We start from the raw sequence: 72,089 nt of genomic DNA, 5'->3' as shown, positions 1-72,089 counted from the left end.
GACGCGTGAGATGTGAGATTTCCTTCAGGAAGATAGAACTGATTGGACTCTTGTAGTGTCATTTTATGCGATTATTTGATGTGATTGCATGGTAAGACGCTTTTTCAAATGACTACAGTTCAGAATTTTTTTCTGGCCATGCTTAACTTTTTTATTTTTCTTTTATTATTATTATTCTTATTTTTAATCTTTTCACAATTTTTATTAACATTTTCCATTATTATAAAAAATATCCCATGGTAATAACCTCCTTCCCCCCCCCACTTTCCCCTTTGAAATTCCATTCTCCATCATATTACCTCTCCATCTCAATCATTGTACTTACATATATACAATACCAACCTATTAAGTCCCCTCCTTCCTTCCTTTCTCTTTCCTTTATATCTCCTTTTTAACTTCCTGGCCTCTGCTACTAAGTATTTTCCTTCTCACGCAGAAGCCCAATCATCTGTAGCCAGGATCCACATATGAGGGAGAACATGTGGCGCTTGGCTTTCTGGACCTGGGTTACCTCCCTTAGTATAATCCTTTCCAGGTCCATCCATTTTTCTGCAAATTTCATAACTTCATTTTTCTTTACCGCTGAGTAGAACTCCATTGTATAAATGTGCCACATCTTCATTATCCACTCATCAGTTGAGGGACATCTAGCCTAGTTCCATTTCCCAGCTATTATAAATTGAGCAGCAGTAAACATGGTTGAGCATGTACTTCTAAGGAAATGAGATGAGTCCTTCGGATATGTGCCCAGGAGTGCTATAGTTGGGTCATAAGGTAGATCAATCTTTAGCTGTTTTAGGATCTTCCACACTGATTTCCTCAATGGCTGAACCATATTGCATTCCCACCAGCAGTGTAGAAGGGTTCCTCTTTTATCACATCCCTGCCAACATTTATGATCATTTGTTTTCATGATGGTAGCCAATCTGACAGGAGTGAGATGGAATCTCAATGTAGTTTTAATCTGCATTTCCCTGATGACTAGTGACGTAGAACATTTTTTAGATGTTTATATGCCATTCATATTTCTTCCTTTGAGAATGCTCTATTTAGCTCCATAGTCCAATTTTTGATTGGCTTGTTTGATTCCTTATTATTTAACTTTTTGAGTTCTTTGTATATCCTAGATATTAATCCTCTATCAGATATATAGCTGGCGAAGATTTTTTCCCATTCTGTAGGTGGCCTCTTTGCTTTTTTCACTGTGTCTGTTGCAGTGCAAAATCTTTGTAATTTCATGAGGTCCCAGTGATTAATCTGTGGTTTTATTGCCTGAGCAATTGGGGTCGTATTCAGAAAGTCTTTGCCAAGACCAATATGTTGAAGGGTTTCCCAAATTTTTCCTCTAGCAGTTTCAGAGATTCAGGTCTGATGTTAAGGTCTTTAATTCATTTGGACTTAATTCTTGTGCATGGAGAGAGAAGAATCTATTTTCATCCTTCTACAGATATATATCCAGTTATCCCAACACCATTTGCTGAAAAGGCTGTCTTTTCTCCAGTGAGTATTTTTGGCATTTTTTATCAAATATCATGTGGCTATAGCTACCTGGGCTTACATCTGGGTCCTCTATTCTGTTCCACTGATCTATCTACAAGTCTGTTTTCGTGCCAGTACCACGCTGTTTTTGTTACTATGGCTCTGTAGTATAGGTATGGTGATACCACCAGCCTTATTTTTGTTGCTCAGTATTATTTTAGATATTCGAGGTTTTTTGTGATTCCAAATGAATTTTTGGATTGTTTTTTCTATTTCCATGAAGAATGCCTTTGGAATTTTGAAAGGGATTGCATTAAATGTGTAGATTGCTTTTGTAAGATTGCCATTTTCACAATATCGATTCTTCCAATCCAGGAAAAAGGGATGTTTCTCCACTTTCTAATGTCTTCTGCAATATCTCACTTGAGTGTTTTAAAGTTCTCATTGTAGAGATTCTTTACTTCCTTGGTTAGGTTTATTCCAAGGTACGTTATTTTTCTTGATGCAATTGTGAATGGGAGTGATTCTCTGATTTCATCCTCTGTGTGTTTGTTGTTAGCATATATGAAGGCTACTGATTTCTGTGTATTTATTTTGTATCCTGCTACATGGCTGTAGGTTTTTATCAGCTCTAATAGTTTGCTAGTAGAGTCTTTAGGGTCCTTTATGTTTAGAATCATACCATCTGCAAATAATGATAACTTGTTCTCTTCCTTTCCAATTTGTATCCCTTTTATGTGTGTCTCTTGCCTTATTGCTATGGCTAAGACTTCCAAAACTATGTTAAATAAAAGTGGGGACAGTGGACACCCTTGTCTTGTTCCTGATTTTAGTGGAAAAGCTTCCAGTTTTTCCCCATTTAGTAATATGTTGGCTGTAGGCTTGTCATAAATAGCTTTTATTATATTAAGATATGTTCCTTCTATTCCCAGTCTCTGTAGGAGTTTTATCATGAAGGGATGTTGGATGTTGTCAGATGCTTTCTCTGCGTCTAATGAGATGATAATGTGATTTTTGTCCTTCAACCAATTTATATAATGTATTACATTTATAGATTTGCATATATTGAACCATCCCTGCATCTCTGGGATAAAGCCTACTTGGTCAGGGTAAATGATCTTTTTGATATACTCTTGTATTCTGTTTGCCAATATTTTGTTGAGAATTTTTTCATCCATGATCATGAGGGAGATTGGTCTGTAATTTTCTTCTTTTGTTCTATCTTTGCCTGGTTTTGGTATCAGGGTGATGCTGGCCTCATAGAAGGAGTTTGGTAGAATTCCTTCTTTTTCTATTTCCTGGAAAAGCTAAGAAGCAATGGTGTTAGCTCTTCCTTAAAGGTCTGGTAAAATTCAGCAGTGAATTCATCCGGGCTTGGGCTCTTTTTAGTTGGGACATTATTGATAACTCTTCGGATCTCCATGTTTGTTATAGGTCTATTTAAGTGATTAATCTCATTTTGATTTAATTTAGGTAGGTCAAATAAATCAAGGAAATCATCTATTTCTTTCAGATTTTCATACTTTGTGGAGTATATGCTTTTATAGTATGTTCCTATGATTTTTTGAATTTCTCTGGAATCTGTTGTGATGTAACCTTTTTCATCTCTGATTTTATTAATTTGTGTCTCTTCTCTCTTTCTTTTGGTCATATTTGCTAAGGGTTTATCAATCTTGTTTATCCTTTCAAAGAACCAACTCTGTTTCATTAACTCTTTGGATTTTTTTTTTTTGTTTCTATTTCATTAATTTCTGCCCTAATCTTTATTATTTCTTCCTGCCTACTGATTTTTGGTTGGGGCTTTGAAGCCGTTGATATTAAGAGTTATTATTGAAAGGTGTGTATTTATGGTTGCCATTTTATGTGTGTGTGTGTGGTTCCGGTTCTACCTATGCTCTCTTGTGTTAACTAGTATCTGAGTATTGCTTGTTTTTTCCAGGTTCCTCATATGTACACTTTTCCTTTTCTTCAGCATGGAGGATTCTATCAAGTATTTTCTGTAGAGCTGGTTTTGTCTTGAAATACTCCCTTAGCCTGCTTTTGTCATGGAATGTCCTTATTTCTCTGTCTATTTGGATGGATAGCTTTGCAGGATAAAGTAATCTTGGTTGACAGTTGTTATCTTTCACAACATGGAATATATCACTCCAAGCCCTCTGGCTTTTAAAGTTTGTGTTGAATAATCTGCTGTGATCCTGACGGGCTTGCTTTTGTAGGTAACTTGATTTTTCTGTCTAACTGCTTTCGATATTTTTTCTTTGGTTTGTGTATTTTGTAGTTTGATTATGATATGGCGAGGAGAAGTTCTTTCCAGGTTTTGTCTGTCTGGGGTTCTAAAGACTTCTGGTATCTGCATTGGCCTCTCCCAATTTGGGGGAAGTTTTCTTCTGTGATTTTGTTGAAGACACCTACTATGCCTTTGGAGTGGAATTCTTCTCCTTCTACTATGCCCTGAATTCTTATATTTGGTCTTTTCATAGTGTCCCAAATATCTTGAAATTACCACTCATACTTTTCTATTAGTTTGTCTTTCTCTTTGTTGGTCTGTATTAGATCTGCTACCTGGTCTTCTAGCTTAGATATTCTGTCCTCTCCTTCATCCATTCTACTGGTGAGATTTTCTACAGAGTTTTTTATTTCATTAACTGTGTTCTTCATTGCTAGTAATTCTGACTGGTTTTTCTTTATTATTTCTTTTCCTTATTTATGTCTTGTATTGCCTTCTTTATTTCATGAAATTGGTGTCCTGCATCTTCTTTGATTTCCCCTTTGATTCCTTAGATTTGTTCTTTGACTTCTTTTGAACATATTTACAGTCATTCTTTTGAAATGTTTCTCAGGCATTTCCTCTAACTCATTCTCACTGGAGGTAATTTCTGATGCATTAATACTTTTAGGTGGATTTATATTTTCTTACTTTTTAGTGTTTCTTGTGTTATAATATATATATTTTTGCATCTTGGATTAAGTCAATGCTTGGATTTTCTAGCTAGCTGGGTATTCTTTGCTGTATCTATTGATTTGATGTTAATATATCTTCAGGGTAGGAGCTTAAGGTGTTAGGTGTGGCTCTTAAGACTCTCAGAGTATCTACAAAGGTGTTCCTAGGGTTGAGTTTCCCTGCTAAGGGAGTATTCAAGTAGGCTGAGTGGAATAAAATATAGGTAGATTCTAAAATTTAACTAAACACTGTACACATTCAATCAAAAACAGCACCGAGTATTTATGCAAGAGTAGTTATTATAACAACCAGATCCTCTATCAACAAAGAGGTTAAGATTTCTGGTCTGTTGAGGGATCCAAGTCAGCTTGTGACCAAGTGAGACCCTTCCCTGGTACAATCCTAGTTACCTTGGATGATTTTGGTTTCAGTCAAGTTGCTGGCTGGGTTGTTGGGCTGCTGATCTGATTTCTGGAGCTGGGCACTGGCTTTTCCGTGGGGCAAACTAAGCCTGGCAACTGTGGCCCTGCAGAATGGCACCCCTGCTGCTGGAACTGCTACTGCTGCTGCTAAAGCTGCCACTGCTGGGTCTGTCATCGCAGCCGCTAAAGCTGCTGCTGCTGGATCCACTGCTGCTGCTGCCACTGCTGCTGCTGCTGGAGCTGCCACTGCTACCGCTGAAGCTGCTGCTGCTGCTGGATCTGCCTCTATTGGATCTGCTGCTGCTGGGACCACTGTTGCCGGTGCTGGAGCCGCTGATGTTGCTGCCAGACTCTGCACCTGCTTGGGTCCCACTGTCAGCTCAAGTTGGTGTGGCCACGTTCCGGGACCACTGTTCTGTTCTCTGGAGCTGGGCTCAGGTGGTGGGGGAGGGGAGGGAGCCGCAGCTACTCTAGCTGTCTCACTGTTCCACGTGTCCTTCTACCTTGTGATCTCTCCTCCATTGTTCATTGCCACTGTCCCTTCACGTTTCTTGAGTTGCGGAGAGCTCTGGTGTGAGTGGAAGCTCTCCTCACCTGGCTTTCCTGCCACTTGAGCCAAGCCTGGTGGCTTTCTAGTGCACCACCACCACCACTGCCATGGTCACGGTCCTGCCAGGGCCACTTTTGCCAGTCTGTGTGGACTCTGGATGCTCTGGATCTCTTCTACTTCTCCACTGCCGTTTCAATTTCCTATACACCTCACTTTTTAGTAAAAGTGTGTATTTTGCTGAGTCTTTTTGGTCTTTTTTCCCCCTAGGCTGCTTTGGCGTGGTACCTATGCCACCATCTTAACTGGAAGTCCAGTTCAGAATTTTTAATGACCTAAATCAAATGTCAAAATTTCAAAACTATTAAAGGGTTATTTCAAATAAACTTTTTAAAAAAATTATAAATTTCATTCAATAACATTTTCTCTTTGAAATACTCTTTACTTCACTTTTGATTTTTTAAAATCAGGTGGTTTCTTTTTATAGTAGGCTTATGTTGCCATATATATGCTGCCATTTTACCAGTATCTACTTTTCTTCTGCCCAACACATCATGTACTCTTTTACATAAAAGAGTAAGGAAGGGGGGCTGGAGAGATGGCTTAGCAGTTAAGTGCTTGCCTGTGAAGCCTAAGGACCCTGGTTTGAGGCTTGGTTCCCCAGGTCCCACGTTAGCCAGATGCACAAGGGGGCGCACGCGTCTGGAGTTTGTTTGCAGAGGCTGGAAGCCCTGGCACGCCCATTCTATCTCTCTCTCTCTCTCTCTCTCTCTCTGTCTTTCTCTCTGTGTCTGTCGCTCTCAAATAAATAAATAAATAAATAAATAAATAAAGAGTAAGGAGGGTAAGGAGTCTCTTAATGTCTCTCACCCCAGCTGATTTGAGAGAAAAGGTACCCTGATTGCCCACTTCTCCTCCCTGGAGGCCTCTGTGAGTTCTGACAGGACTAGCCAGGTTGCAAGATCCTCCATGAACAACCTTGCCCTATCAGATAAAGCAGGGAGTGAGCCTCCAACAGGTGCTTCAGTCACTGTCCTGGGTGTCTGTGGTGCAAGGAGAACACTAATGAAACTCTGTTGTGCAAGAGGCTGAATGTGGGTGGTATCTATCCTGACCCTAAAAAAAAAATTCCTTGCTGCATTTGTGTGCTTAGGGCAAAATAAATCCTCATGAAACATTGAAATGAAAGAAATCCAGCAATATGAAAATGTTCTGATTTTGATCCTATTACACAAAGATGCACTTTCATTTTTTAGGGAGGAAACTCGAGGCCACAGAGTAATAGAATAAAATGATGTATTTTTTATAACTAACTAAGGAAAGGATCTGGGCCTTTAAGTATTCCTATAACAAGTTAATTCAGGCTCCTGTCAGAAGACATAATGAAAAGATATTTTGCTCTCTGGGAACAGCCTTTAATGGCAAAGGTGTGGGGTGGCCTTATATGATTTCAAGGCTTGTCACTATTGAGTTCATGTAAGATTTTCTTGTGCATCAGGAAAGCACAGACTTAGCTGGAACCGGGGCTGGAGCTTTCACAGGCTCACACCTGCCTGAGCATGTCAGGGGAGGCTGTCATACCAGCTTGTTTTTCTGAGACCCAAAGAGCCAGTGGGACAACCTGTTGCTTCATGGTCTCCTGCTTTTGGGAAATTGGGCACTTTAGGTAAATTGTGAGATACCCTGATAGAAATCTAACTAAAGAAAGGATAATGAGTCTCCTAAGGGAACAAAGGGAGTTGCAAGCTTCTCCATCATGTACCACTATGAGAGGAGAAAACAAATTTGAGTACAGCTTTGTAGCTGGTTCCACATCCATTCCCAGCCCACTCTTACAGATTCATGTCTGGGTTCTAGGCAAAATGAGGACACAAGTGAAAACTGAAAGGGTGTTGACTAGTTCTTGTAGATATTAAGGTGCATGTACAGGTGTACCACAGTGTTTTCAACCCTTCAAATTGAAAGATAAAAAGGGAAGAAAAGCTTTTCAATTTTTTTTTAAATTTTAATTTTATTTATTTTTTTAATTTTTATTAGCATTTTCCATGATTATAACAAAAATCCCATGTTAATTCCCTCCCTCCCCCCCCCCCACACTTTCTCCTTTGAAATTCCATTCTCCATCATATTACCTCCCCAGGAAGAAGAGCTTTTAATGGAAAAATTGAGACCAGTTCAATTTAACAGTGCACTTGAAGAAGGAAAACATTCTGGAACAAGATACCATTCCAAAGCAAAAATGGTTCAGAATGCCACACCATACCACATGCACAGCTAGAGAAAAGGCAGCGAAAAACACAAACAACTGATTGGCTGCAGTTAGCATTTCCATTATTGTATTACTTTAGTTTTGATAAAGAGGGAGAGAGGAAAGAATGGGCACACCAGGGCTTTCAGCCACTGTGAACGAACTCCAGACATGTGCACCCCATTGTGCATATGTGTGACATCGCATACTTGCATCACTGTGCATCTGGGTTATGTGAGACTTACAGATTCAAACATGCATTCTTGGGCTTTGCAGGCAAGTTCCTTAACCACTAAGCAATCTCTTCCAACTCAGCATCTTCTTATTGTTGACATGGTCTGTCTGATTAGTTGGCAAACTGTGACTGACTAGAGTTTAATTACCTGAGACAGTTTCTTGGTTTATTTGCACATTAAGTCAGGCTTCAGTTCATTTTGTATGCAAAACTTTTATTACCCAAGTATGGAGACAAGTTTAGGCCAAATTTGTTTCAGCTTAACAACAGTGACTGTTGATTTGTCATAGATCACCAAGTTGTGTTGCTGTGAACTTCTAAGGCATGTATGGAGAGTAGTAAAGTACTCTATGGTCAGTGGAGTGGCTACAGAGAATGAGGAATGGGGCCTCAAAGAACAGCAATGACATTGGAGGAGAATGTAGTGTCTGCAGTGCAGTGGGAGCATTAGTAAAGCGAGTGTTGTTCTTGATCACAAGTAAGAAACTGCTTGGGTACTGCCATGCATGCTGAGAGGGAGCATCTTACGGAAAAAGAGCCAGCCTTATACAGATAGAAAAACAAGTTCTGAAATCTGGGTAGCCCTACTGTGACCCTGAATGAAAGCACAGGCTGGAGCAACTCGGCACTTGCATTTTACCAGTTTGTTAACCTGGTTCCCTCAGAACAGATGCAGGCTTCCCAGCCAACAGATGAAGGATGCTATTCCTTTAACTACTGTCCTGCCAGAAAGGTCTGGCCCAACCAGGCGTGGTGGTGCATGCCTTTAATCCCAACACTGGGGAGGCAGAGGTAGGAGGATCACCAAGAGCTCAAGGCCACCCTGAGACTACATAATGAATTCCAGGTCAGCCTGGGCTAGAGTGAGACCCTACCTTGAAGAAGAAAAAAAAAGGTCTGGCCCGCCTAGGCTTTCCTAGTGTCCTCAGATTATTATTACTATTGTTTGTTTTTATTTGCATTTGGCACATATTCTGTGTGTACTTACAAAGTAATGAGAAAAACAGACCTTGACTAAGTTCTTATAGAACTCATAGCTTGGCATACAACACAGACAAAAACATTTGTTCAACATTTGTGTTAGCTCTCTATACTGCCCTGGATATCATTCAGTAGTTCGGGGACAACAAATAAATAATCAAGGATATCATTATCAACGAGCACATACAGTAGAGGAAACAGACATAAACACATATAAATAACTGAAGATAACTAGATAGAGATATAAACAATGAAGTGAGGGCTGAAGAGATGGCTTGGTGGTTTAGTGCTTGCCAGTGAAGCCTAAGAAACCCAGTTGGAGGCTCAATTCCCCAGGATCCATGTAAGCCAGATGTACAAGGTGGTGCAAGCAGCTGGAGATCGTTTGTAGTGTCTGGAGGCCCTGCAATGCCCATTCTCTCTCTCTCTCTGAAATAAATAAATAAAACTAAAAATAAGTATTTTTAAAAAACAATGAAGTGAATAAATATGGCGTATGATGAAGAATTGGAAAGAAGTTGGGGGAAAGTACCTTAGGTAAGGTAGTTTCATAAAAACTCATTCAAAAGGTGACATTTGAACAGATGAAATAGGGTTAAAGATAAAATATCTGTAGCAACAAAATGAACAAAATGAACTTGGGCAGGAAAAATTCACTATACCCAAGTAACTGAGAGAATAGTGAAAACAGAGAGAAAGGAAAGAGATAGATTTAAACTTTAAGGATTAAAAAGGACCAAGTGGCGCCAGAGATGTAAATTAATGGTCTTGTCTAGCATGCATGAGGCATCAAGTTTAACCCTCATTATAGGAAGGTAGGCCAAATTATGAAGGAGCTTGGAGACATGGCTTCCTATCTAAGTTACCAAGAATGCTATACATGGTCATAAGCAAGGGGCCATCATGATCTGAAATCTACAGCATATAGCATATGATGTGCTTTTTCCTTCCCATCATTCAACAGTGCTGTGTGTCCCATTCTCTGAGATCTTAAAATAGGCTTCTTTGATCTCGAACACTTCTGAAGATACTGAGGTATATTTAATCCCCATCTCTCTGCTGGAGGACTTCCTTACTAGGAGTAGATATCTAGCCACTTCCTCTCCCACAAGGTTCACAGAGGTCAAATTTCTGTTGGCTTGTATCTCACACCACAGCTCTCACTATGATAGCTTTATATACCTACAACCTGTGTTGTGATAGAGTCTCAATAATAGTGATGCAACAGGGAAATGGTAGAGGTACTCCACAGACCCAGTAGGATACAAAGAACAGCAATTTAAGCTGTTGGAAAGAATTGCTATCCTAGGAAGGAGCTGAACATTCTTGTACATGAACAGTTGTGAGAAATTCTGGGGACTCTAGGAAATGTTGGGAGAAATGCTAAAGATGCATGCATGGGTAAGAAAGAATGAGCCAAACAGGGCAATTAATGGAACACTATTTTGTCTTGAAAATACCTTATGCATTTTGGAAATATTTAGGATAGCACAATGGGCTTATTCATTTGTGCTCATTTCACCAATCACAAAACAAATACATTTTTCCATACTTTTCTTTGTGTTGTTACAGAATACCAAGGAAAGAGGGGTTTATTTGGACACACAGTCCCAGGGTATAGTTCATCATAGGAGGGAAATTAGGGTGGCTGAAACCCAAGGTAGCTGCTCATATTGCATATATAGTAAGGAAGCAGAAAGTCACTTCTGTTTATTCAGTCTGGAACCTCAGTCCATAGGAGGCCATCCATATTCAAGATGAGTCTTCACACTTCAATTAACTTAATCTAGAAACTCCTTCACAAATATGCCTCTATGTTTGTGTTTTAGGTGATTCTAGATTCTGTCAAACTAATAATATTAACCATCATATGGTAATTCAGTTCCATCCATATTGTTAAAAATCGATTAGTCCATGACTTACGGATATTGAAGTGTATAGGTAATCTAATATCTGATCTAAATATCTATGCCCTCCATTCACATTTTGAAACCTAGTCACCAGGTGATGGTGTTAGGAAGTCAAGCCTCTGGGAAGTGACTAAATCATGAGGGATTAGATTAGTGCCTATATGAAAGATTCTAAAGATCTGCCTTGTCCCTTTCACCACAGGAGGGAATAAGCAGAGGTCATCATCTATGTTCCAACAGAGGTCCTCACCAGACACAAAGCCTACTGGCATCTTAATCCTAGAATCTCTAGAACAGTAATAAATATAGTTCTGTCACAATTCTATTGTAGCAGCCTGAGTGGATGAAGATAATTTTTGTGTGGATAGGAATTATTTTTAAAAACTTATACTTCATATAACATTGCATATGAAAATTGTGTAGCTTTTACTTTATTTAAAAAAAAAAAGATACCCAAGTAAGGATTTGTATTTTTTTTATTCTTGCAATGTTATGTCAGTCCCCTTGGGGTGAATGACTGAGCAATCTATAAATAGGATATAGGTAAGCCAAGTGTTTCTATGCCTCCATCCAACAGTTCATCAGCATTTATTCTATGTAGGGCAAAACAGAGTCATCAAGATGAGTAAAACATGGCTCTTAACCAACAGTAAGCTCAGAAAACAATAGAAGAAATATTCAAGTAACTATAATGCAATAATATAGGCATGAAAAATTATAGTAGCCCCTGACTCTCAAGAATGTATTGAGAAAGGGGGTATTTAAGCTACAACTTAAAACAAAATGAAAGCATTCTCAGAAAAAAAAATGAAACTTCAACTCCTAATCTAAAAGATAGCAATTTGCTCTTATTTAAGTGAGAAAAATAAATAGTGAAGAAAAATTTTCAAATGGAATAATTATAACTAGTAGATCTTCACAGTGACAAGGAAAAACCACAATACAACTCAGAAAGTAGACTGTCTGTGGCTGCACTTGCAGCATGAAAGAACAGCTCCCTAGAGGGTCTGACTCTACAGCCTAAGCTTTCCTGAAACTATGTAGTCCATGCTGGGCTGGAACCCACAGCCGTCCTCCTGTCTCAGCATCTTGAATGTTGGATCACAAGTGTGAGGTACTACATCTGGCTTAAAATAATACTTTTACATAATATTATATATATGGCACACACTTATAAAATATCCTCAAAATATTCCATTTTCTTTGGTCTGAAATCTTATTTGAAATCAACAGAGCCATTGGAGTTCCTTTGAATAGAATAAGATTGTGGTAACATTACCTGATATTTGTGGAACTACATTAATCAAAAAAGACAGTGCTGACATAGTGATAGTATAAAGAATACAACAAAAGTACAGAAATAAATGAGTACAAACACAGAGAACTTATTTTTTAACAAAGCTGCAACAGAATATCATAGATAAAAAGAATCTTCCACAAACATCATTAAAACAATTCTATTTCCATACACAAGAATAAAACTGGATCCTTACCATATACCCAGTATAAAAGTTAATTCACATGGATATTTAGAGACTGAGGATGAGCTCACTGGTAGAGTAATTACCTAGCATGTGTGAGGCCCTGGCTTCAATCCCCAGCACCAAACACACATGCACATAAAGATAATTTAATTGAAATTTTTGAAAACTATAAAGCTTATAGAAAAAAGAAAAGCTCCATAATCTGTGATTAAGCAAAGACTTGTAAGATCCATAACAGAACAATTCTGACTTAATAAAAATTAAAGATAAAACAAGTTTTGCTTTTCAAATCTACAAAGTGAAATGTGGGGCTTGAAAGTGTCATCAAATGCAGAAAGGTATTTTGTACTATTTTGTTTTCCTTTATTATTTTTTATTTTTATTTTATTTTTATTCATCTAGAATAAATTTTTTAAAAATTATTTCAGTTTCATACTGATTTTGAGCCAATGAAGTCATATTTACTCACATGATTTTCCCTTTGCCCTCCCACTAAGGACCTTTTTCTTCCCAGCTAGTCTTCTTTCCCTCCTCTCTCTCTCTCTCTCTTTCTTTCTTTCCTTCTTCTTTCTCTTTCTCTCTTTTTTCTTTCTTCTTTCCTTTTTTTTCTTTTGTGACTCACTGAGTTTGGTTAGGGTTGCTTGCCTAAGCATCGTGCAGGGTCAATAACTGAACAGAGAGGCTAAACCACTAAAGAACATGATTCCTTATTCCCCAACAACCATTAGCTGCAAATAACTCCTCCGTGAGGGGTGGGGCCTCACGAACCCGTCCACCATGTAGCATGGACTATTGACAGGCTTAGTCTTAGGCAGGAAACCATAACTGCTGTGAGTTCAAGAATGTAAGGAATATATTTGTCCAGGAGTCCACATTTCACAGCATTTCTCCCTATCCTCTGACCCCTACCTTCTTTGTATGTCCCTTTTTCCATGATAGTTCTTGAATCTTGGAAGGTATTATAGTTGTCCAATTTATTGCTGAGTAAGCAGCAGTCATATATCCTCAGTAATTTGACCAGAAAGGCATCTCTGCATTCACTGCCGCCTACTGCAAAATGAAGCTTTTCTGACCAAAGCTGAAAGCAGCACTAAACGTGGGTATAAACATAAATATTCAGAAGACAGTTTGACAACCTGGTCATTTAGCATAACAATGATATAGGATACTAATAGGATCTCCCCTTACCCTTAATACATATACCAGGGCCTATGACCTCAGCCACACAGGTTTTTGACCAGGCTTAAAGCATCAGGCATGAATTAATCCAGTCAGAAGTAGATAGTAAGCCCCATAACTGTCATGCCATGATCGTACCAGTGGACATATCGTGGGTCAGTTGTGTAGCATACTGGGTCCAGAGCTGGGGAGAACCAGTGGCACTATGAAAGCCAACAGGAAGAGAGCTCCCAGCTCCATTCTAGAGTGATTTCTCTATGTCTTGCAACAATAGTGTTGCAACCACATCATAAACAATAGGGTTTTACCACCTAGTTTTGGTGTGCAACCTAGAGCAATGACAAAAGCTGGGGTCTCTAGGACCTTTCTGATCAACAACTCACAGGGAAGTATCTCAGACTTGGCACTGGGGTTTTCATTTGATAACTTATGTATCTACTTTTTAGGGTACCTTCATTCAATAGTTTTTTTGGGGGGGAGGGGGCATGGTCTTATTCTAACCTAGTATGACCTGAAATTCAGTTTCAATGGGCTTTGAACTAATGCCAAACCTCCTACTTCAGCCTCACTAGAGCTACGATTATGGCATAAGCTACTACACCTATTTCAAGTTTTTAAAATTACATTTTAAAAATATTTTTATTTATATATTTTCAAGCAGAGAGAGAGAGGGAAAGAGAGACAGAGAGAAGAGATACCAGGACCTCTAGCCACTACAAATGAGCTTCAGATGCATGTACCACTTTGTGCATCTGGCTTTACGTGAGTACTGGTGAATCAAACCTGAGTCTTTACAAGCAAGTGCCTTAACTGCTGAACCATCTCTCCAGCTCTAAATTAAATTTATAATTAGCTTGCAAAGTAGGAAGTTTCCCTATGTCTTTTAAATACATCTTTATTTAATTTATCCTCACTCACCCTATCCTTCTTCTCCCCCATCTCCCTGTTCCCATTCCCGCTTAAACCTTTCCTCCCACTAAGACCCTCTACTTTCCTCACATGTTTTCTACTACCCCTGGCCTCAGCTTAAAGCCTCTTTCTACAGCCCTCCTATAGCCCCTTTCTAACATCCTGGCCTTTATAGATACTCCAATTTTCATGCACTAAAACTTCAAACCTAAGATTGACATATGACTCTGGGTTGCCTCTTACTATATAATATTTTTTTGGTTTCATCCCTTTCCTTGTAAATGTCATAATTTAATTTCTTTATCCCATTGTATATAAGGATAATATTTTCATTTCCCTTTTATTGGTTGATGAACAGCAAATGTGGAATATCTTTGAAGTAGGAATATAGAATTCTCTGGGTAAATGCCCAGGAGTGCTATAGATGGGTCATATGGTACTTCCATTTCTAGTTTGAAAATCCTTCACACTGATCTGAGCAGTGGCTGAACCAGTTCACACTCCTACCAAAAGTGAATGAAGGTTTCCCTTTCCTCACATACTCACAAGCATTTATTTGTTTTCTTAATGATGCCCATTCTGATTGGGGTGACATGTACTCTCAAAGTAGTTTCAATTTGCATTTTTCTGATTACTAAAGATATTGAACACTTTTAAAACTATTAGCTAGGCTGAAGATATTGCTTAGTAAGTATAATGCCTGATATCCCTCAGTTTGATCCACAGCACTGCAGAAACTGGATATGGTGGTGCACAGCACTTGGGAGGATTGTATGTTCAAGACCATCCTTGCTCCATAACAAGTTCAAGGCTGGCTTGGACTACATTAGACTCTGTCTTAAAAAAAAAAAAAAAGCTGGGGCTGGAGAGATGACTTAGCAGTTAAGCGCTTGCCTGTGAAGCCTAAGGACCCCAGTTTGAGGCTTGATTCCCTAGGACCCACGTAAATCAGATGCACAAGGGGTGCATGCATATGGAGTTCATTTGCAGTGGCTGGAGACTCTAATGCGTCCATTCTCTCTCTCTGCCTCTTTCTCTGTCTGTCACTTTCAAATAAATAAACAAAAAAAAATAGCCATTTTGTGATTGGTATGTTTTCTGAATGTTTTTGAATTATTTGCGTATGTTGGATATTTAGTTCTCTGTCAGATTCACAGCTGGCAAAAATTCTCTCAGACATCCTATAGCTGCCTCTTCACTCAATTGACAGTTTCTGTCTCTGTACAGATTTTTAGTTTGAAATTAACAATTTGTTGATTGTTGGCCTTATTTCCTGAGCAGCTGAAATCTTATTGAGAGAGTTCTTACCTGTGCCTATACCTCGACATGTACTCCCTACTTTATTCTCTAGTAGATCCTTGATTCATTTACCATTAATCTTTGAGCAGGGTGAGAGAGAAGGATACAGTTTCATTTTTCTATATATTAATATCTGATTCTTCCAGCACTATTTGTTGAAGATACTATCTTTCTTCAGTGTTTATTTGTGGTGCCTTTATCACAAATCAGCTGCCTATAATTTGATGTACTTAGATCTGGGACCTCTATTCTAACCACTCATCTATGTGCCTGATTTGTACCAGTATCATGCTGCTTTTTATTACTATGGCTTTGTAGCATAGCTTGAAACAGGTCTGGTGAAACCTCCAGCTGTGTTTTCTTTGTTCAGGATTTATTTGGCTATCCAGGGTCTTTTGTGCCTCCATGTAAATTTTAGGATTTGTTTATGTCTATAAATAATAGTGCTGGAACTTTGACCGGCATTACACTGAATCTATAGATTGCTTTTGGCTGGATGCCCATTTTCGCAATATTATATCTTGTGATTCATGAGTATGGGAGGACTTTTCTGTCTTCTAGTATCTTTAATATTTTTTTACTTCAGTATACTCAAGTTTTCATAGTAGAGGCTTTCACTTTTTTTAATATTTTATTTTTATTTATTTATTTGAGAGCTACAGAGAGAGAAAGAGGCAGATAGAGAGAGAGAGAGAATGGGAGCGCCAGGGTCTCCAGCCATGACAAACAAACTCCAGATGCATGCGCCTCCTTGTGCATCTAGCTAACATGGGTCCTGGGGAATCGAGCCTCAAACCGGGGTCCTTAGGCTTCACAGGCAAGCGCTTAACCGCTAAGCCATCTCTCCAGCCCGAGGCTTTCACTTTTTAATTAGTGAATAGTCCCTTTCTTACTGCTGTAATCCCATACCTGACAAGAAGTCACTTAGTTTGTTTTGGCTTCTAGCTAACAATCCATGATGGTGGGGAAGGCATGATGGCAGGAGTTTGGGTCAGCCAGTTACATTCATTTCACAGTGAGGAAATAGACTGTGATGAATGCTGCTACTCATCTTTCTCTCATTGATTTAGTCTGGGACAACAGTCCATGGAATGGGAGTACCTACAGTTCCTCCTATCTTGGAATTACTTTCTCATTACTGGGATTAAAACCTGATAAGAAACTGCCCATGGGAGGAAAGGGCTTATTTCAAGGGTACAGTATTGAGAGAAAGTTTCGTCATGACAGGGAAAGCATAGCATTAGCAGGAACCTGATCACATCATGTCACATGTTTGGGTGGAAGTGGTCTATGTGCTGGGCTTGGAGCTGGGCTAATAAACCTCAAGTTATGACCCCCAGCGACACACTTCCTCCAGGAAAGCTCCACCCCCACCCCACAAATGGCTCTGCTAGCTGGAGATTGGATAAAGTTTAACAAATGACAATATGGGGGACAGTTTACATTCAAACTACTGTGCACCTTTATTACGCTAATCTAGAAAATCCCTCATAAATATTCCCAGAGATTCAGAGGATTCTACATCCTGTGAAGTTGACAGACATTAACCATCATAGTTAGGAGTATTCCAAAGTATGTTTTGAGGCTATTTTGAATGGGATTATTTCTATGATTTCTTTCTCAATAAGTTTGTCATTGGTATAGTATAGAAAGGGTGCAGATTTATATAAGCTACTTTTAGAATCTGCAACTTTGTCAAAAGTGTTTGTCAGCTCTAGGAATTTTTTGGTGGAGTCTTATTGTCACTTATGTATAGAATCTTATCTGCAAATAAGGACATTTGACTTCTTTTCCTATTTTTAAAAATATTTTATTTATTTTATTTGTTATGAGAAAAGAGGAAGATAGAGAATTGGTGTGGTGTGGTCTTCAGCTGCTGAAATGAACTCCAGATGCATGTGCCACCTAGTGCATCTGGCTTATGTGGGTTCTGGGGAATTGGACCTGGGTCCTTTGGCTTTGCAGGCAAGTCCCTTAACAACTAAGCCATCTCTCCGGCCCAAAAGGCATACTTTAAAATGTCACAACAATTAACAAAAAAATTATGACCTCCTTAGCCAGACTTTTGAGTAGGTTTTCAGTGCCAGGAATGAATTCCCTCCTGTGGAGCAGGCTTCAAATCCAATCAAAGTGCAGCTGGTTTCCTCCCTAACAGACATGCCACCATTGCACCAATACTTTTGACCTGGCTGACTGACCAGCCTTAAAGTTTACAGGGTCCACTGATGGTTAAGACTTTCCCCCCTAACATGATGTATTATTATTTCCAGCTTTATGACAGCTAATCTACTGGGAGGAGGCGTCCAGCTCAGCTCCAGCTTGATTTCTCAGTGACCTGCAACCTAAGCATGTGGTGTCTTTAGCAGTAGCCTGTGTCATGTGATTATAAAGCAATCACTCCTTAAGTACCAACTATTTGAGGGAGTAAAGGATATTGTTAGTGCTGTGTGTACTAAAATTTTAGTAACTGGGGGTATGAGTGGAAAGGAAAAATGAGACACAGAATGGCACTAGTGACAGGAGGTAGAGGAAGAGAATGCAAGTAGAGAGGGAATCACTAGATCTGTAGATGTGCCTGTAGAGACCAAAAGGGGGTGATGTGGGCTAAAGGTGGAGTGAGAAGAGAAGGAAATGACATGCAATCTGATAACAGAATAGTCTTATCTCTCAGAAGGTTAAGCCACAGAAACCCTGCATACCAAGTCAAACTATTTTTTCTTCTTGAGATAGGACAAAGAAAACAGAAAGAGTATTAGAAGGAAGACAGAAGGGGGAGGGAAAAGGAAGAATATAGATATAAGACAAGAACAGTAATTGGTGAACTAGAATGGCTTGCTAAATTGACCTTGGGAATCATATCTTTATATGATCTGCAAAGGGATAGCTACAGGAGTGAGGGAGCTTGATAGATTATAGGACTAGGGCATTTAAACAAACTGGTCTGACTGTTGGACTTTGGCTTGCCAGTGGGAGTGCTTTGTTTCTCTTCCCTCCAAGCCCTGTTCTAGACTGTGTTCCATGTTTTCACCAGTCAAGTTATTCCCTTGGAGGGTCTTAGAGCCTCACCTGTGTGAAGTTCACCCATGTATGTAACTGACTCCATTCTGTGAGCTGAGGATAATTGAAGTCATCTCTGTCAAGGTGCCCCTGCTGTGATTAGTTTGGGCCTGCAGCTGTTTCTCTGCAATGGTTGCAGCATTATTTGGAATTTGCTTTTCCCTCTGTGAGTGCTGTTTCCTAGTTCCTGGATGGGGCACTAAGGGTAGTCCCAAGGATGAGGTCACCAAAGTCTTCTTCTGTAATAGCTCATCAGGCAGATTCAGTGGAAATGCCCTAGAAGCAGTCATTACAACTGGTCTGCTAGCCTCCCTAGTGAGGACAGTAGCACTCATGATGGTAGCCCTGGGTATGTTCTTGAAAATTCATTGGGGATTGAATAAGTAAGTGAATCCTAGAGATGGGAGGAGCAGCTGGACAAGTGATACAACAGTCCTGGTCCTTTTCTTTCCCTAAGTATAAACAGCCAGTCACTTAGATATGACTTCTAAGCTACCACCTTACCAGGGAGCCCTTGTGCTCCTCATTAATGGTTGAATACCTTTATGGAACATTTTTTAATATTCTGCAGGACATCTTCAAAGCACATATGCAGGTAATAAATCTTACTTAGTGGAAGAGCTCTTGTTTAGAATGCACAAAACTCTGGCTTTGATACTCAATATTGTAAACAAATTTCTTAAAGTAATCATTAAGAATACTTTAGAATAGTTATCTTTGTAAACACTAAATTGATTATTTTACTTTTCATAAATGTATTTTGCTATAGAATAAATTAGGTCTTCTAAAAAGACAACCCATGTTGTAACTATATGTGCAGATAAGGCCTATAGAAAGAGGCAACTAAGATTGAATGATGTCAGCAGGGTGTAGGCTAATGCAGTAAGATGAGAATCTTTATGGGGAGAGGAAGAGGCACCAGAGATGATGTCCCTCTGCTCTCTCACAGGAGGAAACAAACAGTAACAACCAAACCACCTTGTGAAGACACAAGGAAGTCACACCATCTGCAAATCAAGGGAAGATGTTTCCTCTGGTGGCACCTGTTCTTGAGTGTGTACACTGAGAAACAAATATTTGAAGTTTAAGCCACTCATCATGTGGAGTTCTATGGTAACTAGTCCATACCTCTGTCTAAAGGCACTATTTCTATGTCTGTTTGGTTTGTGTGAAATTTTAATCATTTTAAGTTAATCAACAAAGGCCTCCATCTTACTTCTTAACACAGTGTATCATGGAAAAGCATTTTGTGTTATTTTTGTTTTCTCTTCCTTGTTTTACTTCAGTTCTCTTCTCCAGATAAATGTCCTGGGGTCATGATGATGCCACATAGTTAGTCCTTATTCCAATGACAAGGCAGAGTGTTCAATTAAGTCTCATTTCACAACTCCGAAACTTTTGGCAGAAACATGTGGATCATTAGTGACTCTGAATTGTCTAGGCCTATCTCAATAGATTTTATGTTGAACCCATTGCTATGGAATAAGTCAAAAGCTATTCTTACCCATCACAGAATAATGTTTGTTTTCACACTGGACGGCCTAGAACTAGACTACAAAACATTCAAACTGTATTTCCAGCAGCAGATGGACCCACTTGTGAGGTCACTTTCAAAATATGACCTAGGTAGAGATCAAAGGCTATTTGAGAACCCTGACCAATTAGTCTTTCTGTTTATAGTATTTTAACAGTTTAATACAATATATCTTTTTATTCTTTTATCCCATTTCTTTTCAAAAAATTTTTATTTATTTGAGAGGGAGAGAGAAAGAGAGTGAGAGAGAAAGAGTGAGTGAGAGAGAGAGAGAGAGAGAGAGAGAGAATGGGTGCACCAGGGCCTTCGGCAACTGCAAACAAACTCCATATGCATGTATCTGGCTTATGTGGGTACTGGAGAATTGAACTTGTGTCCTTAGGCTTCACAGGCAAGTGCCTTAACCACTAAGCAATCTCTCCAGCCCCTTTTATCCTATTTCTATCCTCATATTTATGATATAAATGGGCATGGTGCCTGTACTTGTAGTCCAAGCTACTAGAGAGTTGGGGTAGGAGGACTGCTTCAACATAGAAGTATGATACTACTCTGGACACATAGAGAGCCCCCCCCATCCCAATCTCAAAACGAAATGAAACAAAACACTAGCAGCATCAACAAATTCTCCAAATATAGAGTCTAACAAGTAAAAAGTAGGTAAATTAATTTAATTAAATTAATTTTAATATTTTAGTTTAAGCCAGTATGTCCAAATTATTTCAATGTATAATAGTATAAAATAATAAGCAATTTTAGTATTTTAACCCTATATCTTTGAAATCTGGTATATGATTTAGACTTATAGAATATTCATGTCAGTCTAGTGATATATCAAGTGCTTAAGAGCTACATGTGGTTAGAAGCTACAATGATGGGCACTGGAGATTTATAGGATAAATCTTTAACTTATCAAATAAAGAAATGTTATATAATACATGTTATAGAAAAAAAAAATCTCAAATGGTATACTCACATTTCCTCTCCCAGTACTTGTGATCATACATTATTATTGATGCTTGACTTATCTTGGGAAAAGATTTTAAAATAAAAACTATATCTATAACTACATATTTATCACTTCAAACATTCTATGTTTTTTTTGTAGGTTGAGAATAGTTCTCCCTGAAAAACTTTCTTAAATGGGTCTTGTAATTTATTGCTAACAAATTTGGTTTTTGTAATCTGACATCATCTTTTCTCCTTCATAATGAGTAATATTTTGCTTGATGTAGAATTCTAGGTTAATCCTTTTTTTTTCTTTCCTTTCAGCATTTTAAAACCTGTATTTTAAAGATGTGGCTTTTCCAGCTCCGCTATCATCTTTGAAATTGTTCCTTTTTATCCTTTATTTTCTGGTTGCTTTTAAGATTTTTCTCCTTACTGCTAGGTTTTTTTTAAAAATTTTTTGTTCATTTTTATTTATCTACTTGAGAGTGACAGAGAAAGAGACAAAGAGACCTAGAGAGTGACAGAGAGAGAGAGAGAGAGAGAGAGAGAGAGAGAGAGAGAGAGAGAGAGAGAGAGAGAGAGAGAGAGAGAGGGAGAAAGGGGGGACATGCCAGGGCTTCCAGCCACTGCAAAAGAATTCCAGATGCATGAGCCCCCTCGTGCATCTGGCTAACATGGGTTCTGGGGAATCAAGCCTCAAACAGGGGTCCTTAGGCTTCACAGGCAAGTGCTTAATGGCTAAGCCATCTCTCCAGCCTGTTTTTTTTTTTTATTTTTTGTTGTTTTGTTTTTTAGTTATTATTTTGTTTTTGTTTCAAGGTCTCACTCTAGGCTAAGCTGACCTGGAACTCACTTTGTAGCTCAAGATGACCTTGAACTCATGGCAATCTTATCTCAGCTATCCCAAGTACTAGGATAATAGGTGTAAACCCACCATGTCTGGCTCTTTATTACTAGGTTTAAGCAATTTACTTATGTTCCTAGATATAGTTTCATAAACTATTGTGCTTGAGATATGTTGAACGGCTGCAATGTTAGTTTATAGTTTTCATTATGCTTGAACTTGCCAGATTTTCATGAAACACTTTTCAGTTTCCCCTATGTTCCTTTGAAAACTCCAATTTCATGAACATTAGGCAATGTAAGTCACTTCACAATTTACCAATACTTCATTTATTTTATTTGTTTCTGTGTGGTTTTGCATAGTTTGTTACTGGTATATTTTCCAGACTAATCTACTGTTAATACTATTAGATGTGACTTCTCTTGTATATACTGTATTTTTTGTTTCTACATGTTGATTTTGGGTCTTTTCACATACTACAAATCTCTCCTTAAGTTTGCACTCTTAATTTGTGGAATACATGAAATACAGTAACAATTATTGCTTTAGTGTCCTTGTCAACCAATTACATCATCTCAGCCATTTCTGGGTCTGATTTAATTTTTCTGTCTTGAAAATGGCAAATATTTTTCAATTATATGCCAGAAATTGTAACTTTGACCCTGATGAATTTTCTTGCATTTCTGTATTTTTGAGCTGTGTTCTGGCCTACAGACAAATTATATAGAAATAGTCTACTCTTTCTAAGGTTTGCTCACCAACTTTTAGGCTTGACCAGTGAAATCTTTAGTCTAGGGCTAGTTTTTTATTTTAAATATTTTTATTTATTTGCAAGAAAGGAAAAAGAGAAAAATGGGCATCACCAGGGTATGTAGTTGCTGCAAATGACCTCCAAATACATGCACCCCTTTGTGCATCTGGCTTTATATGGGAACTGAGGAATCAAACCCAAGTCATTAGGCTTTGCAGGCAAGTACCTCAACTGCTGATCCATCTCTCCAACCTCTAGGGCTAATTTTAATTATAGTAAGGAATCTGTGTCTTTGGGTTCCACTGTTTGGATTCAACTATTTTGGATGGAAGAAAAAATTCTTAATTTCATGTGTAGTGAGCATAAGAGTTTTCTTGTCATTATTACTTAAGTAATATAATATGATACCTATTTATACTGAATTAGCTGTCAGAAGAGATCTAGAGATGATTGAAAATACCCAGGATGATGTACGTAGGTTAATATGCAAATACCACCCTATTTTATATAAGGACTTGAGCATGCATGGGTTCTGGTGAGGCTGAAGGGATCTCCTGCTGGCTAAGGATGGGGTTAATTTTTTACACATACACAACCACTAATCAGCCTGTCTTACCACAGAGCGTCTGTCAAAATTCTGGAACAACAGAGCTCCTCCTCCTTTGGCTGGCTGACGAAGAGAACCTGTAGCCCTGGACCACAAAGCCACTTGTCATTACCAAGGAGGCGCTTTGCTCCTAGGGATGGCTGAGCCCTAAACTGGGCCACAGTCAGAGGGAGGGAGTCTGACGGAGAGAGAAACCTTGACGGGCGTGTCACAGTCTGAACAAAGCCCGAGTCCCTGAAGGTCAGAGGGGCACGCCGCAGGGCGAGATGGATTACGGCGCGGGAGGATGGGTGCACACGCCCTGCCACCTCCCCCTGACCACGCGGTAGGGGCGGGGGAAGTGAAGGACCCGCCGCATCCCTTGCAGGTCGGGATGTCTGTGCGGAGCAGCCATGCTCCAGGGTACTTCGGCGCCCGAGAAGCGGCCGCCTCCTGAGCGGTACGGCTGAAAGAACGGCTTCAACTGGAACGTGGGCGTGCCAGGAAAAGCCGCCTTCTCCGGGTGTTGACTGCGTGGGTGGAGCCAGAACCGGATGCAGGGGGCGGTGTGGCACGCAGGGGCCAATCACGACAGACGCTGGCACGTGATCTCCCGTAGCCAATGGGAGGCCGCGGGGGCCGCGGCGGGGAAATTCAAACGCGTTTAGGAGAGGGCTTGAGGTTGCGTCTTTTCTGGTCTCCGGCTCGGCCTCCCGAAGGGGAGGACTCCGCTGCTGACCCGAAGGGCCGGCGGTGGCCGGCGTGCGGTTCCTGAGTCGGTGAGGAACGGCGGGGCGGGCGGCCCGGAGCCGAGCCGCGGCCGGCGGGGCGGGAGGGGAGCCTGGGCGTGGGGGTGGGGCCGGCGGAAGACCTGGCCGGAAGCGGTGGGTGCGGCTGGAGCTCGCGGGGAAGCGGTCCGGCTGGAGTTTTCTCCAGTCTGCCCTTGGTCCTCTGGCTTAGAACAGGGAGGCAGCAGTGGCCCCGCTACGACAGTCGCCTTTGGAACCTAGTCTCAGAGGTGGGGGACGCCTTGCCGCCCACTGCTGGTTGTTAAAATCCAGGCTGACCTTGAGTGACTGCGGTGATGTTGAGAATCCCAAAGTAGGGCCTGGCAGGAAGAAAGATTGCAGACTTGGTTGACCAACTAAGACCACCATGTACATGACTGGGCCCGGGTACCACAGTCCTTAGACACTTGTGTTACAGTGGCAGTCATGATTCTGCCAGATAACACGAACAAATCTGAACTTCAGTTGTCAGTGGGCTGATGTATGTGTTTCTGCTTCTGAAGTACTTGCAGTGTAAAGATTTACAAACATAAAGCATGTGACCAAATGAGAGGTTTATTCTTATTTCCAAAAAGATTCTTTATGTCCCAGTCACTACTGGGACTCTAGCAAACACTCCATATTCTTTTTAAACCATAAACTCTGTAGATGACCCAGAGAAAATAATTCTATGAGAGAGCAAAATGAAGGTATTTGTTGAATAGAAGAATAGAGGAGGACAGTAGCTGGGCATGGTGACACATGCTTGAAAACCTAGCACTTAGAAGGCAAAGACAGGAGGATCAGGAGTTCATGGTCAGCCTTAACTACACTAGTACACTGTCTGAAACAAATAATGTAAAAATAAAGTGATGGGGGACCAATGTTTTACTGTGCAGTATCTCCCAGAGTGTAACTTCACTGAAGTTATGTTAGGTAGAAGAGGTGGATTTGGCCTTTTCTGGACAGTTTACATTACATACACATTGTTTTTGTGCATGTAGCTCTACCAACACGTCTCTAGTAATAGCTGCCTTTCTGAATGTTCACAAAACTCACGTTTTATCTTCTGCTCTCTAAAAGACTAGCTGCAACGTAGAAATGGAGGCGGAAGATTCAAGTGGCAGAGAATTGACAATTGACTCCATAATGAACAAAGTGAGAGATATTAAAAATAAGTTTAAAAATGAAGACCTTACTGATGAGCTGAGCTTGAATAAAGTCTCTGCCGACACGACAGGTGAGGTTTTCCTTTTAAACTGTATATTGAATCTTCTCTAAGGAAAAGGAATGAGATATCAACCACTGTATGGTAACCTAGTGGACAATTTATCTATTTGAGAGAGTCATAGAGGCAGATACAGAGAAAGAATGGGTGTGCCAGGGCCTCCAGCCACTAAATAAAACCCAGACACATGCGCCTTGTGCATCTGGCTTACTTGGGTACTGGGGAATTGAACCTAGGTCCTTAGGCTTTGCAGGCAAGTGCCTTAACTGCTAAGTTATCACTCCAGCCCATAATGGACTTTTATTAGTAATTTTGATTATCCATGCACTTCCTATTTTAAAATTTTTACCTGAAATATTATGAAATTTTCTGCTTTCTTAAAAAAATGAAACATCATCTGGGTGGGGTTGCTTATACCTGTAATTACAACATTTGGAAGGTTGAGACAGGAAGATCTTAAGTTTAAGGTCAGGATGGGTAACATCAAGACCCTTTCTCAGAGCTGGAGAGTTGGCTCAGTTGTTAAGGCACTTTTCTGCACAGCCTAAGGACCCAGGTTTGATTCCCCAGAACCCATGTAAACCAGATGCACAAGGTGGAACATGCATTTGGAGTTTGTTTGCATTGGCTGGTGGCCCTGGCACACCCATTATCTCTCTCTACCTGCTTCTTTCTCATAAATAAATAAAATGTGTTTTTCTTTTTGTTAAAAAAAAAAAAACTTGTCTCAGGAAAAAGTGATACAAAAAGATATATTATTTATCAGTGTACTCAGGTCACTTGCTTAACTCTTGCTGTCTTGTCAGCTGTATGTGTTGACATTACTGCCATCCATAAATATACAGTGTCTCTTTTGTTCTCTTCTTTTTTTGGGAAGAAGTGAGAAGTATCAACAGTTTTAGTAAGGCTATATAAACTTAACATTAAACACTGGATATTTGATTTGAAGAATCTTCCTACTATTCTCCTGACCCCTTTTCCCTTACTCCTCTTGTCCTCTGTTCCAGCCACAGTGGCTTCTCTGATGTCTGTATATTAGGCCATCCCATACTCCAGTAACCTTGCTTATTAAGTCCTATGCCTTGAACACTGTTCCCAAATATTGCTCACTTTTCACCTTCCTTAGTGAGTTTGACGTCCTCTTTAGGTACTCTCCTAGTTCCTACTTTTGCAGGTGGAGAGTATACTGTGTCTTCCTTCCTTGTATAATTTGTCTCTGTAGTACTGACTAATCATTTTATATGTAATTTACTCATGTTTGGTTATTGCCTTTTTTCCTCCACTAGAATGTGTTTTCTATGTGGGCAAAGTTTTTGGTCTGTTTTGTTGTATAAACCTGTGCTTAGAATGCCTCTTCACTGTGCTTAGAATGGTGCTGACTGTGTGAAAATCTCCAAAGGGTAATGCACTAGTTTTGTGAAAAGTATTAGCTCAAAAGCTTAATTCACTATTATATTTCTAAACTTAAGTTTGTTTGAATGGATAGCATATGGATATTTGCAGTATAAAGGCAGAAATGGTCTTCAACTATGGGTTGTAACCCATGAACTACAGGGGTTGGGAAGGTCAAGAAAAATTTTCTAGCAGTTTCTGAATGCTGAGCAACCAAAAACTAGTTCAAAATGAAACGTACGATGAATCTAAGTTGTTTCCGGCATAGCTTGCCCATGGTCCACTGCCTAACTTTCCTGCAGCCTCGATTCTTAGCAGACAGCATACACACTTTGCACTGTACATGCTGTCACAGAACTCAGTGCTGTTTCAGTAGAAAACAAGATTTAGAAAAAAAGAGTAAAGATTTAGGCATTGTTGACAGTACTGAAGCTATCAAAAGGAATGATGGCATATCTGGGAAACCTGGATTTAAATATATTTAATAATCATTAGAATATCCTAAATAGGATATTGACATTCAATATTTATATTAAGACCAGGAATACTAAACAAAGCAAGAGTTGCATTGCATTGCATAGTTTGTACCTTAAGTTTATTCTTCCTCCTGCTGCTTCTGCTATAGGTTGAGATTCCAGAGGGAACACTGATGGTCATAGGAAGTCCTATTAAGTTCTGAAGGAACAGATTGGTAAGATCAGGAAATTAGCATGGTTTTACAAGTAAATCTGAGGTTTATGGAAATAATGTATGAGTGAGGATAAAGAAAATCATAGTAGACTAGAGCAATAACTTTCTAAAGTTTTGATAAATGATTGGTGGTGAATTTTCCAACATAATTGTTACAGTCTTTTATGATATTACAAGGAAGCTTATGTACATTGATATTATTATAAATACTTATGAAGAAACATGCACTTTGATGTTGTCTTATGACATTTTTGTTGTAATGTGTTTTGTCGTCCTCAATCAGATAACTCAGGAAATGTTAACCAAATTATGATGACGGCGAACAACCCAGAGGACTGGTTAAATTTCTTGCTGAAACTAGAGAAAAACAGTGCCCCACTAAATGACGCTCTTTTAAATAAGCTGATTGGGCGTTATAGTCAAGCCATTGAAGTGCTTCCTCCTGATAAATATGGCCAAAATGAGAGTTTTGCTCGAATTCAAGTGAGATTTGCTGAATTAAAAGCGTAAGTATTTGAATTCTAACTACATTTAACTGTATTATGTAATATGTAGCTATGTTACAAAGATGAAGACATGTCAAATGAATGTTTTTTATCAAATACCTTTTTTTTTTTTTTTTTTTTTTTGGTATTCCAAGGTAGGGTCTCACTCTACCTCACGCTGACCTGGAATTCACTATGTAGTCTCAGGGTGGCCTCGAACTCATGGCAATCTTCCTACCTGTGCCTCCTGAATGCTGGGCTTAAAGGCATGTGCCACCATGTGGGGCTAAATGTTTTTTTATCAAATAACTTTTTCTTTTAATTATCAAGATACTAATGTAAATGTTTTCATATATATACATGAGTTACATGTATTAGGGGTTGAGGAGATGGCTCAGCAGTTTAAAGGCACTTGCTTGGAAAGCCTGATGTCCTGGGTTTGATTCCCCAATACCTACATAAAACCAGATGCCCAAAGTGGTACATGTGCCTGGAGTTCATATGCAGTGGCACTAGGCCCTAGCATGCCCATTCTCATTCTCTTCCTTGTATTTATATATATATGTGTGTGTGTGTGTGTATATATATATACACACACATATACATATACATTCACATATATACACACACACACACACACAGATACATGCATACACACATACATATATATGTGAACATATTTACATATATTAGGTTTTGCCTAAAAAGATGTACAAGTATAACTTAGCATTTTATTTTATGCACAGAAAAAAGGCAGTATTTCATGTTCTGGAAAATACAAGAGTTATCAAGTTTAGGTATCTTTTAAATTTTTTAATATGACTCTAATGTTTTATCACAGTATTCAAGAGCCTGATGATGCACGTGACTACTTTCAGATGGCCAGAGCAAACTGCAAGAAGTTTGCTTTTGTGCATATATCTTTTGCACAATTTGAACTGTCTCAAGGTAATTTGACCATGTCATATTCACATTTTAAGTGAAAGAGCATCTTATTGTAACATCTTGGTATTAAATCCTATATATGAAGTGAAAATTTAAGGCAATGAAGTATTCAGGTCATCTGGCGTGAACATGGAGAGGGAGGGAGTACTGTGTGCCATAAATATGGAGAGTATTTGTTTTACTGGCTTTCATATTTCTAATGAATAATATGGAAATAAACATGAGTATTGTATTTGTGGTGTTTGATTTAGGAACCATCTAAAAGAGCATAGCTTTTTTCACTAGCTGTAGATTGAAAAAATAATGGCATTTAAGCTAGAACTTAGATATACTCTTAAGCTATGTTTGTATAGTACTGAAGAATGTGTTAAAATATGGGTGTAGCTGGGCATGGTGGCATATGCCTTTAATCCCAGCACTCAGAAGGCAGAGGTAAAAGGATCATCGTGAGTTCAAAGCCACCCTGAGACTACAGAGTGAGTTCCAGGTCAGCCTGGGCTAGAGTGAAAAACCAAAATATATGTGTGTGTGTGTGTGTGTGTGTGTGTGTGTGTGTGTGTGTATAACATTTAAGTGGTAGTATTCCCTTTTTAAATATATCACAGAAAAGCATAAGTTCATGCTTCTGAAGGCTTTTAGATATACTCTCAGTCTGCCTCTAGTCAACTAAGTCTTCCTATTTTCCCTATACTTGTATGTACTACGACAGTGGTCCTGTTTATCAGCCAGTAACCATCATTGTTTCTAGCAGAATCCCCATGATAGTACCAGAGGTAGTTTATTCACTGCAGAACATTCTCCAGGTTGCAGCTCAGATGGTTTGCGAACCTTAAACTTTTTACTTATGCAGGTGATTTCTGAATGCTAGTAATGTAGATCTTACTGGGTACTATCACATTACTTTATTTATTTATTTATTTATTGGTTTTTTTGAGGTAGGGTATCACTCTAGCCCAGGCTGACCTGGAATTCACTCTGTATTCTCAGGGTGGCCTCGAACTCCTGGCAATCCTCCTACCTCTGCCTCCTGAGTGCTGGGATTAAAGGTGTGAGTCATCATGTCTGCTATAAGTTTCATGCCTGTAAGCATGAAACTTCAAGTCATTGTGATGTGGTGGTAGCCTCTTGATCCAAATTCCAATTATTTTGATGTCAGGAAATAGGCAGCATCCCAATGCACAGACTAGTCTGGATGTGTACTTTTGTAGAGGTGGAGGACATTTCTTAGTTTTTATCCAATTCTCAAAGGGATGTATGATCAGAATTACAAAGCTCTTGGATTACTAGTTCTCATCTTTCCTTAAGTGTACTAAAATACTCAATTATAGGACATTTTATTATATTATTTATTTATCTGAGGGAGAGAGGCAAATAGAGAGAAAGAGCATGCCAGGGCCTCCAGTCATTGCAAATGAACTCTAAACACATGCACCACCTGGTGCATCTGGCTTACTGTGTGCTGAGGAATTGAACCTTGGTCTTTAGCTTTACAGGCAAGCCCCTTAACTGCTAAGCCATCTCTCCAGCCCCAATTATAGGAAATTTTATTGCTACTCTCAGTAAATATGTAGATTTAACTACTATCAAATTTTCTCATACTGTTTAAAATGTATAACTTATCAGAAACCAGAGGTCATCTTTTGGTCATCTTTACACTCTAAACACCAAGTACATACACATGATATAGTTATACTGCATAGAAATCACTAGGAATCAAGTTTATATTTAGGGGTTGGTGTAGATAAGTCTAACAGCAGATGGTTAATTTTTATCATTTTATTAATACAAATCCTTCTGATGAAAGACTTCTTTAGCAAAAGTTTCCAATCTTCCCTTGATGTTTAAATGTTACTATGAATACTTATAGGAAATAGTTACTCTTAGGATGACTAGCATCTAATGTCGTTTAGCTATTTCTTTCATTTGGTTTTTTGAAGTATGGTCTTACTTCTGCCCATGCTGACCTGGAATTCACTATGTAGTCTCAGGCTAGTCCCAAACTCACAGTGCTCCTCCTGTCTCTGCCTCCCAAGTCCTGGGATTAAAGGCCTGCATATCAACAAGCCCTGCCCTTAGTTTAACTATTTTTTAAAAATATAAATATAAATATATTTAAGTCATACATATATATATATATATATACACACACACACACATACATATACATATATATTTTTTTTACAACTTCTATACTAATAGACAACAAACCATGGTCTTTCCCTACCCTCTCCTCCCCCACTTTCTCATTCATAACTCTGCTCTCTGTCATATCTCCTCTCTTTCTCCATTAGTCTCTCTTTTAATTTGATGTCATTATCTTTTTATCTCATGAGGGTCTTGTGTGGGTATTGCTAGTCATTTCTAGGTCTTGGATATCAAGGGCAAATTCTGTCTGGACAGTTGTATGTAACGAGTGGCTCTTACATTCTTCCTTTGGCTCTTACATTCTTTCTACCACCTCTTCCGCAATGGACCCTGAGCTTTGGAACGTGTGAGATGTATCAAGGTTGGACACTTTTAGGTCATCCCAGTGATCATCACCATCTGAAAAGAGAAGCTTCTCTAACCAGAAGTGAGACTATTATTAATAAATTGAGTATGAGCATTATGTGTGGTGCTTACAGGACAATTTGATGAGAGTAATATATGCATTTATCCAGACAAGAGCTGGCTTTATACCCCTAAGGCTCATAACCTCCTCTGCCATAGACTTTTGATTAGGTTTTCAGTACCAGGCATGTATTCCCTCCCATAGAGCGGGCCTTAGGTCCAATTAGAGAGCAGTTGGTTTCCCCCAGAGAAGACATGCTACTATTGCACTCATTCAGTCATTTGGCCTGTCTGTCCAAACTTGAGGCTTCCAGTGTCCACTGTTTTCACCACTGATAAGTTCCATCTCCTATAAGACTGCATACAGTGCAGCTTTTTCCACCTTTAAGTTGGCTGGTCTACTGGGAGAAGGTTTTCTGCTCAGCACCAACTTCATTTCTCAGTGAGTTTGCCTCTCAGGCATGTGAAGTCTTCAGCAATAGGGTCTTACCATCTCTTTCTCATGGGAAGCCAAGGGTCTTGGCAATAGCCTATAATTTTCTGGAGGCAACAGGGACCTTGCTGGCCAACAATTCACTGGAAGGTATCCCATCCCAGGCACTAAAAATTTTTTACTAACAATCTATGGCTTTTGTATGTGCCATTATTTAAGAAAGTATGTTTTCATATGTCTTATTCAGAATATCTTAAGTTTTGATTGACCCTTCCCTCCCATCTTTCTTTTATACAATCTCTTCCCTTGACCTCGCTTAGGCCTCTCCCCTCCCTGTAATCTGTTCTACTTACATTCATACAATACCATCTTCTTAAGACCTATCCTCTCCTCCCTCTCTTATAGCCTTTTTCTAGCTTTTGGGCTTCTGTTACAGATTTTTGTTTCCAGATCACACACAAGTCTATACATTTGTATCTAGAATCCACATATAAGAGAGAACATGTGGCATTTGGCTTTCTGGGCCTTAGTTACCTCACTTTTTATATCCTTTCCAGATTCAACTATTTCCTTGCATATTTCATAATTTCATTTTTCTTTACCACTGAATAGAATTCCATTGTGTAGATATACTACATCTTTATTATCCATTCATCTGTGAATGGACATCTAGGCTGGTTCCATTTCCTAGCAATTGTGAACAGAGTAGCAATAAACATATCTCTACAGTAGTGAGAAGAGTCATTAGGATATATGCTTAAGAGTGCTATAGCTGGATTATATGGCAAATCTATTTTTAGCTGTCTCAAGAACCTCCACACTGATTTTCACAATGGCTGTACCAAATTACATTCCCACCAACAGTGTAGAAGGGTTCCCCTTTTACCACATTCTTTTTTTTTTTTAATTTTTTTGTTCATTTTTTTAATTTATTTATTTGAGAGCGACAGACACAGAGAGAAAGACAGATAGAGGGAGAGAGAGAGAGAATGGGCACGCCAGGGCTTCCAGCCACTGCAAACGAACTCCAGACGCTTGTGCCCTCTTGTGCATCTGGCTAACGTGGGACCTGGGGAACTGAGCCTCGAACCGGGGTCCATAGGCTTCACAGGTGAGCACTTAACCGCTAAGCCATCTCTCCAGCCCCCCTTTTACCACATTCTTGCCAACTTTTATTGTCATTTGTTTTCGTGATGGAAGCCATTCTGATGGGCGAGAGATGGAATCTCAAAGTTGTTTTAATTTGCATTTCCCTGATGGCTAAGGAACACTTTTTTAGATATTTATATGCCATCTGTATTTCTTCCAGTAAAAACTTTCTATTTCGTTCCATAGCCCATTTTTTGATTGGGTTTGGTTTCTTCGTGTTCTATTTTTTGAGTTCTTTGTATATTCTGGATATTAATCCTCTGTCAGATGTATAGCTGGCAAAGATTTTCTCCCATTCTGCAGCTTGTCTCTTTGCTCTATTCACAGTGTCCTTTACTGTACAAAAGTTTTGTAATTTCATGAGATCCCAGTAGTTGGTTAGTGGTTTTATTTTCTGCGCAATTGGGGTTACATTTAGAAAGTCATTACCTATGCCAATATGTTGAAAGGTTTCCCCTACCTTTTCCTCTAGCAATTCCAGAGTTTTAGGTCTGATATTAAGGTCCCTGATCCACCATTTGTTTCTTGTGCATAGAGAAAAGCAAGGATCTATTTTCATCTTTGTACATATAGATATCAAGTTTTCCCAGCACCACTTGTTGAAGAGGCTGTCTTTTCTCCAATGATTATTTTTGGCATTTTTGTCAAAAATCAGATGGCTATAGCTGCCTGTCTGGGTCCTCTATTCTGTTTCATTGATCTACATGTCTGTCTTCGTGCCAATACCATGCTGTTTTTGTTACCATGGCTTTGTAATACAGCTTAAAATCGGATATGATGATACCACCAACCTTTTTTTTGTTGCTCAAAATTGTTTTGGCTATTTGAGGTTCTTAGTGCTTCCAAATGAATTTTAAGATTGTTTTTTCTATTCCTGGGAAGAATGTCATTGGAATTTTAATGGGGATTATATTAAATATATAGATTGTGTAGATTGCTTTTTCTAATATTGATATTTTCACAATATTAATTCTTCCAATCCAAGAACATGGGATATCTTTTCATTTCCTTGGGTCTTCTGTAATTTCTTGCTTGAGTATTTTAAAGTTCTCATTGTAGAGCTCCTTTACTTCCTTAGTTAAGTTTATTCCAAGGCGCTTTATTTACTTATTTGTTTATTTGAGGCAATTGTATTGTGAATGGGAGAGATTCCCTGATTTCATTCTCTGCATGTTTGTTGTTAGTATATAGGGAAGCTACTGATTTCTGTGTATGTGTTTTGTATCCTGCTACATAGCTAAAAGTGTTTATCAGCTCTAACAGTTTGCTGGTAGAGTTTTTAGGGTCTTTTATATTTAGAATCATATCGTCTGCAAATAGTGATAATTTAATCTCTTCCTTTCCAATTTGTATCCCTTTTATGAGTGTCTCTTGCCTTAATGCTATAGCTAAGACTTCCAGTACTATATTAAATAAAAGTGGGGACAGTGGACACCCTTGTTTTGTTCCTGAATTTAGTGGAAAAGCTTTGAGTTTTTCACCATTTAGAATTAAGTTGGCTTTAGGTTTGTCATAAATAGCTTTTATTATGTTGAGATATGTTCCTTCTAGTCCCAGTTTCTGTAATACTTTTACAATGAAAGGATGTTGGATTTTGTCAAATGCATTTTCGGCATCTATTGAGATGATCATGTGATTTTTTTTTTTTTCCTTCAGACCATTTATATGATATTACATTTATTGATTTGCGTTTGTTGAACCATCCCTGCATCCTTAGGATAAAGCCAACTTGGTCAGGGTGAATAATCTTTTTGATATATTCATGTATTCTGTTTGCCAGTTTTGTTCAGAATTTCTACATGTATGTTCATCAGGGAGATTGGTTTATGATTTTCTTTTTTTGTTCTGTCTTTGCCTGGTTTTGGTATGAGGGTGATGCTGGCTTCATAGAAGGAGTTTGGTTGAACTCCTTCCTTTTCTATTTTATGGAAATGTTTGAGAAGCATTGATGTTAGTTCTTCCATGAAGGTCTGGTGAAATTCACCAGTGAATCTATTTGGGCCTGGGCTTTTTTTAGTTGCGAGACTTTTTATAACTGCTTGGATCTCTGTACTTGTAGGTCTATTTAAATGGTTATCTCATCTTTATTTAATTTTGGTAGATCATATGAGTCAAGGAAATCGTCCATTTCTTTCAGATTTTGAAACTTAGAGGCATATATATTCTTTTTGTAAAATATTTTTGTTGCTTATTTTTATTTATTTGAGAGCGACAGACAGAGAAAGAGGCAGAGAGAGGAGAATGGGCACGCCAGGGCCTCCAGCCACTGCAAACGAACTCCAGACATGTGCATCCCCTTGTGCATCTTGCTAACGTGGGTCCTGGGGAATCAATCCTCAAACCGGGGTCCTTAGGCTTCGCAGGCAAGCGCTTAACCCCTAAGCCATCTCTCCAGCCTGGCATATATATTCTTAAAGTATGTCCTTAGAATTGTCTGAATTTTTTGGTATCTGTTGTAATAGTGCCTTTTTCATCTCTAATTTTATTAATTTTTGAATTTTTTGGTATCTCTTGTAATAGTTCCTTTTCATCTCTAATTTTATTAATTTTTGTCTGTTCTCTCTTCTGGTCAAATTTGCTAAGGGTTTATCAATCTTGTTTATCATTTCAAAGAACCAACTTTTTGTTTCATTGATTCTTTGGATTTTTTTTTTCTATTTCATTTTCTATTTCATTAATTTCTGTCCTAATCTTTATGATTTCTTCTTGTCTACTGCTTTTTGGTTTGCCTTGTTCTTATTCCAAGGCCTTAAGGTGGAGCATTAAATTGTTTGTTTGTAGACTCTCTAATTTCTTAATATAGGTACTTAGAGCTATAAATGTCCTTCGTAGAACTGCCTTCATTGTGTCCCAAAGGTTTTGGTATGTTGTATTATCATCATCATTAGTTTCTATGAATTTATTGATTTCCTTTTTGATTTCTTTGATGATTCATTGATCATTCAATAGTGTGCTGTTTACTCTCTATGACTTTCTGTATACTCTGTAGCTTTTCTAGTTGATGATTTGCAGTTTAATTCCATTGTGGTCAGATAGAATACAAGGGATTATTTCAATTTTCCTGTATTTGTGGAGATTTGTTTTGTGTCCTAATATATGGTCTGTTTTAGAGAATGTTCCATGTACTGCTGAGAAAAATGTATATTCTGCAGCATTTGGATGGAATGTTCTGTAGATAACTGTTAGGTCCATTTGTTCCATGACATCATTTAATTCAGATGTCTCTCTGTTCATTTTTTGCCAGGATGACCTGTCAATTGGTGAGAGTGGGGTATTGAAGTCTCCCACTACAATTGTGTTTGATGTTATCTGTGACTTTAAGACTAATAGTGTTTGTTTGATGAAACTGGGGGCCCCCATGTTAGGTGCATATATGTTTAGGATTATAATGTCCTCCTGCTGGAGTGTTCCTTTAATCAGTATAAAATGACCTTCTTTATCTTTCCTCACTAATGTGGGCTTGAAGTCTATCCTGTCAGATATTAGGATAGTAACCCCTGCTTGTTTCCTAGGCCTGTTTGCTTTCACCCTAAGGAGGGGTCTATCTTTTATTGAGAGATGAGTTTCCTGGAGGCAACAAATGGCACTATCCTGCCGTTTAATCCAGTTTGCAAGGCTGTGTCTTGGATGGTGCAATGAGGCCATTGATACTAAGAGTTATTATTGAAAGGCATGCATTTATTGTCCCCATTCTTCTTATTTTGTAGTGTTTCCTGTTTTCCCTTTACTCGTTTGTTTAAACTGTTATTTGAGTGTGGTTTATTTTTTTTCTATTTCCTCCTGTGTGTGTTTTGCTTTCTCTTCAGCATTAAGAATTCCTTCAAGTATTTTCTGTAGATCTGGTTTAGTTGTCATAAATTTCTTTAGCCTTTTTTTGTTTCTCCATCTGTTTGGATAGATAGCCTTGCAGGATAAAGTAATCTTGGTTGACAGTTGTTATCTTTCAGAAATTGGAATACATCATTCCAAGCCCTTCTGGCTTTTAATGTTTGTATTGAGTAATCTGCAGTTACTCTGATGAGCTTGCCTTTGTAGGTGACTTGCTTTTTCTCTTTAACTGCTTTCAATATATTTTCTTTGCTTTGTATGTTTAGTAGTTTAATAATAACATGGTGAGGAGAGGTTCTTTTCAGATTTTGTCTGTTTGGTGTTCTAAAAGCTTCTTGTATCTGCATTGGCATTTCTTTCCCAATTTGGGGAAAGTTTTCTTCTATAATTTTGTTGAAACCACCTACTAAGCCTCTGGATTGAAATTCTTCTCCTTCTGTTATACCCTGAATTCTTATGTTTGATCTTTGTATAGCGTCCCGGTTATCTTGAAATTCCCATTCATACCTTGCTATTAGCTTGTCTTTCTCTTTGTTGAACAGTATTAGATCTGCCACCTGGTCTTCTAGTTTAGATATTCTGTTCTCTCCTTCATTGATTTTGCTGGTGAATCTTTCCAAAGAGTTTTTTATTTCATTGTTGGTATTCTTCAGAGCCAGGAATTCATCCTGGTTTTTCTTCAGTATTTCTACTTGCTTACTCATGTCTTGTAATGAGTTCTTTATTTCATTAAGCTGGTTTCCTGCGTTCTCTTTCAGAGGTTTGTTTTCTTTCTTAATTCCTTTGTTTTCTTCTTTGATTCCCTTCTTTTCTTCTCTGATTTCTTTGAGCATAGATACCATCATTTTCTTGAATTATTTGTCAGGCTTTTCATCTAAAACAGTCTCATTGTTGATCATTTCTGATGTATTTATAGTTTTTTTGGGGGGGACTGTATTGTCTTGATTCTTTGAATTTCTTTTATTATATTGTAGCGACTTTTGCATCCTAAATTGATTTGATGTTTGTGTTTTCTACTTATCTGCAGTGTTCCCAGGTGTGGTAATCCACCTCTGTATATACCCTCAGATTATGAGTTCAAGGTGCCATGTGTAGCTCTTGTCCCCCAGTCAAGCTACAGACGTAATCCTAGGTGTTGAGTTTGCTTGCTAAGCAAGTATTCTAGTGGATTGGGTAGAATAATTTACTGGCAAATTTTAAACTTCAACCGAGTTACATATGCAGTCAATAAAAACCAGCATAAAGTATGCAATTGTAGGGATTAAAACAAAGAGATAGTCTTATAAGGCCAAAATCCCTAGGGAAGTATATTGTTCTACAACCTTAATCTTGTCAGCTGGAAGGCAGACATTTCTGTTCTGAATTGGGATGCAGGTCAACTTGGATCTGGATCAGACCCTGCCCCTAATAATGATGGAAGCAAAAAATAAAGACCCTATATATATGAAAGCACCAGAGGCAATAATATTCAACCCACAAATGCAGGTTATTTGAAAATGGTAAAGCCAACCAAGAATATCCACCCCATATCCTGCCCTGACAAGAAAAGAGAGACTAGTTCTTACAGGCCTGTATCCGTGTTTTTTGTTTTGTTTTGTTTTGTTTTGTTTTTGTCAGTCAGCCTCATTACCTTTTGGGGTGGCTTCCAATCTCACCAATGCTGAGTGCCCTCCTCGACCCCTACGTGTTGTGCAACTGAATCTGATCAGCTCTGCTGGCTGCACTGCCACTGGGGGGCTGAATGCTGGAGGTTCACAGTTCTGATGGTGGGTGATGGATGAGAAAGTTCAGACTTCTGGAGTTGCTGGCACTTTCTGTAGCTCTTAAGTTGATCTTAGCTGGGTTTCCTTCAGATTTCCTAACTTTTCAAGAAGGCTGATGGAGTTGAAAAATCTGTTGCTTGGTCTCTGCTGCTGCTTCCGCCTGGCGGGACTGCACTGGCCAGGAGCATGGGTGGGGAGAGGGCGTGAGAGCCTCATAGCGACTCTGGCCTTTTCCTACTTTCTGGTGTATCTTGGTCTCTCCTGTTTCTCTGCTGTGTCAAAGAATAACCTATACTCCTTCACTTTTCAGAAGAAGAGTGTATTTTGCTGGGGTTTTGCTTCAATCCCTCCAGAGGCTGGTTTGGCATGGCTCCTCTGCTGCCATCTTACCCGGAAGTCAGTTTAGCTATTTTTGAGTGCTGTCTGGCCTTTGCTTTCTCTGTTTTACTTCCTTGTTAAACTTATCTTATTTCTAAAAATTGACTAGTGATAAACTAATACCCAATTACATCAATTACACATTGCATAATGAAACAATAGGAATTGTTAAAGGGGCTGGAGAGAGATGGCTTAGCAGTTAAGGCACTTGTCTAAAAAGCCTATGGACCCAGGTTCGATTACCCAGAACCCACATAAGCTGGATGACATGGTGGCACATGCATCTAGAATTTGTTTGCAGTGGCTAGAGGCCCTGGCATGGCCATTCTCTCTCTTTCTCAAATAAATAAAGAATGGTTATAAAAGAGTTGATAACATGGAGTGAGAAATGGCTTATTTATTTATGCAATAATATACATAAGTCTTCTAAATTTTTTACTAGGTCCTTACAAATAAATAACTGGGGATGGTGAGTGAAGGGTATTACATAAGGTAACAATTATTGTTCCTCTCTGTTAGGCAATTTCAAGAAAAGTAAGCAACTTCTTCATAAAGCTGTAGAAAGCGGAGCAGTACCACTAGAGATGCTGGAAATTGCCCTCTGTAACTTAAGCCTCCAAAAGAAGCAGCTGCTTTCAGAGGAAGACAAGAAAAGTTTATCAGGTGACTTAATGTGTGCTTATATTTTCTGCAGTGGTACAAATATGGATTAAGATTAAAATTTTAGAGAGAAATGTCATTTAGGCAAACTATTTAAAAATCTAAGGAAATTGGCAGATAGTTGAAAAGAGGGAAGACTTTTATAAGTAAAATATCTTAACTACCTTGCTGAAAGTTAATTAATTCTTTATAAAACTTCCATTGATAACATTAAAAACAACTTGATCAGGGCTGGAGAAATGGCTTAGCAGTTAAGCGCTTGCCTGTGAAGCCTAAGGAACCCAGTTCGAGGCTCAATTCCCCAGGACCCACGTTAGCCAGATGCATAGGGGGGCGAACGCCTCTGGAGTTCGTTTGCAGTGGCTGGAGGCCCTGCCACGCCCATTCTCTCGGTCTCTGCCTCTTTCTCTCTGTCGGTCTCAAATAAATAAATAAAAACTTTTAAAAACAACTTGATCATAGCAAGAAAATGACTTTTGTCTTTTTGGAAATGTGCTTTTACCTCAGGGAGACAGAGAATTTGAAGAGGTACTTAGAAATAATTACCTTGATAACATCTTTATGTTTGTGTAACCTTAATTACTATAAGTTAACTCTATAAATATTTTTAAATTATTTATTTGCATTGAGAGAGACAGGCAAGACAGTGGGCACACTAGGGCCTCTTGCAACAACAAATGAACTCCAAATGCATGTGCCACTTTGGACATCTTGCTTTACATGGATACTGGGGAATTGAACCTGGACCATCAGGCGTTGCAGGCAGTTGCCTTTAATTGTTGAGCTGAGCCATCTCTCCAGCCCTAAATCTTTTTATTTGTATGATTACTCTTCGTGTATGCTCCTGTGTTCTTGCAAATTTAACCACAATTTTGAAACTTTGGCAGCATCTACAACACTAGCAGCCCAGGAATCATTCTCCAGTTCACTTGGACATTTACAAAACAGAAATATGAGTTGTGACTCCAGGGGACAGGCTGCTAAGGCCAGGTTGTTGTATGGGTAAGAAAACTAAGTTATATCTTTGCATGCTCATCATGTCTACACCTATGTAGATATTTTCATACAAATGTAACAATGTTTAGCAGTAAGGTTGATGCATATTAATATTATTCTTTCTGTTTAGAGAGAATATGCCACCACAAGATGCAGAAATAAGTCATCGGAACCCCATAAAACAGACAAGCAAAACCAAACGGGTAAGTTATTTTCAACCTGCTTATAAAGGCTATGGTGGTGAGGTGTTTGTATGTCTCAGTTAGTGACTTAATGTTTCAAACCATTTCCAGTCATGCCCCTTTGGAAGAGTCCCAGTTAACCTTCTCAATAGCCCAGACTGTCACATGAAGACGGATGGTTCAGCTCTGCCAAATTATACAAAAAGGTAAGAGTTTTAGCTTTCTAAATGCTGATGTTGAAATATTGATGGCAGAATATCTTACTCTTGTACTGAATAATAGTAATTATGTTTAAGTTTTTAATGTTCTTTGCAATACTAGGGATTAAGGCTAGGGCTTTATACATGCTGGTCAAGCACTTGAACCACTGGGATACATCCACAGCCTTATTCTTCCTTTACTTTTGAGGCAGGATCTCACTAATTTTCCCAGCCTGGCCTTGAACTCTGCAGCCCATCCAGTCCTTGAACCTGAACCTGCCATCCTCCTTGCCTCCTGGAATACAGGTTTGTGCCACCAAACTTGGCACAATTAAAAAAAAATGTTTTTGTTTTTTTTTTTCTTTTTTGTATTAGAAAGTACTAAATTTCTTTTTCTTTTTTTTTTTTTTTTTTGTTCTTTAAGAGATAAAGTCTCAATATGTAACCCAGGATAGCCAGGACTAGTGATCCTTCTGCCTCAGCCTTCTAAATGTTTGAATTACATATGTATGCCACCATGCCTGGCCAGTTACTGAGTTTCTAAATGTCAGAAACAAAGAATAGTGAAAATGACCTTTTTCAATTTCTCACTCGTCAAAAATCCTCATTAAGGAAACTTTAAAAATTGGGAAATATATCAGAAAGCTATTAAATCAACATGAAGTCTAAAAAGCTGTGAATATTCTTTGAGTTAAAGGTCCGGATGTTTGAGCATTTCTTACTCATGGATAGTCTCTGGTAGAATTCTGTTCCTAGTGAGAGAAGAAAGAAAGGAAACACTAAGTTAATTAGCTGCTGGGTGAGGTGATGAATGCCTGTAGTCCCCAGGTAGGGTGGCTGAGCCAGGAATATCTCTTGAGCCCAGAGGTTTGAGGCATGCCTGGACAACATAGCAAATGCCCATCTCTTTAAAAGTAAAAAAAAATATGTGTATGTGTGTATGACAGGTTCAGTAGCTAATATACTTCCTCTCTTAATTTGGATGCTTATTTCCTCATAGAAACATGGGTATATGTCAGGTACATGCCTGTATCCCGTACTTGGGAGGCTGAGGCAGGAATACTCTGGGTTCCAGGGTAGCCTGGATTCTTCCAAAACTGTCTTTAAAAAAAAAAAAAAAAAAAAGAATTGTTAATAGAGTATTCTAGCTTAGCCAAAGAAAATTTTTCTCATTTGCTAATTAAGTTGAGAAACAATGCTTACTGTTTGTAGTTGATGTCTTCATTAAGTGAGGTGCTATTATATTTTGGCTTTAAGTATTAGTAATTCTAAAGGTATTTTGTTATATTTACTTAAGCTCCATATTATTATGGTAATCATTTCATCTTGTTCCTCCATTTCAGTTCATTTCAAATGTCTACTTAAGCATAAAAGAAACTTTCTTTCACTTCCCCCAAATTAAAAATCAAACAAAAACTAATCTTCCCACCCAATCTCCAGCTACACTGTTATGTCTGTTATAGTAGACTGTTGGTTAGAAATGGATGCTCACAAAACAGATCATTCCATGATTCTTATCCTTAATCTGTATAGTCTTAAATGTGTTCACCATGCTCGAGGCAGAGTGTCCCTTGTTGGTTTTGCTGCTGCATGTGTGGCAGTCTAGCTGGCCCATGAGCTCCTGTATTCCGGCTCTGCCTGCCATTGTCATAGGCACATTGGGATTCCAGAAAGGTGTACCTCTTTGTATCCGGGTGCTGGGGAAATGAACTTGGGCCACCTGGTTTGTAACCAAGTGCCTTTGACCACTGAGCAATCTCCCCTGCCTCCTCAAATCATGTTGCTTTAAAGAATGCCTTTTTAAAGAGATGTTTCCAATTCAAAGTGCGTGTGTGTAAATATTTATGATACATTTATTTGTAGATATTTTGCATGTGTGTGTGTGTGTGTGTGTGTGTGTGTGTGTGTGTGTATGCAAAAGTATATTTAAAATCTAACTTTAAAATGATTGAAGAAGAAGTAATGTTAACTATTCCATTTTGTTTCATGTGTAACAGACAGATATCTGGATCAGAATGCCGAGAGTTGATTGCACCTGGATCTAAACCAAGTGGAAATGATTTCTATGAATTGAGGGGTTTAAAGGTATTTCCGTCTTAAGTCTGTATTTGAAGCAGAGGTTCCTGGCCTGGGGTTTATAGAGCTTCTTCTGGGGAAAGAATCTAGGATTTTTATATTGCCAACAGTGTTAGTGAAACCACTACAGATCTGAGACCAACTAGGAGGTGGTACAGAAGTTCTAGACTATTCTCCAAAAGTAAGGTAGTAGAGCAATGTCAACTATCTCTTTCAAGCATGAGGTATGTTTGTCAGGCATATGTTTAAGTGGTTTAGTATCCTGTGTTTGGAAATAGCTGTGGAAGCTGTTATCCTTGGGTTTTGTTTCTTGGTGTGTTTAATCATTTGATTCTGGTAAGGTACCTTAGACAATATCCAGACTATTTAGGTGGAGGTGAGTACATAGACCCAACTTTGGTTAACTTTACACTGAAAGTGGTTTTAGTTCCCAATGCACTGTGACTTAGGGGTTCTAGTATTAGTAAGCTTCACTTACACCGCTAGCACTAGGGGTGTGACTTTGCACTTTCCTAACTTTGTGATCTCTCTAACTTTGTGATCTCTCTCTGTCTCATGATCTGTGCTGTTTTCTCTAATCTTAGAGACTAGTGCTTAGTTGCACCAAAAGAGTATTCTCTGTGCTAACATTATTCAGGTATTAATTTTTATAAATACTGTTATTTTGGGTAATAAAATTTAATCAGAATAGGAATTTAACGCAGTGGTAGACCACTTGGCTACATGTGCAAGGCTCTGGGTTCATTCCCCAGCACTGCAAAACAAAATAAACAAACAAAAAACAGCAAAGTACAATTATGTAAACAAAATCCTTAAATTTTGTCTTGTCATTAGGCCTATTCTGTACTGGATTCTAATTTTGTAACTGTCCTAAGTAAAATATATGATAACAATGGAGTAATACACTCATTAGAGGTAGATTCACCACATTAGTGGTCATGACCCTTCCCGTTCTTTTCAGCTAATGTTTTCTGGGAGTTTGTGAGCATACTTGTAAGTAGAAGATATATTTTTTGTTTTTTTCAAGGTAGGGTCTCACTCTAGCTCAGGCTGACCTGGAATTCACTATGGAGTCTCAGGGTGGCCTTGAACTCATGGCAATCCTCCTACCTCTGCCTCCCGAGTGCTGGGATTAAAGGAGTGCACCACCATGCCTGACTCTAGAGATAATTTTTAAACACAATGAAACCTAATTCTTTCTATGCTAGCAGTTTTTTTTTAAAGGGGGAAAATAATTTTGTTAGTCTTTTCACATAGATACAATGTTATGGTTTGAATAATACAAATTAGTACTACTATTGCTGCTTACAGAACTTTTATTCAAAATCTTTCGATACTTTTCATGTAGCATCTTCAAAATATACATTCCATGGAATCTCTGGTGTCTGATGAGAAGAGTTCTGAACCTAATACTGATTCAGTAACCTTGAAGAATAAAACTGAACCAAGTTTCCTAACTAAATTAGAAGGTAAGAGTAACTGAATCTTATACTTGTTTCTTTTTTATTTTCAAACAAATGCTTTAAAAAATTATTCATTCATTTAATTAATTAATTAATTTATTTATTTGAGAAAGAGAGAATGGGCATGCCAGGGCCTCCAGCCACTGCAAACAAACTCCAGATGCATCTGCCTCCTTGTGCATCTGGCTTATATGGGTCCTGGAGAATCGAACGGGGATCCTTTGGCTTTGCAGGCAAGCACCTTAACTGCTAAGCCATCTATCTCTCCAGCCCATACTTGTTTCTTTAATAAGAAGGCCAGGTTGTATTTTGAGAAAGCAGATGAGTTATATAAGAATTGTGATGTGAGTCTCTCCTACTTTACATTTTAATTCCTTTTTCTAGAATACATGAAAAAAAAAATACTGAATCCTGTAGCAAATGAAGTCATTTGTCAAAAAGACATAAAAAAAGAGAAAAGGGAAAATCTACTAAGTTTCTCTTTCCAGTTGGCATGAGAGCTCTTTTGTGCAAAGAGCCCAAAAGCAGTTTCTTTATGACAGTCTACATTTTCATCTCTTCTCAGACTTCAAATTCTACTACATGGTCACAAGAACATTTAGGATAGCATTCTAAGGAGACTCCAATCCAATGTGTATGTATACTCACACATAACATGACACCATATCGCAACATAACAACATGATGTGACAGTGCTGAGTAAAATGTAAAAATTGTGAGAGCCTTGTAAGTAAAATACAGCAAGAATTCAAGAGGGACAATTTTAAGGACATAATTTGAGTTTAGGAAAATGAGGACATATTTTGTGGAAGAGAAAATTTTAAGAGCCATTAGGATTTAAGTGGGAGCAGCCACAGTAATTATGTTGTTTCAGGTGGAAGGCATGTAGCTTATACCAAAAAAAAAAAAAAAGCAAAAACAAGGAACTAACAGTACAGAAGCAGTAAATAAGACTAGGTACATTTTGAGTGGCAGGCTAAAACTGTATCTTTTAAAACTCAAAAAAGAAAAAGGCAGCTGCTAGATGTGCACAGGCCTTTGATCCCTATTTATTGACAACTTCATAAATATAGATAATATACCATGATCATAATCCCCTTTCACCACCCTCCCTTTTCCAAATTTATTTATTTATTTTCAAGCAGAGACAAAGAAAATGGGTACACCAGGGCCTCCAGCAGCTACAAATGAACTCCAGAGGCATGTGCCACTTTGTACATCTGGCTTTACATGGGAACTGGGGAACTGAACCTGAGTTCTTAGGCTTCAGAGGCATGCACCTTTATCACTAAGCCATCTGTCCAGCCTATCAATGTCCATTATTTTAAGAAATAGAAATTTGAAGAAAACCGGGTTTGGTGGTGCATGCCTTCAATCCCAGCACTTAAGAGGCAGAGGTAGGTGGATTGCTGTGAGTTTGAGGCCATCCTGAGACTACATAGTGAATTCCAGATCAGCCTGGGCTAGAGCAAGACCCTACCTTGAAAAACCAAAACAAAGAAAAAGAGAGACACAGCGAAATATGAGATGTAAGTGAACCTATAAGGACACTAATTGATATATACTTATGGATCTTAGACATGCTGACATAGTTAAATTTACAAAGTAATTCTAGTTCTTTTCCTGCATATTGTTCAGGGTTTTGTTGTTGTTTTTGTTTGAGACAGGGTCTTGTTTTATAGCTGAGGCTGCCCTGGAACTTGTTGTGTAGCCCAGGATGGCTACAAATTCATGGTCCTCCTATTCCTGGTCCTCCTGCCTCAGCCTTCCTGAGTGTTAGGATTGCAGGCATGTGCCCCACACCTAGCCTCTTTGGGTTTTTATACGTCAACAATCTTGTTGTTTGAAAATATAAATGTAAATATAAATATAAAAGTATAAATTTTTCTTCAAAATTCTTTCCAATTTTCTTTGTCTTTTTGCATCTTTTAAGGCCTTCAGTGTAATGATAAGTAGAAAGTGTAATGGTTGAATTTCTTGCCTCATTTATTATTTTTGTTGTTTTTGTTTATTTATTTATTTATTTCAGAGTGACAGACACCGAGAGAAAGAGGCAGATATATATATATATATATATATATATATATATATATATATATATATGAGATACATACATACATACATACATAATATATATACATATGAGAGAAGAAAGAAAGAAAGAAAGAAAGAAAGAAGGAAAGAAAGGAGGGAAGAAAGGAGGGAAGAAAGAAAGAAAGGAAAAGGAAAGGAAAGGAAAGGAAAAGGAAAAGGAAAAGGAAAAGGAAAAGGAAAAGGAAAAGGAAAGAATATGGGCATGGCAGGGCCTCCAGCCACAGTAAAAGAACTCCAGACGTGTGTGTCCCCTTGTGCATCTGGCTAACGTGGGTCCTGGGGAATTGAGCCTTAGGCTTCACAGGCAAGCGTTCATTTGCTAAGCCATCTCTCCAGCCCCTCATTTATTATTATTTTTTTTAATTTAATTTATTAGTTTTCTTTTCAGTAAATACAGGCAGTTTGGTACCATTATTTAGGCTCATCTGTGATCTACCCCCTCCCATTAGACCCTCCTTGTTATTGAAAATGGGCCGTGCATTGTGGAGTTAGCCCCCAGTTATTAGTATGATAAATGTCATTTATTATTTTTAAGGACAAGTTTTCATGGTTCTACCCTTTGAATGATAGCTGCTATAGAAGTTTTAGTTACTCTTTGTCAAAGTGAGGGAGTAATGCTCTAGACCTAGATTATACTAGTTTTTTTCTTTTTGCAATTGGGTATTAAATTTCATCAAATGTCTTTTGTCTATTGAGTGAACATGTACTTTTCTTTTCCTATTTAGTTATGGCAAGTTACACTTTTAGGAATGATTGCAATTTCAGTATAATTTATTATCTCTTGTGTTGCTCATGCTTTATCTAGAACTTTTGTGACTATAGAATTTTAGTGTTCATAAAGCATTAAATGTATTTTGTAAGGTTTTTATGTGTTTATTTGCACATGTGTATATGAGTTTAATCACACATGCACTCTAGGGTCTCTTGCCACTACAAATAAGTTGTCCATGTTTATGCAAATGAAGGCTTTATGTAGGTGGTTAGGGAATTGAACCTGGGCTGATACAATGTGGCTCATCTTACCCATCCCTATTAAATTTGCTGTTGAAGAATTTTTGTTTATAAGTCCTTAATACAGTAAATTTTCAACTAATATAAGGTAGAAATTTATGTTAAAGGTTTAAGAAAAGAACTATCTTCTCTTTATTAGTAATGCTTTATATATTTATAATATCCTATGCTTTTCAGTTACTATTTATTAAAAGCCAGAGCATTTAAATCTAGTGTTTTCTGACCAAAAAAAAAAATTTTTGCTTGTGAGAGAAAAAGGGAGCACATCAAGGTCTCTTGCCCATGCAAGTGAATTCCATTTATATACACCATTTTGTGCCATCTAAACTTTTATAACTATTTATTAAGGTGGCTGCCTTCCAGTATTATAAAATCGATTGGCTAAAGGCAAGTTCGTAGCCCTGTTTTTATTATTTATTTATTTATTTTTTTTTAATTTGAGCGAGATAGAGAATGGGTGTGCCAGGGCCTTTAGCCCCTACAAATGAACTCCAGGCGCATGTGCCACCTTGTGCATATGGCTTACGTGGGTCTTGAGCAATCAATCAGTCCTTAGGCTTTGCAGACAAGTGCCTTAACTGCTAAACCATCTCTCCAGCCCTTTTTCTTTATTTTTAAAAGCAAAATTCTCGTGTAATTTGTAACATGTTCTATTTCTTAGACTTAAGCTTTTGTTATTTTTGTCTTTTAAATGTTTTATTTATTAGAGAGACAGGGAGAAAGGGAGAGAGAGAGAGAGAGAGAATGGGTATGTCTAGCCACTGCAAACGAACTCTAGGAGCATACACTACTTTGTGCATGTGGCTTATGTGCATACTGGGGAATCAAACCTGAGTCATAAGGGTTCACAAGCAAGCATCTTAACTGCTAAGATATCTCTCTAGTCCTTGTCTTGTTTTTTCACATGAGGTCTGGCTGTGATGTACAAGTTGATTTCAAAATTGTAGGGTCAAGTGATTCTCCTACCTCAGCCTCCTGAGTATCTGAGACTCTAGGCAGATGTCACTATTCCTGACTTTAATTTTGTTATTATCAGATATTCTTGGTGCCTAATGAAAACAAATACAATTTCAGAAACTAAAGAGCACCCAGAACCAAGGATTCCAGAAAGCAAGCACAAGCAGTGGCAATCCAAGAGCAAGGCAGAGAGTGCAAACCAGAATCCTGCCGCACTCCCAAGTCAGCGGCTTGTTCCAGATGTAACCCCGAAGGTCGATAGAGAAGTAAGTTTCTTTTCCCTTAAAATACATTATTTTTGTTGCTAATACATGTCTGATGAGCACGATAAATATTTTTTGTTTAGTGCTTATTTGGCATATTTTTTGGAATATTTTATTTAAAAGACTTTTTGTTGTTAATAATACAGTAATCAGGAGTTATTGATTCAGTTGAATATATGTCAGGCTAAATTCTGTTTTCAGTAGTATTCCTGGATTGTTGGTTGACTTCTGCAGGAAATGGCAAACTAAAGCCTATGGTCCAAATATAGTTCCCTGTATAAATAAAGTTTAAAATTTTATTGGCACATGGCCACATCCATTTATTTGCTTATCTATGGCTACTTGGCACTATATCAATAGAGTTAACTGGTTGTGATGGAGACCACATAGTCTGTAAAGTCTAAAATGTTTCCCATCCATCTTTTATGGGAAACTATTCTGATCTCAGAACAAGCATGGTGTCTTCCCAAGCATTTAACAATCCTCTGTGTTTACACATCTCCCAACATGGAAAAATACTGACTCACCAGTCCATGCATTTACAGATGCTGACTGGGCATGCTCTATGGCCATTAGAGATGACTGTGATGAAGATACTAAAGGTTTTTCATTTTTATTCTTTTGTTTGTTTGTTTTCCCAGAGGAGGTGTTTCTTTTGTATTCAGTGGTTCTCACATATTTTGGTATTGAGACTCCTACACAGTTAATTACTAAGTCCATTATAAAAAGCTTTAGTTCTGTGCATTATTGTGTTTGCCTACCTGGTTAGAAAATCAGGACTTTAAACATGCTTACTGTGTGAATAATACTTACAAAAGGTATTTTCATCAACTACAGTGAGAAAAGTTTCATATATATATATATATATACACACACACATACATACATACATACATACATATATGTATTCCCCCCTCTTAAAACCAAAAGGTTTTTCAAGATAGGGTCTCATGCTAGTTCATGCTGACCTGGAATTCCCTATGTAGTGTCTGGTGGCCTTGAACTCACTGTAATCTTCCTACCTCTGCCTCCTGAGTGCTGGGATTAAAGGCATGCACCACCATGCCTGGCTGTTTTAAAATTTTTGCAAATCTTTTTGATCATTGACATAACATAAAAATGAGTTCTTGTATCTGTTTTTATGTTTAATTTGTTTAATTATTGTACGTCACATAGTCTTTAGGAAAACTCCAGTATATACTTGTAAGAAAGTAAAAGTGAAAAGAGCAAATGCTATCTGAATGTTACTGTGAAAACACTGGAACCTGCTGAAAGACTCTTGTTTCCCCTTAGATTTCCAGGGCCTCTGGTCTAGTTACTAGAGATAGATAACAGATGGTCATGGTAAGTTCTAAATTCCTGGCAGGTTGCATCATGGCTTATATTAAATAAGCACACTTGCCTTTAAAGGCTAAGGACCCAGGCTTGATTCCCCAATACCTATGTAAAGCCACATGCACAAGGTAGCATATGTGTCTGGAGTTTGTTTGCAGTGATTAGAAGTCCTGGTGCGCCCATTCTCTCTCTCCCTATCTGCCCCTCTGTCTCCGTCTCTCTCCTCTCCCTCTCCCTCTCTCTCTCTCTCTCATAAAAAAAATAAACAAGCATCACTTCTTGTTCTTTTTGGAATTTGTTCAACTGGTAGGTTGAGTAGAGCTCTGATTTCAGAATCAAAGGACTGGGAATGTAGCTCAGTGGTAGAGTGCATGATTGGCCCATATATAGCCCTAGGTTCAGTCTCTGACACTAACAGAAAAAAGGATGGCTTGTTAGGGAAATGCAAATCAAAGTCACAAACACCACTTCATGCCAATCAGGATGGCTATGATTCAAGAGACAAGTGTTGGTGAAGATCTGGAGAAATTTAAAACAATGGTGAGATTGCAAAGTGGTACAATCACTCTACAAAATACTCAGAAAGTTCCTCAGATAGGCAAGTGTAGAGTTTTCATGTGAGCTAATTCTACTCCTGGGTTTATAGGCACAAGAATTGAAAACATATATCCACACAAATATTTGTGGATATTTGTGAATATTCATAGTAGCATTTTCATAATTGCCCTTAAGTGAGGAAAAAGTCAAGTGATGAATATATATGATGCATTCATCTAATGGGATATCTATAGATAAGGCAGTGACATATTGATACATGCTACAACTAGTGGAAAGAAGCTTATTACATAGGACATATTATCACTTGCTAGGATAATAGAATAGGCAAATCCACAAAAATGGAAAGTAGATTAATGGTTGTCAGATTTGAGTACAGTGAGAAATTGGGAGTGGGTAATAGGTGTATAGACTTTCTTTTTAGGAGATGAAAATAATGTAAAGTTGGTTGTGCAAATACACAAGAAACTTGAATAGCACACTTAGAAACAAACACAACAGCACAACAGCTCATTTCTTCAGTTTCTGCTTGTCCAGCAGCCTTCTTGAAAGAAGGTTACTTTTTTCTCACACCTTTATAACTGCAAATTTCTTATTACTGTTTTCAGCCTATTTCCCAAGTGCATTCTACAGGCTTGTTTTTCTGAGGCTTCTGGAACACTCCTATTCCTACTCACCACTGTCATTTCAAAATTCTCATAACAATCCATCATTTGTTAAAGGTATTTGACTCTGGGTCACACAAAGAACAGCAGGTTCACAGTTTTTGCTGACCTACAGCTGGGCTTCCAGTTGAGTACTGTATCTTCTGGTAATCATTTTTGTTCCTCTTTCTTTACACATACTTGTGTCCTTAGTTCTTCCCTAGAAAATACCAAATGTCAACATAGCATGCTGCAATCACTGTTTCCTGTTTCCATTGTCCAATAACTTATCTCTGAAACACATACTCCTCACTAACCAGTGTATGTACGTACTTTCATGTACTAAATGAAAGTGAAAATGTACCCAAGAAAAGACATCATTAACTAACTTTAAAACTTAAGCTGGGCATTGTGGTGCATGCCTTTAATCCCAGCACTTGGGAGGCTGAGGTAGGAGAATTGCTGTAAGTTCAAGGCTAGCTTGGAACTACAGAGTGAGTTCCAGGTCAGCCTTAGCTAGAGTGAAACCCTACCTTGTAAAAATAAACAAACAGGGTTGGCGAGATGGCTTAGCAGTTAAGGCATTTGCCTGTGAAGCCTAAGGACCCAGGTTCGATTCTTCAGGTCCCACGTAAGTCAGATACATAAGTGGGCACATGCATTTGTAGTGGCTGGAAGCACTGGTGTGCCCATTCTCTCTCACACACACACTTTCACACTCTCTCTTTCTCAAGTAATAAAATATTTTTTAAAACTTAAGAAGGTGGTAGTATAGAAAGTAGAATGTATCTGTCCATTGTGGTTTTGGAAGCATAATGAGGACTAATAGGTTAAAGTTATAATAGAGAAATCAATGTAATCCATCATGTTTTCTAATAACTCAAATTGTCTGCATGGTGAAATGAACCTTAGTGGACAGAAAAGTGCTTTGTTACTTAACAGTTCCAAGAAGAACGTGGTTCTTATGTGGTCAGAATGCTGATGTGGTCAGAATGCTGTAGATCAGGGGCTGGTGCATGTTCTAGACAGGGGATTAGCAGGTTTTGTATGCTCTGGTTTCTTGTAACTTTTCAACTCTCCTTAGGGCATGAAGCCAGCCATGGATCATTTGTAAACACATAAGCATGACCATGTTCCAGTAGTATTGTCTTTATAAAAATAAATAGCAAACCATCCACCTGTATGTTCCAGTCTGTGATTCTTGCTGTAGAGGATGTGTATTCCTCTCCATTTTGGATTTGTACAAGATGAAATCTATGGGTTCTATGACTCATAACAAAGGCATTTACCATTCCAATTTTTGCTAACTTAGTATTTGGCTACACTGGGATAGGACGTGTGTGTGTGTGTGTGTGTGTGTGTGTGTGTGTGTGTGTGTGTGTGTCTGTACACGCTTGCATCTATGCAAGTCAATAATGTGCTCTACTACTGAGTTACAGATCGAGTCCTTGCTGTCTTAGATTATAAAAGTCTAGTATGCATTGTAATAGTTTCAATGGTGGGAAAATATTAGGTCTTGTTCTATTAAACAATTTTATATGCCTTCCTGATACATAACCTATTAGAGGAGAATCTGATGAGCTAAAAGTTTGAAGTAAAAGATCTATACTAAAAAGTTATTAAAATGGAAAATGCTTATGCCTACCTGTTTTATGAGTTTACTTTTTATGTTTTTATTTTTATTAAAGCTTATGTTATTTGTTAGACTATTATGACAAATTTTAAGACTCTAAATTGTAATATTTTAATTTTTTCTTTTAGCAGAAGTGTGCCACTATTGAGCAACTTGCCTTTTCAGTTTCAAAGCAGTCACCACCAATATCAGTACCTAAGTGGATTGACCCAAAGTCTGTCTGCAAGACACCAAGTAATGATGCCTTGGATGATTACATGAGCTGGTAATTACTTGGGCACCTAACTCAGAACTCAGGGAGGTAAAATAGAAGTAAGGTGGGCTTTGGGCCCTAATTAATCTGGGGTTGAATTTTGCTGTTATTTTCAAAGGTTTTCCTAATTATTAATTCTCTCAGCATCAGTTTCATCTCCTGTAAAATGAAGAAAGGACAGTGGTTACAATTACTTAAACATTGTCTTCACATTAAGCAATATATATATTTTAGGGGGCTGGAAAGATGGCTCAGAGAGTAAGATGCTTGCTTGTAAAGCCAAAGGACCCAGGTTCGATTCCTTAAATTACAAAAACAAACAAAAAACAAAAACCCTTTTTTGTGAGGACTATTAATGTAGTTAGTCTTGGTCATATTATAGTCTGTATTTAGTCTTCAAAGAATACAAGCCTAGGCCAGTGGCACATACCCTTAATTCCAGCACTTGGGAGGCAGAGCTGGGAAGATCTCTGTGAGTTCAAGGCGACTCTGAGACTACATAATAATTTCAGGTCAGCCTGGGTTAGAGTAAAATCCTGCCTAAAAAAAAAAAAAAAAAAAAAAAAAAATCAGGCCTTCTCTTTCTTTTTTCTCTTTCTTTCTTTTTTGAGACAGGATCAACCTAGGTAGTCACTGTTAGAAGGAATGATGATATAATTAATATCTCAGCATAGGAAGTGGTAATTAGAATTCTAGAGCTTCTAAAATAGGTCACTTGTACAGTGCACATAGTTCTGAAGGAGTACTGTGCATAGCTTAGAGTGACAGGAGTAAGGAATGACTGCAGGAGTTGGATGCTCATGCTGATTAGTGGAGACACAAGGGAAAGTACCTGAATGAAATTTTAAAGAAAAATAAAGGGACGTGATATACCATAACCTACAGCTTGTGGCCTTATTTTTTATGTCTTAGGACATAACTTTACAATGTGATTGGTTCTTCATTTTCATAATATCATTTTTAAAATTGTAATTAGAATTCTCCTTTTATAGCCAGTGTCTACCTGATTAATATTGTTTTACATATTACTTCATTTTACTACATGTAGAATATTTTAAAGGATGACTGCTGCTTAAAAATAGTGTAGGAATTTCTAGTGATAATAGATATTAATAATTGTTGAGTTTTTTGGTACTGAGTTGTTGTAGGTGTTAAAGATACAATAGCACATCAGGGAAACAGTGTGAATGACTGAACAGGCATAGCAGACTAAAATTTTTTTTGATATCATAATAGTTGGTTTCATGTATTTCCATGGGATATTAGAACATTGTTATTTAAAACAGTTATAAAATCTATGATCAGTCATAAATTGCCTTTTGTCTTGACTGAATTATAAATTTAACCAAACTCCTATTCTTAAAAAGTTTTTTTATTTATATATTTGAAAGAGAGAGAGAATGGGTGTGCCAGGGTCTCCAGCCACTGCAAACGAACTCGAGACGCATGCAACACTTTGTGCATCTGGCTTACGTGGGTCCTGGGGACTTTAACAGAGGTCCTTCAGCTTTGGGGGCAAGCATCTTAACCACTAAGCCATCTATCTCTTCAGCCCCAGACTCCTATTTTTGATCCTATCTTATTTATTTTACTAATAAGTATTTCTTGTCTGGGGATAAAAATTGATTTCAGAAAGCATTTCCAAAAATAAAATATCTGGTGTTAGTGTAACTAGGACAGTTAGATGCCTGCCAGCTGTATTGTAAAACCAAGCTCAGTTCTACTTAATGTGGCACTTTTAAAGTTGATATCAGTGTTTTAGAACGCATGAAAACTTGATTCCAATCTTATTGTTTTTAAGTTTAACGTTTAAATTAAGGGAAACAAATCTTTCCTAGCTTTAGAACTCCAGTTGTAAAGAATGAGCTCCCGCTCACGTGTCCATCATCAACACCCTTCAGCCAGCTTGCCTGTTTCCAGCAGAAGCAGCAAGGCCTCGCTACTCCTCTTCAGAGCTTACAGGTTTGAAAAGCTATGTTAATTTTGGTTTATGTTTAGGTACCATCAGTTCCATAGATTTTACCTTCCAGCATCAAGTTGTTTAGAAAGGCCTTAACTGTCCACTGTTATTCCTAGGAGGCAAATTTTTTGCACGTCCTGATAAGGGTGTGTCTCCCACTTGAAATGTTAGTCACTGAAGAAGCTGATGAAACTACATTCAACCCCGGTTTGAATAGTTGAATAAAAGTTGTCTTGTAGTTGAGATTATTTTCTACGTTGCTTAACAATTTAAGTAGATATTTGTCAACAGTTTCTTTTCACTTTTTAATGCTTAATTCATTTAGAAAAGTCAATGCAAGGTTATTACAATAGCAATATGAAGTCCTTTCTAGAAGGTATTATTCTAAGCTAGCAAAAAAATGTAATGATATGTCGCCATCTGAAAACAGTCAGACATTCTTGACACCAATGGCTGGAATTAGTGTATTGTAACTGAAAGGCAGTCTGATACCAGTATGAGCATGGGCCTTGTAGACAAACTCCATGGGTCATGAATCCTGCCTCACTTCCTACCACATGTGTGATCTTTTGTAATTTACAATAAGTCTTTGTACCCATTTTATTGTCTATAAGATAGGGAACTAAAACTACCTATTTCATTAAATGGTGGTAAAGATTACATTGATTAATACATTTATATGTTTATATATATGTTAACTTATAGTATGTAAATACTGTTAGATATTACACATATTTCATATATGTTTATATGCATACATAAACATACACATATATATTTTTTACAAAGCATGACACAGATAAAAATGCAATAGCAAAATGGGTGTTCCTATTAAATCAATAAAAGAAAAACAGTGGTTACTTGGCTACAGAGGGAGGACTGGGGAGTTATTGCTTAACAGTTAGAGTACTCAATATGCTATCATGAAAAAATACTGGAGATAGACAATGATGTTAACACAACAATGAATGTGCTTAATATCACTGCTTTATACTTTACAGTGATTATAACAGTGAAGTTTAGATTGTGATGTTTTGTTGTAATTAAAAAATTGACATAAGCAGATCCTATTAGGTATGGAAGGAGGTAACTGTTATCAGACTGGAAATTATACAATAAGTTACAAAATAAGGCAATCAGATTTATATTCTAAACACATTTTCTGAGCTATTGGTATTATCAGGGTCCTATTGAGACTAAAGTCTGGAAGAGAATTCAGAAATGACTGGAAGGGGGGATTCTGCTGGTGTCTAGTGTCAAGAGGGATTTGAAGTCAGAGTAGTAAGAGCTCTGGGGAAGGTGTGTTGATGCTGATAAGGGCAGGATGCTGGGAAGGACGGTGAAGGTGGGGCCTAAAGGGATCTGGTTGGCAGTTTGAATCTCAGGCCTCAGTGAGGAGGATAGAAAGGGCATGAGGGTGTCTTGTGCAGGACGCTAACCTCACACTGGTACTGAGTTAGAGTAAGCTGGAATTCTCTCCCTCTGGGGGAAGGAACATGAAACTGTTTATTCCAGGAGTGAAGACAGAAGGCACAAGAAACAGCATACAACTCAACTAGAGAATTGAGAAAATAGAGAATAAAGAAATCGAATTGTTTTATTTTAAAAGAAGAGGGTTACAAAAAAGATGTTCTTTTATGGGATCTAAAACTTGGCTTGGTTAAATTGAAATTCATTGCCTTTGACTATGTTTTGTTTGTTGGTTAATCAAAAGTTCTTAGTTTCAACTTCATCAATTCAGAATAAGGCCTGTCCGCACACCTTCTGTTTAAAGCCTGTATAAGTGCCCATCAAAGTCACCTACTTTATAAAGGGAGAAACAGTGTAGCTAATGATAGCACATCAGTGGGAAGGCTGCTGGGGAACATGCCACAGTGCAGTAAACCTATGCAACACTGAATGAACTTCAGTTTAACTTAGTCGCACATAACCTTCTTTCCATATGATGAATGTTAAATGAGTAAAAGGTGAAAGTATGCAAAGAAAGTGTCCTTGTAAAAATATCATTACATCTCAAAATTGGGAGATTTTCACTATTTCTAATGCTAGCTGTGGCTAGGCATGGTCTCTGAACATTTATTTATCTACTTATTTAGATTTCAGGGTGTTCTTCAACCAATGAATGCATTTCAGTTAAAGGAAGAATTTATTCCATTTTAAAGCAAATAGGCAGCGGAGGCTCAAGTAAGGTGAGTAACTGAAATATCTAAGAAATTAACCAAAATATTTTAAGCTTTTTTGTTTTGCTGGGTATGGGCGTTCTGTTAACTTCTAGATGTCCATGTTGCCTTTGAGCCAAAAAACACTGCCTCATTTTCTATCTAATATAGTTATCCATTTTAGACCCATCTCCTGATTTCAACATCATGCTTCCAGATTTCTTCTCTATTCATTAACAGTGCTTGACAATGGCAAATGACCAGTCTGTAATCTCACTAAATATATATATATATGTATATGATCATTTACTTTACTCACTACTGTGACCAAATACCTGACGAGAAGCAATTTAAAGAAGGAAGGGCTTGCCAGATAAGATGTTACACACTTTTAATCCCAGCACCCAGAAGGCTGAGGTAGGAGTATTGATGAGAGTTCGAGGCCAGTCTGAGACTACCTAATGAATTTCAGGTCAGTCTGGAATAGATCAAGACACTACCTAAGGAAAAAAATAAAAAGGAATTTCTGCCTAGAGTTTAAGGTTACACTCCCTCGTGGGGAAGATGGGTGGCAGGAATGTGGAGCAGCTGCTCACATCACTTCTGCAGTCAGCATGCAGAGTGATGTGTCTCAGTGTACAGCTAGCTTTCTCTTTTTTATCCTGTCCAAGACTCCCAGCCCAAGGAATGGTGCCATCCACAGTTAGGTAGGTCTTCCCATCGTAGTTAACCTAATATAGAAAACCCCTTGCAGACATTCCTAGAGATTTGTTTCTATGTTCTTAATTACTTTTTTTAAAAAGTGTTTTTATTTATTATTATCTGAGAGAGAGAGAAAGATACAGAGAATGGGTGTGCCATTCAACCAGTACAAATGAACTACACTTTTGTGCATTTGGCTTTACATGCCTACTGGCAATGGAACCTGAGTCCTTTGGGTTTGCAGGCAAGTGCCTTAACCACTAAGCCATCTCTCCAGCCCCTCATCTGAGTTCTTTTTATTTTGCTTTATTTATTTGAGGGGGGGGGGGCAGACACACAGAGAATTGGCACGCCCGGACCTTCAGCCACTGCAAGTGAACTCCAGAAGCATGCGCCACCTTGTGCATCTGGCTTACATGGGTCCTGGGGAATTGAACCTGGTTCCTCTGGCTTTGCAGGCTAGCACTTTAACTACTAAGCCATTCCTCTAGCCCTCATCTGAGTTCTTAATTACATGGTAGCACTGTCCTTACATAGCATAATTGATTCTTATGTGTTCAGTTGAGCCTTCTTCACTCACCAAGGCAACTGTAATCAGGAGCACAATTTCCCTTTTTTGTTAAATTTGGCTTTTAGCATTGATGGTTGGGTCCTTAGTGCTTGTGATAAACAGTTCATGTTTCTTTTTTAATTTTTTTAATTTTTATTTACTTATTTGAGAGCGAAAGACAGAGAAAAAGGCAGATAGAGAATGGGCACGCCAGGGCCTCCAGCCACTGCAAATGAACTCCAGATGTGTGCTCCCCCTTGTGCATCTGGCTTATGTGGGTCCTGGGGAATCGAGCCTCAAACTGGGGTCCTTAGGCTTCAAAGGCAAGCGCTTAACTGCTAAGCCATCTCTGCAGCACCATGTTTGTTTTTTATTGAAAAATAATTCCCTCCCCACTCTTTATCTGTTTTCATTTTCTCGAACCAGCCATTGTAGTCCTTGATATTAAAATCCTGCCAATAAACTTGTAGAATATCTTGTTCTTGCCAGTTTAACTGGAAATCGACCTGCTCAGTTTTTCACAACTGAATGTATTGCTAGTTCTCAGTTAGTGCTTTTTTTTTTTCTCAATTGTCTCCATCACAAGAATGAACTTGTCAGTGCCATGCACAGGGTAACAAATCACCATCTAAGAAGGGACTTGTCTGCTTATCACTACTTTCATTATCCTTACTATTTCTCCACGAGGTTTTTGCTGTATTATTTCTCTGTCATCCAAGAGTTTTGTGACTATAGCAAATTTAAGTAGCTGTTCTTATATTTAATAGAGACAACCTTGAGATTTATACCTTTGAACTATTTAATGTCCATAGTTATAAGTGATTGGAAATAGACTATTATTCTCATGTATTTATTCCTTTCTATACTCAAAATAGGCCCAGAGACTTTCATGTTAATATTTATTTCAGAATTTTCTCAGCCTAAAATTGTGTCTGATACATTGAAAGCATTGATAGCATTTAAATGGTGCATTCTAAACTTTTCTTTGTTTGCTGTGTAGGTCTTTCAGGTATTGAATGAAAAGAAACATATATATGCTATAAAATATGTGAACCTAGAAGATGCTGATAATCAAACTATTGAAAGTTACCGGAATGAAATAGCTTATTTGAATAAACTACAAGCTCACAGTGATAAGATCATCCGACTCTATGATTAGTAAGAATTCATTTTTATTTTAAGAAATAAAAATTTCTTATCATAATTTTCAGGTACATATTTAGTAAGTACTGGTTAAATAACTTGGTCATTTGTTGTTTTGTTGCATTTGTTTTAAATACAGTGAAATCACAGACCAGTACATCTACATGGTAATGGAATGTGGAAATATTGATCTGAATAGTTGGCTTAAAAAGAAAAAATCCATCAATCCCTGGGAACGCAAGAGTTACTGGAAAAATATGTTGGAAGCAGTGCACACAATCCATCAACATGGTATTTAAAAGTCTCTTCCTATATGTCAATTAAATATTTCTTAATAATGTCATCTTAGAAAAATGCCCCTGTGATTTTAATTGCTAAAATTACCTCTAGTAATTATTTCGAAGTTGATTTAAAGATGAAAGAAACAAGGCTATTTCTTAAAATTGGTCACCCAACAGATGTAGTAAACTAACCAAAATTCTTACATCCATAATGCAAAATGCATCTTTCTCAGAATTAGCATAATCTGTATTTCTTCAAATTTATGGATGTAGTAAATTTTTCACTTTAGAATTCATACATTCAAAAATATGATAGTTTTCTCATGCTCCTAATAATTTTGTGCCTAGTATGAGGAATTACTATTGTTGTTGTTATTATAAGCCTCTGGTCTTTACTTAACTTGCTCTTGGGTTCTAAAAGTTTTTCTCTACTTTTGCCCATCTTTCAAAACAATAACAAAAGCACACAAACTTCTTAAGTCTGGATGATTGTAAGTTGTTTCCTGTTTCTCTGTTTGGAAGGGTAAAGATAGTTTGCCGATGATAAGTCAGGGCTGCTAGCGGGAGGCATGTGGTCTTACTGACCAGCACTGCAATGGCCGTGCTTTCCACTGGGCAGTGTGACACAGTGGTAGAGGATAAACAGACCAAAATGCTTCAGTTTCATGTATTGTTACTTAGGTTAGGTTTTCTAATCTTCAACCGTTTACTTAAGTCACTATTGCATTAGTGTCTGCGCCTTAAAATGTGGGTGATAATGGTACTTAGTATTGTTAGGAGGAGCCAGGTGTTCATTACAAGTGGAAAATAAAATCATGCTTAGCACATAACATGTGTCTTGAAAATATAGAACATATATATAATAAGTGGCACTGGGTGTGGTAGTACATACCTTTAATCCCAGCACTCAGGAGGATCACTGTGAGTTCTAGGCCATCCTGAGGCTACATAGTGAATTCCAGGTCAACCTGGGCTACAGTGAGACCCTACTTTGAAAATTAAAACAACAACCAAAAGAATATATAAGTACATATTTAATTAGGTTGACTAATTGAAGGAATCAGCTTGACTACAGATAATGAAATTGTTTTGTCTGTACAGTATTTGACATTGTCTCAGTGAATGTTTATTTTGAAGGCATTGTTCATAGTGATCTGAAGCCTGCAAACTTTCTAATAGTTGATGGAATGCTAAAGCTAATTGATTTTGGAATTGCAAACCAAATGCAACCAGATACAACCAGCATCGTTAAGGATTCTCAGGTAGGACTGTTAGTGATGGCTGGTTACTACACAATCTAGTCCCTTTTCACCTGGGAAGTAGTACTTTGCCTGTAAGTATTTATTTTACTTTATTTTTATTAAGTAATTCTATTTATTTTAATTTTATGTATTTATGAGAGAGAAAGAGACAGACAGAGAGAGAATGGGCATGGCTCCAGCCACTGCAAATGAACTCCAGAAACTTGTGCCACCTTGTACATGTGGTTACGTGGGTTCTGGGGAGTCAAACCTGGGTCCTCAGGCTTTTCAGGTAAGTGCCTTAACCACTAAGCAATCTCTCCAGCCCAGTATTTACTTTTTTACCTGCCTTGTTTTTCAAAGAACTTGAAGTGTTTTTTAGTAAGACTAGATACCCTAACTTCAAAAGATTCAAAAACATGGTCAATTGATTTTAGAGAATAAAACTAGATGGAAAATATACATAATTTTGAATGATTTTTCATAGCTGAAGTAGAAAATGCCTGCCTTAGAAATCATTTTGTTCATGATCTAAAATTGATCTGAAACTTTGGCTTAGAATTAAATAGGAGTAAGCAAAGAGGAAATTGAAGTTACATATTTTCCATTGTCCATGAGGTGAAATTATTGATTCTCTTCCAGAGAAGCCAAATTTTTCCTGTCATTTAAATCGAGGGGACTGGTGGGAAGAACGTTAGAAGGCTTTCTTAGTGGAAATGCTATAATGTTCTATTTAACTGTAACACTGGCCACAGCAAACCCAGTGAAGCTCCCCACGGACACTGAAGCAATTATAACAGAGCAAAGGGTAATCTTGCCTGGACCTGACACAAGCTCATGTCTGCAGATTTCTGATATAGGCCTGCTTTAATCTTTAGAGCAAAACGAGACTGTGTTAGAAGAAATAAATGGTTGGCATGCACTTAAAACTGTATTCAATAGTCATTAGAAGTATGGTTGAACATTGAGCTGTCAGTCATCTTGAAGAGACCTTCCATGACAGGGTACTAAAGTTCAGGTTCTCTATGTTGAAAGCAGAGCCGTTCATTTTTAGGTTGAAAGGAGCACATTGTAATGTGGATGGGCATCATCATACCGGAGAAATTCTTGTGTGATTTAGATTCCCATCCCTCCTCAGTTTGCATGTTGGGCCAACAAATACCGGGAGATGAAGTTAGATGGTTCCTTTTATTTATGTACTGATGTGTTGGTTTACAGAAGGGTTTTATTGAGTCTACTGAAACATGGAAACAGCTTAATTAAGTCACCCAAAGGTTATTGTAATCATAGAATTTAAGTCTAGACAGATTTTGCTACCTGCCCGCCATAATTACAGAAAAGCACAGCATTCTGAAAGGACCCAGTCTTCTCACCTTGAACTCTACTCATTTTGCTGGAGTTGTGAAGTAATGGACATATATCTCAATATTGTTGGTAGCTGTTTAAAATTTCCAAGTCTTGTCACTTCAGTCAATAATTACCCAAGTTTTTAAGAACCTGACATTTGTGTTTTAAAAAAAATAAATCAAAATGAGACACTTTGACTGATTTCTTTGCTTTCTGTGATTTGGCAAGTAGGTTGGCACAGTAAATTACATGCCACCAGAAGCAATCAAGGACATGTCCTCTTCAAGAGAGAATGGGAAATCCAAATCAAAGGTACTGTAAATACTCCATCCCATTCGCCTGGCACCAGTGAACTCACAACTGTGTTCTCATATTGTCAGGCCTTTGCAAAGACCTTGCTTTCTTCAGAAGATTGTTCACTGTTACTGTCTTGAAATTGTTTATTAATAGCATACTTGTATGTGATGAGCTCTGCAATATGTCCCTCTGAGAAGTGGACCTACAGCATTTTTTGAGTTTTTAAATTACAATATTAACAACTTAGTTTTGATCTGAACACCTGAAAATAACACTGAATTCATATCCTTTGAAGTCCTCCCCCCCGCCCCGCCCCATTGCACTCACTAGCCAGGGGCAAAGGCAGTCAGGGACAAAAGACTGCTTTTCCCTGGAATCTTTATATAGGCTGCCACCAGAAGATCTGCCCACTCTGGGGGAAGGTCTTTTCCCCTCTTCATGCACATGGCCTCACATATCTGCCCGAGAGGCATCACTCTTGCTTGATTCCTGATCCAGTCCAATTGACAGTGGAAATTAACTGCTTGATGTCCTTAAGTGTGTATACATGTATATTCTCTGTTAATTTGTTTGTTGTGACAAGGTTTTCATCGCCCTGGCTGGCCTTGAAATCATGGTGATCCTCCTGCCTCAGCCTCTGAAAATACTGTACTTACATATGTGAGTGAGCATGCCCAGCCCTCCACTTAATATTTTCACCATTTGTGTGTGTGTGTGTGTGTGTGTGTGTGTGTGTGTGTGTGTCCATGCCTTTCTCGCTAGACTAGCCTTTACCACTTGAACTCTCTCAACTTCATCCACTGTGTACTTACTTTTTCTGTATTGTTATTAAAAAAATTATTTGTTTGCAAGCAGAGAGTTATAGAAGAGAGGCAGAGAGAATGGGTGTTCCAGAGCCTCCAGATGCTGCAATGGACTCCAGGTGCATGTGCCACTTTGTGCATCTGGCTTTATGGGTACTGGGGAGTTGAACTTAAGTCATTAGGTTCTGCAGGCAAACACCTCAACTGTTGAGACACCTCTCCAGCCCTTTTCTGTCTTCTTAAGTAATAACTAATGCCATTTTAGTGTTTATGCTTGGATTACAAATATTAAAGCTGGGCTGGAGAAATGGCTCAGCAGTTAAGGCACTAGCCTGCAAAGTGTAATGACCTGGGTAGGATAACTGAGTTTAAGGACAGCCTAGGCTATATAATAAGAGACTGTCTTTAGAAGTATTCGTTTTATTCTGAGTTTTACTTCGGGTACTATTTGCAGGTTTTACTGGTTTTTTTTTTTTTTTTTTGGTCATAAATTTCTAAGATTTTTAATTCTGGTTGTAAAACTTTTTAACTTTAAAATGAGATTTTGAATTGTATATAGAGTTTTCAGCTGTCAGCTCAGTGATTTAATACGCACTAGGAAATTTCAGACCAGTTGATTGATTTTCATCCCTGAATAAATGAATACCTGCTAGTGAAGAACAACATTCCTTTACTCTTTTGTTCTGAAGCTGGTCACCACACTTTGCAGTGACCTTGGGCCACTGGGCTTCTCATCTTAGGCCCATTCGCTTCCTTCCTTGCTTCCCTCTGCTTTCTGCTTCACATTCTTCTGCTTACAGCCTTTGACAGTCTGCCCATTTCCTTTCTCAGTCCACAGATAGAACTTTCCACTGGCTTCATTCTGTTTTGTACGTGCGTGCTTTACTGCACATCTTGTCTGCGGGTTAGGAGGAGTTTCAGAAGGACCATTCTGCAGTAGGTACTGCCATTTTCCCAGACCTGTAGCCTTCTCTATCTTGATATATTGAGAAATGGATTTAGTTAACTTTCAAGTGCTTACACTGGAGAAAAAGGAAGGTGTTTTTATTGTAGGGTTTTTTTTTTTTTTAACTGTATGTTCAGAAAATGGGAAAAGTTTACTTGATAAATTCTAGGAAACATGTTAAAAACCTACCCCCTCAACAATTTAATGCAGTTTCTCATTTTATTTATTTATTTATTCATTCATTCATTCAATCATGATTTTGGTGATGGTGTTGTTGTTTTTGTTTTTGTTTCAAAACAGAATCTCACTTTGTTGTCCAGGCTGTGACTTGATTCTCCTACCTGAGCCTCCCAAGTGCTGGGATTACAGATGTGGATCACCATGTCTGGCTCAGTTTCTCTTGGTGTAGTTACAATAAATGTGGTTTCAGCGTGTAAAAGTTCATCATTGCTATGTCCTCTTAGATGATTATTAATTAACTCTTGCTCTTCTCTATGAGTTTTGCTATTCTCTTTTCCTATATTAACAGTGTACTTTCTACTTTGTTCACTTCCTTATTTTAATTTTTTTTTATCTGGTTTTGTATGTGCATTTCTTTTTCTCCCCATCTTTCTGTGTCATTTGGTTTGGATTTATTCTTTGTGAAGAGTATATGCTCTTGTTAACCATTCTCATGATTTATGCCCCCTGCCCTGCTTGGCCTTCATTATGTTCCAGTTCAAGTTATCCTGCTGCTTTGGTTATATGTCTAACATGGTTTTCATCCAGTGAACACAGTACTGTGCTGGGGATGTAGTGCAGTGGCTGACCCTTGTGTAGCCTGTACAAAGCCCTTTGACACCCAACACTGCCAAGAAAAAGCAGTCTAATAATACATGCTATTTACTAGTACTTATTATTCAGAAACTGTTTTGTGTGGTCAGCCACATTCATAGCTCTGTCACTTAATGCCCATTACAATGTGTTCCTCCTTTGATTCTTTTTGGTGCTAAGGATTAGGCCCAAGTGGAATCTTGTGCATGCAAGGCAAGTGGTCTACCACTAAGTTCTACCTCTAACCCCATGACAGTATGCTTTTGTTTATCCTGCTTTACAGGCGAGGAGACACAGACACATATATGGCATGCACCACCTTCTACATCTGGCTTTATGTGGTTACTGGGGAATGCAACCCAGGTTCCTAGGCTTTGCAGCAAGCACCTTCACTGCTGAGTCATCTCTGCAGCCCCCAATTATGTTTTTTAGTCTTATCTTTTCAAGCTTCCAAGAATTTAATATCTTATCTCATTTATAATAACTGAGATTTTCATAGTGTTAAAGTGAGCTCCACAAAATGATGAAATGTAATGAACTTTAGAAAATGATACTTTGTTACATAAGCATGAGCTCATACTTTCATATTCATTGATTTTAATTATGGTCTTATACTTAATATTTCAAAAATATAATATACTTATGTTACATTTATTTTAAAGTAAAGCTTTTTTTTTTTTCCTTCTTTCCTTTATTTAGATAAGCCCCAAAAGTGATGTTTGGTCCTTAGGATGCATTTTATACTATATGACTTATGGAAAAACACCATTTCAGCATATAATTAATCAGATTACCAAATTACATGCAATAATTGATCCTAATCATGAAATTGAATTTCCTGATATTCCAGAAAAAGATCTTCAAGATGTGTTAAAGGTAACATTAATAGTTAATGGATATATAAAGATAATATCTCAAGTAATTATTTTAATTATCGATTGATTGATTGGAGAAAGAGGTAGATGAGAGAGAGAGAGAGAATGGGCTGGGCATACCAGGGCCTCTAGCCACTATAAACAAACTCCAGACACATGCATCACCTTGTGCCCCTGGCTTTTTGTGGGTACTGGGGAATCGAACCTGGGTCCTTTGGTTTTGCCAGAAAGTATCTTAACCACTAAGCCATTTCTCCAGCCCATCAAATAATTTCATAAAATTGTTTGTTTAAATAAATAGTTGGGGTGATTGGAATTATGTAACTAGTCTATTTAAGGAGATTGCTGAGTGAAGTAGTTATAAAGTATGTTTATGTTGAAGGTGTTTTTGAGACCTAATGAATACTTGAGAATTTCCAAAAATTACATAGAGTAAAAAATGTTTTTGAGGGGGATATGTAGAAGTTAACTTTTGTGATATCATACAATCTGGAAAAATGCTTTGTCAACAGTATATATAAAAATTTGCTCTTTCTAAAGAATTTTTACTTTCATAGTGTTGTTTAATAAGAGACCCTAAACAGAGGATATCCATTCCTGAGCTCCTTGCACATCCATATGTACAAATCCAAACTCACCCAGGTACTGCTTCCTTAAAAATTATTTATTACTAAATTACTAATGTGAATATCTGATTAACTAAATTGGTTTCCCTTGAGCAGCCTTCTTGTGGAAATTACCATTATGCTAAAGAGTAAAGTAAATAAAATTGCTTTTCTTTACTATCTTGTATTCTGTTTCATTTATCCTAGGTTGGGAGCTAAGATCAGTGATAAATTATAAAAATGCCAGTTATTGTAGTGTTACACAGAATAGCTAGTTTGGGTTGGTTTTGTGTTTTTAACTGTTTATTTGGGGGCAGCATCTTACTGTTATACCCCCAGGGTGGCCTCCACATTGTAGTTTGTGATTGTTTATTTTTTTGACACAGGGGTTTGCTATGTACCCCCAGCTGGCCATAAGCTCACAGCAGTCCTGCCTGGTCCTCCAGAATGCAGGCATTACAAGCATCCACTACTACACTGGGCCATAGTGTGTATTTTTTAATGAATTTGTCTCATTAGTACCAGCATGTTGATGACTGTCTGTGTTCTAGGCACCCAAGTAGCTAAGGGAACCACTGATGAAATGAAATACGTTCTAGGTCAACTTGTTGGCCTGAATTCTCCTAACTCCATCTTGAAAGCTGCCAAAGTAAGCATATCTCTTCATCTGAACTATTTGAATATAGTACATTGAGATAGACACTTAGAAGAACAGTTGACCCCAAGGAAAATAGGTGTACTTGTCTCATCAATTATAAATTATAATGTACATTTCTGCATTTAGATTCTTAATATGTGCTTTTTATAAGTAGATATCTTTTTGATTTGATTTGAGTGGAATGTCATATATAAAGTACATTCAAAAGATTGGTCTTGAGTTTTGGAATAAGCAAAAATTTATCTTTTAGTTATTCTGTCTCAACAGCATTCTTAGAGCACAGCTTTAGAATTCATTCCTTTTAGACATAAAATATATTCCAACTTTTTATGAAACTTTACAGAAATGATAGTGTTTGTCATATGTAAAGGCTTCTGAAAAGCTTACATAGAAACCACAGCACATGTCTCAAGCTGTTTAGCCTCTGAATACCTGCTTCTGTTTATCCTGTGAGTTCTGGAGGTCACTCTCATCAAGTACCTAGTTCTTTCTAGTGAATGCTTCTAAATGCTTATCAGTCATCTGGTTTAACTGCCAAGCAATTACTGATTCTATATTTGAATTATGTTATAAAAGCATGGAAGCCTGAATTAATGCTTTGTTCTCTGAATAAGGGTAAAGTCAATCTCAGTTGCTAATTTGAACACATTTCTAAATGAATTTATTGTTCCTTTAGTACAATATTTGACTCATTTAATACTAGGTCATTTTTTTCTTAAATTTTAAGTGCTGATGTCAGTGGCTTCAGGTGTTCAGTGTGTTTTAACATTGGCCTGTATTTTCTAACTCCATGTTTTAACCCAATATCAAAGTATTCTTCAAAACTTTCTTATAAATGAAATTAAGGTAGATTCACCTTTATCACTGAGATTATGTTTCTTTTTTTTTTTAATTTTATTCATTTATTTATTTGAGAGTGACAGAGACAGAGAGAAAGACAGATAGAGGGAGAGAGAGAGAATGGGCGCGCCAGGGCTTCCAGCCTCTGCAAACGAACTCCAGATGTGTGCACCCCCTTGTGCATCTGGCTAACGTGGGACCTGGGGAAGCGAGCCTCGAACCGGGGTCCTTAGGCTTCACAGGCAAGCGCTTAACCGCTAAGCCATCTCTCCAGCCCGAGATTATGTTTCTTGATGGCAAAGATGAAGATACCTGTGATCTTCATTGATTAGTTGTTGGCTTAGCTTTCCATCTTTATTCTTTTAATATATAGAGCTTAACACTCATTTGCCCTCTTTGTCCATTACTTCCATATCTGTGAATTCAACTAACCCCAAATCAAAAATATTCCAAAAAATTGTGTACTAAATATATACATACTTGTATCTTGTTATAATTCCCTAAGAATATATAGTATGGGGGGGGGAAGGGTGGGTATTACCATGGGATACTTTTTATAATCATGGAAAATGATAATACAAATTGAAAAAAAAAGAACATATAGTATAACAATGATCTATATCATGTTTCTATTACATTTTCTTTTTACTTTACATTTTGCATTGTATTTATTCATTTGCACATGCACACATGCACGTGCGTGTGTGTGTGTGTGTATGCACACGTGTGTGTCAGGCTTTATGTGGATGTTGGGAATATGGGCCAACAGGCTTTGTAAGCAAGCACCTCTTTGTTTTAATTTTTATTTTTTATGAGAGAAAGAGGCAATTGGCACACACTAGGGCTTCCAGCCACTGCAGTTGAACTCCAGACATGTGCTCCATCTTGTGCACATGCACAACCTTGAGCATGGGCCACCTTGTGTGTCTGGCCGACATGGGATTTGGGGATTCAAACATAAGTCCTTAGGCTTCTCAGACAAGCTTCTTAACTGCTAACCATCTCTCCAGCCCACAAGCAAGCACCTTTAACCAGAATCATCTCCCCAGCCCTCTGTATTTGTTTTTATAAGCATGATTTACAAGTATATGACGGGTACATATATGTTAATGCAAATAGCATGCACTTTGTATAAGGGGCTGGAACATCTGGTGGGTAGAGATCCTGTTCACATCTACTACATTTGTATAAGGGGCTGGAACATCTGGTGGGTAGAGATCCTTGGGGTACCAGTTGTAACTAGTTGTAATAATGTTAACGACCCCTGTTCACATCTACTACATTTGTATAAGGGGCTGGAACATCTGGTGGGTAGAGATCCTTGGGGTTCCAGTTGTAACTAGTTGTAATAATTTTTTTAATTTTTTTTTTTATTTATTTGAAAGTGACAGACAGAGAGAGAGAAAGAGGCAGATAGAGATAGAGAGACAGAATGGGCACACCAGGGCCTCCGGCCACTGCAAACGAACTCCAGATGCATGCGCCCCCTTGTGCATCTGGCTAACGTGGGTCCTGGAGAATCGAGCCTCAAACCGGGATCCTTAGGCTTCACAGGCAAGCACTTAACCGCTAAGCCATCTCTCCAGCCCTAGTTGTAATAATTTTAACGACCCCTGTTTATTAGATTGAGTAGCATCTGAAAAGATATGTTGTTTCTTGATGAATATATTTTATGTCTAGAATGTAAGGGCAGCTTTATAAGAAACAGTAAGGGAGCTTAAGATAGATTTGGAAATCCACAGGTATGTTTATTTATATATGAAATATATAAGAAATATACATATGAGAAATATGTTATATTTCTCTTATCAAAAGGTTGAGCTGCATTTTTGGTAGCTAATTTTTGTTGTTGTTTTTGTTTTTGAGGTAGAGTCTCACCCTAGCCCAGGCTGACCTGGAATTCACTATGTAGTCTCAGGATGGCCTTAAACTCATGGCAATTCTCCTACCTCTGCCTCCCAAGTGCTGAGATTAAAGGCATGTGCCACCATGCCTGGCAATGGTAGCTAATTTGTAAGGCCAAAGTAGGTGTTTAAAATTCTTATATCTGAGCTGGAGAGATGACTTAGTGGTTAAGGCATTTGCCTGCAAAGCTAAAAGACCCTGGTTCAATTACCAGATGCTCAAGGAGGCATATACATCTGGATTTTGTTTGCAGTGGCTAGAGGCCCTGGTGTATCCATTCTTCTCTCAAATAAGTAAAATATTTTTTAAAATTCTTATCTCCAATAGTTTATAATTTCTTTACAATTATAAAATAAGAACAAGAGAGGAATAAATTTATCATATTTAGACTGTTGAATTACCTTTATTTAACTAGAACTGCATTGAACTAAACCTTTACAAACCAGTTTTGTGTTTTTAATTTCAGACTTTATATGAGCGCTATAGTTGTGGGGAAAGTCATGATTTTTCATCCTCCAAGACTTCTGAAAAACAGTGGGAAAGAAAGTGACATACAGCTACTCAGACTGTCAGAAACACTACTCTCAAATATATTGGACTGCTGTACTTTTGATTTGGAATACAGCTTCACCTGAATTTTATCTGTAAAAATCTTGAATATCTCATCCTTAAAAGAAAACTGTAAAGTTACCAACCACTAATGAATAGTACTGTATATATTAAATTATAGAATTGGTTTTCTCTGTTTTATGCTTTCCTGTAAATCTACTCTTGTTGCATTTCTCTCTTGAGAGTGGGTGAGCAACTGAGATAGATTCTGAAGATCCATGTAAATAAAGCTTATAGCATGAGCTATACCACATTTTCAAAGCTATCAAGTTATTTTCCTCAATACACATTACTTTCATAGTAGCAAAATTCTTAGTAACAAGTTAAGGAAATGCCTGATAGACTTTAGTAAATAAATTTTAAAGTTCTTAAAAGGTTTAAATCTCAGATTTCCTATTTATCTGGAACATTGGCTCATTCAGTTCTGCCCTTGACTTCATAGTGGATGTTGTTACTGGTACTTAGAGTAGCATGCTGGCCTCTGGGGTGTAAGTTTGATAGGGCATGGATATATACAGATATTACAAAGTCAGAATCTGAAATGTTTTCTATTTCCAGTTGATGATGCTTAACTTGTCAGAGGATTTTTTTTTTCTTAATTTTTGGTCTACAGCAAAATATAGTAGAAAAGACAGTTCTTATATGTCTTTTGCTTTCAATTAAAATGTTCATCACTATTAGCATCCCCAACATTAAAATCTCACACCACACAGTGTAGCTTTTGTTACACTCCATGAGCGTTCACCAAGAGTACTCAAAAGTCCAGTTACTATTGGTACATTCCATGGATTTGGACATTTTGAATGACCACTATACAGAAGAGTTTTGCTGCCCTAAGAGTTCTTTGTGCCTTGTCTAACCTCTGCCTCTAACTCCTGGCAGACACTGGTTGTTTTGCTGTCTCCACATTCTTTTTTCAGCAATAATACGAATGGGATCATACCATATATAGACTGAGCTACATAGCAAGACCCTATCTCAAAAAGGAAACTAAACCCAAAAACTACTCCCTGCAGTTTTTCCCTGTGTCAGCTGATGCCAGACCCATCTGTTACTACTTTCCTTGTCGCT

The 72,089-nt window shown here is 37.9% G+C and overlaps 1 protein-coding gene across 5 annotated transcripts; it reads left to right on the top strand.

Moving 5' to 3' along the window:
• Positions 1–23,453: 23,453 nt before the first annotated feature.
• Positions 23,454–71,271, top strand: Ttk (TTK protein kinase). 5 transcript variants are annotated; one of them, XM_045160948.1, is made up of 22 exons: positions 23,454–23,615; positions 25,205–25,361; positions 27,715–27,937; positions 28,758–28,864; positions 39,482–39,625; positions 40,510–40,624; positions 40,749–40,821; positions 40,912–41,006; positions 42,998–43,085; positions 44,425–44,545; positions 48,719–48,867; positions 53,160–53,296; positions 55,123–55,246; positions 57,341–57,433; positions 59,656–59,813; positions 59,938–60,089; positions 61,199–61,341; positions 62,899–62,979; positions 66,226–66,402; positions 66,959–67,043; positions 67,558–67,655; positions 70,876–71,271. In XM_045160948.1, exons 2-22 carry the CDS (start codon positions 25,223–25,225, stop codon positions 70,957–70,959), a joined length of 2,586 nt encoding a protein of 861 aa, XP_045016883.1. In that variant the 5' UTR covers positions 23,454–23,615; positions 25,205–25,222; the 3' UTR covers positions 70,960–71,271. The 5 variants fall into 5 exon arrangements, with proteins under 5 accessions (XP_045016883.1, XP_045016884.1, XP_045016887.1 ...); XM_045160949.1 differs by lacking the exon at positions 23,454–23,615 and adding an exon at positions 23,676–24,133 and having other exon boundaries at positions 53,163–53,296; XM_045160952.1 differs by lacking the exon at positions 23,454–23,615 and adding an exon at positions 23,677–24,133 and having other exon boundaries at positions 53,163–53,296; positions 61,217–61,341.
• The last annotated feature ends 818 nt before the right edge of the window (positions 71,272–72,089 follow it).

The sequence above is a fragment of the Jaculus jaculus genome, chromosome 10, assembly GCF_020740685.1.
Source record: "Jaculus jaculus isolate mJacJac1 chromosome 10, mJacJac1.mat.Y.cur, whole genome shotgun sequence".
Classification (NCBI taxonomy): Eukaryota; Metazoa; Chordata; class Mammalia; order Rodentia; family Dipodidae; genus Jaculus; species Jaculus jaculus.
Note: the sequence above shows the minus strand (reverse complement) of the source record. Positions and strands in the feature narration are given on the sequence as shown.

What these genes read in the sequence shown, in the direction of transcription:
- Ttk (XM_045160948.1), top strand. Translation starts at nt 25,223, where the DNA reads ATGGAGGCGGAAGATTCAAGTGGCAGAGAATTGACAATTGACTCCATA. An exon ending in ATGGGAAATCCAAATCAAAG is followed by an intron (nt 62,980 to 66,225) that starts GTACTGTAAATA and finishes TCCTTTATTTAG; the next exon opens with ATAAGCCCCAAAAGTGATGT. An exon ending in CCATCTTGAAAGCTGCCAAA is followed by an intron (nt 67,656 to 70,875) that starts GTAAGCATATCT and finishes TTTTAATTTCAG; the next exon opens with ACTTTATATGAGCGCTATAG.